Consider the following 72,089-nt stretch of genomic DNA (forward strand, 5'->3'; position numbering starts at 1 on the left):
TTGCATGGTCATTTATTCATTCATGTTCCCTGCCATGTTCCCCACTACGTTCCCTGCATACTCCTTGCATGCTTCCTGCATGCTCCCAGTGTGCTCCCTGTGTGTTCCCTGCCATGCTCCCTGCCATGCGGCCTTCCCTGCCATACTCTTTGCCATGTTTCCTTCTATGCTCCTTGCCATGTTTCCTTCTATGCTCCTTGCCATGTTTCCTTCTATGCTCCTTGCCGTGTTTCCTTCAACGCTCCTTGCCGTGTTTCCTTCAACGCTCCTTGCCGTGTTTCCTTCAACGCTCCTTGCGGTGTTTCCTTCTATGCTCCTTGCCATGTTTCCTTCTTCTACGCTCCCTGCAACGCCCTCCTCCCTGCATGTGTTTCCTTCTATGCTCCTTGCCATGTGTTTCCTTCTATGCTCCTTGCCGTGTTTCCTTCTATGCTCCTTGCCGTGTTTCCTTCTATGCTCCTTGCCATGTTTCCTTCTACGCTCCCTGCAACGCCCTCCTCCCTGCCATGCGGCCTGCCAGCCATGTTTCCTGCCATGCGGCCTGCCTGCCATGTGTTTCCTTCCTTGCTCCTTGCCATGTGTTTCCTTCCTTGCTCCTTGCCATGTGTTTCCTTCCTTGCTCCTTGCCATGTGTTTCCTTCCATGCTCCTTGCCATGTGTTTCCTTCCATGCTCCTTGCCATGTGTTTCCTTCCATGCTCCGTGCCATGTGTTTCCTTCTATGCTCTCTGCCATGCCCCCTGTGTGTTCTCTGCCATGCTCCCTGTGTGTTCTCTGCCATGCTCCCTGCGTTCTCTGCCATGCTCCCTGCGTTCTCTGCCATGCTCCCTGTGGTTCCCTGCGTTCTCTATGACATGTTCCCTGTGGTTCCCTGCCATGTCCCCTGCATGCTGCCCGCCTTGCTCCCCGCCATGATCATTCATTCATCACGTGCATCAGCCCGAAACTGACCATTCACCTCACCTTCCACCTCTCCATCAACCTCACCTCATCTTTCCATTCATCTTGTTTAAATTTTGGTAAGCATTTGCGGCAATGGCCCTCTTTGCTAAGCTTTCACATCTTTTCTCCTTCATTACTCATCCTTCTCCTTCTCTCTGCCTTCTGAACTTGCTGACGCTCTGGCCTGGACCTCGGCATTTTTTTTTGGGGGGGGATAATTTCCCTATTCTCATACATTTGCTTATCTACGTTAAAGTATAAATCACTGTTTATGTTCCTGCCGAGGTCCGAGCGCCAAAGTTTAAACTATTGTATCAATAAATTTGTCTAATCGCTTTTCTCTTTGTGAGTCTTTAGTTTGAATAATGCTAAAGGGCGGAAATACAACCGAAGAACTCTTGCTTACTTCCATTCAATCAGAGGCTTGTTCGCCTCCAATGGAGCAATCGCTTCGAGCCACACCTCCTCGAAGCCCAATCATCATCCAGCGTTCACCTTAAACAGCAACTCCAAATCATCTCTCGGCCTGCTTTTTGGCAAGCGCAAGAACCATTGCACTAATGTCGTATTTCGATTCAGACGTTCCCCTTTGCAAGCCTTTCAGTTCCAAGTATCATCCTGAGACTGACCGTCTCTATTCATGCACCTTACCATACACCTCATCTCACTCAACTTCGGTAGGCCTTCGCGGCAACCGGCCCTGTTTGATGCACCGGCCTCGACCTCGGCAATTTTTTGGGGGAAATATCCCTATTCTCATACGCCTGCTTATGCATATTGAAGTATAATTCAGCGTGAATTTTTCCTGCCGAGGTCTGAGCGCCAAACTCTTAAAATATTGTATCAATAAAATTCTTCTAATTGCCTTTTCTTTCTGTGTGAGTTTTTCAGATTGAAATGCAGCTTAAGCGAAAATTCAGACTGAAGAAACTCTATTGCCTACCTCCATCAATCAGGGACTCATCCGCCTCCGACACAAGCCAATCAGCTTTGAACTGCTCCTCCTCGAAGCCAATCAGCATCCTGGGTTCATCTTAAAAAGAACTCCACATCCTCGTCTCGGCCTTCTCCTCAGCGAGCAAGCAGTGGCTGCGCCGTGTCCGGTTTGGACTCTGTTGACTGGTTTCAACCCACCTCCATCCCCTTCTCCACCATCGTAGCAAGATTCGCCTAGCTTTCCTACAGTCCTCCTTCAACCTTGTCCCCATCAGAGTGTAATTCCTCGTGGACTCTTATGGAATTCCCAGTTACTCCTTAAAACGGTCCGGCAGAAGACCGCCATGCTGAGCCTGGTTCTGCCAGAGGTTTCTTCCCAAAGGGGAGTTTTTCCTCTCCACAGTCGCTTCATGCTTGCTCATCATGGACAGTTCATGCAAACCTGTGTTTATCAAGTTGGACATCTAGCTCAAACAATTCAGCATATGGACTGAACAAACTTTATGTATCTCCACTCCACCACCAGTTTCAGACCTGGGGGGGAAATATCCCTATTCTCATACGCCTGCTTATGCATATTGAAGTATAATTCAGCGTGAATTTTTCCTGCCGAGGTCTGAGCGCCAAACTCTTAAAATATTGTATCAATAAAATTCTTCTAATTGCCTTTTCTTTCTGTGTGAGTTTTTCAGATTGAAATGTAAGCTGTGTACAGTCTTTGGCTACAATGTGTTGTTTGTGGGCAAAGTTTGCGTTTGGTTCATATTTTAAATGTTTTGGCAGAGTTGGAGCCTTTTGCAAACAAAATGTATAATTTTGACCCTTGTTGCCACTGTTTAGGCCTTTGCGTTAACTGTTTTGAAAAATGTGGGTTTTGAGTTGACTGCTGCGTCAAAGCAATCTATAAAAACTGTAATGGCAACTGACATCAAAAAGGATCATTACCGCCATCTAGTGGTGCGCTCTATTCCTCATCTTTATATTATCAGCAGCTCAACTAGCTACTGTAACGCCTGTTTCTGCGTGCAGCAGCTCTACTATAATAACATTCTACACGCAACTTTTTTCCCCTCTGTAAAATCGGGGACATTTCCGGGGACAGCTTTAGCCGGGGTAAGACAGGTGGTCCAAAACGGGGACAGTCCCCGGAAATTGGGGACGTCTGGTCACCCTACACAAGAGGGCAACATGCAGCCATTGTTTGTACCAAGGACCAGCTACTAGCCCTGGCTAACAGCCAGCCATAGCAGCAGTGACTTGGCAAGAAATCCCCTGGGAAAAAAGGAAAAAGTGCTGAGGGAGAAAGGCAAAGCCAACATACCATGACGTACAGATTAAGAAGCATAAGAAATCAAAGATCCGTCACAAAGTGGAGGAACTAGCTGTGCTAACAAGACATGAATGCTAATGTTGAGGGGCTAGTTCACTAATGCCAACCAAGATTTGGCTAACATAGCAAACTCCAGACTCCAGTTTAAAAATAGACAAATTCCATCTGCTCAGAGTCAACAGAACGAGGGACAACGGTATGAGCAGAGGAAGAGGTGTTGCTGTTTTTGTTAATAACAGACGGTGCAGCTCTGGACATGTTACAATTAAAGAGACACTTTGCACAAATCTTGTCAGAAAAACAAGCGACCAGGTCTAAGAAAACAACCCTAAAAGAAGCCCAACAAGCAACCTGCCACACAGTTATAAAGAGCATGCTCTGTTTTACTGTGTGGTAGGTTGCCCCAATACTAAGGCGAGGAGGTGCCTTGGTATTGGGGCCGTGCCCAACAATGTTTGTTTAATTAACAAACATCTGAAAACACAATGCCCATACCCAACACACTCTCAGTAGACAGCCATGGGGAAAAATCCTGTGGCCCTGAGATTGGATCGTCCAATCAAAATACTGGAATTGCACACGTTACGATTACGTTCTGCTGGATAGTGTGCGACCATCTGGGCAAGGCAAATTTATTTGTATAGTACATGTCAGTACAAAGACAATGCAAAGTGCTTTACACGATTAAAACATTGGAAAATAAAAACAGAATAAAAGCAAGTAAAAAACAGGTGGAATAAAATATAGGAGAATTTAAACAAAACAGTAAGATGGAAACTATGTACAAAAATTTACCTACATTTAGTTTATATAAAATTCCATTTCTAGTGTGTTGGTTTATGCAAATTTATCAGTTTAATTTAAAATTGATCAAAGTCTGGATGTATAGGCTAATAGGTGTTGAGTTTTTGTGCTCCATTTAACTTATCATGCCAGAGACGCCCTGCAAACCAGATGTACTGATATTATCATATCTTTCACAGGTAAGAATGAACAAATAATGAACACACCTCCGCGTTGGTTGTTGTTTTTTTCCGCATGAAAAAGTACAAAACTTCTGGGGTTGTTTTATGCACATTGAACAACTCTGCTAATGTCAGTTTCTACTTTGAAAAAAGCTAGGTGCAATAAAACCTAAGTCATGATTGGATTATTTACTTTTGAGCCCATATAAACGGTGTATTTGGCATACTTTTATTTTAATCCAAACACATTTCAATCGAATCAGTTTATGTATTGCCCACGTAAACAAGCTCCTGTCATTAACCAGCTAACAAGCTAAGAGCCACATTACGAACTACCAGACTGAAGTTAAGGGGGTACCCCGAAGCACGACTTCGGCAGCGTGGGACTCCACTCACAGCCCCGAGCCAAGCGCTGTCAGGGTTTCCTCGCTTTAAAAAATGGAGTAACCGTCAGATATTGTAATGATTTACTCTGCTGTTGAGCTCCTTTCACCCTCATCAATGACTCCATGTTGTCTCAGCTCCTGTATCACTGTGGAGCTCTCGTGCCATGTCAAATCTTGCATGTTACTTTTGGTTCTTGTCAAGCGCGACGTGCTCTCTATCTTTGAGGACTTAGTTCAAGCCGTGTTCGCTGCATCGTCAATAGTAGAATTTACTACAAAAAAGCAGTATTTGAAAATGCCGCCTTGCTGCGTTCTACTAGCCAGTCAGGATTGACGACGCTCTGTTGGTGTGATTAACGGCTCCGCAACATTATGAGTGCCGCTTTAATCGCTCAACACAACAAATCGATGATGAAATTCATTGCCAACACCTTTAATTGTTGAATTTTAGCAATTTTATTGATTCATTGTTGCAGCCCTAGTAACAATATATATTTTTTATTTTTTTGTGGCTATTTTTGTGGTACAGTTGGAAAGAGTTAACCTGACTCTAGCCATATGGATTTCGCTCCGCCTAGCTTCACTCACATCCATCTGGGACCTCTCCCATATAGAGTGATTTCTCCAACCAATTTCATTGTCTAGCCAATCAGGACGCAGGGCTGGAGTTTCATAGATGTGACGTAGTGGAGAAGCGACCGTGATGTGAGACTGGTTTGATTCAGATAGCAATGGCGGCTCACATCGAGGAAGCAAGTGTTAACATTGATGCTGCTATTTCTTCCGTGTTGTCCAATCTACCTAATATTGTTTCATTAAAAGAACATAAGAGAACGGCTCTGAAGGCTTTTGTTGGTGAAAACGATGTTTTCGCCCTTCTCCCGACCGGATTTGGCAAGTTTTGTTTTCCGGGGCATGCCCTTGGCGGGCGAACCATATTAGGAGGCCTTTAGTCCTCGACGCGGTTGGCCCGGGATCCACTCTGACCCGCAGCGCTCTGCTGCCTGTCTTCCCCCCTCTTCATGTCATCCTGTCAGCTCACTGTAAATAAAACGCATGCCACTAGAGCCGCAAACACATTGAAAAAAAAGTTTAGTTTGCGTCACTCTCACAGCGTCACAGGTTAGTTTCGGTGTGAGTGGTTGAAATAGCACGTCGATAAAGATGACAGACAAGTGGCTTATCCAATCATATGCAAGGATTTTTGATAAGGCCTAGCCTTCAAAAAAGGCAATTCCTCTGGAGAGGTCCCAGATGGATGTGAGTGGAGCTAGGCGGAGCGAAATCCATATGGCTAGAGTCAGGTTAGGAAAGAGTATCTTGTAATCAGAAAACTCTACTGTGAATTCCCTCCTCCTACTGTATGTGGCATTGATTCAAGGCATGTTATAAAGCTTTTACATTATCCACAGCATTGCAACATTTTTTACAGGATCTTTTTCTATATTTCACAGCTAGGAGGACGTCACAGGACCATCTGGAACACAGCAGACCCTGTCCCTCGTCACTTCAGTTGAGCCTTTATCTTCTTCAAGGTGTGATGTTTATTCTGCAAAGAACTGCAGTTATGCACCGGATGTGTCATAATTATGGTAAGAGGTCTTAAGGGGGTCTTAATCTTAAGGGGTTAATAGCAACACACTGTACTATGATGAACCTGTACTTTACCACTTGCTACTATTCAATGGCTGTATGCTATGTGTCCTTGGTGGCTCAGGTAACGTCACACAGCCGAATGGTCATGGAAAATGTCAAACTGACCAGAAGTAATTATTACAGTTTTTCTCAAATGCTAAAACACAAAAGCCAATCCTCTAAACCAAATGACCAGTTGTCTAAACACATTTACTAAATCTAGTCATCATTTTCCAATATCATAAACACATTTCACATGAAGAGACAATTCACAAAACACAATCCTCCATTCACATAAATCTTAACACATTTTTCCTTGCTAAAACACAAGTTGCAAAAGAACTCTGATCATATTCTCAAATGAAAGCTCATGTGATGCAAAATGCTTGCCACAGTCAGCAATATTTGAACAAAATGAACACACCTGGCGTCATTCATTACACACAACGACTCAAAATTGAAAACACCTGTTGCTAATGCTGTGACCACATGTATAAAAGCAAGTTCAGAGTGCACAGTTTGCTGAAGATTCCAAACAAACACAATGGATGTCAGGGGAAGAGGTAATTGCGTCCGAGGAGGGAGAAGAGCTGGCCAAGGAGGAAGAGGAGCAGGCCAAGGAGGAAGAGGAGCAGGCCAAGGAGGAAGAGGAGCAGGCCAAGGAGGAAGAGGAGCAGGCCATGGTGGAAGAGGAGCAGGCCAGGGAGGAAGAGGAGCAGGCCAAGGAGGAAGAGGAGCAGGCCATGGTGGAAGAGGAGCAGGCCAGGGAGGAAGAGGAGCAGGCCAACAAGGGAGAGAAGGTCCAGGAGGGAGAGCAAGACAACCTCGTACCATCATTACGGACGAGATGCGAGCAACAGTCATTGACCATGTCATTGTCCATGGCATGACAATGGCTGAAGCAGGACTAAGAGTCCGTCCAAACCTGAGTAGGTTCACCGTGGCCACCATTATCAGGGTATTCAGACAACACAACAGGTATTGTACTCTATTGCTTTCTTTGTCACAATACAATTTTACAAGCCTGTGAAAGTAGTCTATTACAGTAGTTTCAAATCAGTTGTTACTGTATTGTAAAACATGTCAATTGACGACACGTTTCTTTCTTTAGAGTTGAAAGAATGCCACATAGAGGTGGGCGGGTTGCCATATTTACAGCGGCACAAGAAACCCCCATTGTGGATATGGTTCATGAGAACAACCTCATCAGACTCCGGGAGATCAGAGACAAAGTCATTGACGATAATGTGAACTTTGAGGGCATTGATGATGTCAGCTTGGCCACAATAGACCGAGTTCTCCGGCGCCAAAAGATGCAGATGAAACAAGTCTATAGGGTTCCCTTTGAGCGAAACTCTGCACGACACAAAGACCTATGTTACGAGTATGTCCAAGTAAGTATACATCCATGTTCACAGTACAGTTAGTAAACATACTGTGTTGCTCAGTGGCCTACATTACTTCTGGACAATACAGTAATATGCTACCTGATTGACTGTTGTTCTGAACACCTGTGCACTTTTACATTTTCACAGAGGATATTACAGTTGGACGCGATGGCCAGACCTCATGAGTACCTCTTCCTGGATGAGGCTGGCTTCAACCTGCACAAACGAAGGCAAAGAGGCCGTAACATCATTGGCCAAAGAGCCATCACTGAGGTTCCTGGCCAACGGGGGGGGGGGGGGGAATATTACTCTTTGTGCGGCTATGGGTTTGGAGGGGCTTGTCCACCGGCAGGCTGTCCTTGGGTCTTACAACACCCAACTTCTCCTAACCTTCCTAGAGGAGCTAAAAGATATCCTCCTGGACCGCCAACAACACCATCCTGGGCCCGAACATCCCATTTATGTGATCATTTGGGACAATGTACGCTTGCACACAACAAACCAAATCAGTGAGTGGTTCACCACCAACAGTAACCACTTTTTAAACGTCTGTCTGCCACCCTACTCCCCTTTCCTGAACCCTATAGAGGAGTTCTTCTCATCGTGGAGATGGAAGGTTTATGACAGACAACCATACACTAGAGAAAACCTCCTAAGGGCAATGGAGCTGGCGTGTGTTGACATCCCAGTGGAGAACTTCCAAGGATGGATCCGCCATTCCAGGGCGTTTTTCCCATGTTGCCTGGCAAGAGACAATATAGCCTGTGATGTGGATGAGGTGATGTGGCCTGATGCAGCTCAGCGACATGATGCCGCACAGTGATTGTGGTGTAAATACTGTAAAATGAATTAAAAAAAACTTCACACCCTGATCATGTTTTCAAGAGTACTGTTGTGTGCAATAGATTCTGCTTTTGCAGTGAGTTGTGTTACAGTAGTGTACAGAATTTACTATAGATTTATACCCTTCATATGAAACTCACAAATCTAAATGCCCAATCCTCTGCAGAACTCTAAGAAGATCCAGAATTGTAAAGTTTTTAAAAATATGCATTGGCAGTAAAGAAACAAAGAACCTTCTCACAAATAGAGCATTGTGTTTTCAATTGTTTTGCTGTAGTGTGTAATGATGTGTATAGTGTTTACATTTTTGAAAGCTTCGAGATGCTCTTTGGGTGTGAAAGTTTTAGTTTTGAAGGGAGAATGTGTGGTTGTGTTTATGTAGCTTTAGAAAAGGGTGTTGTGTTTAGACATTGGAGAACATGAACGAAACGTTTGTGAAATGTGTTTTAGCATTTGAGAAAAACTGTAATATGGGGTAATTCAAATCAAGTAAGTACAATTCTTTTTTTAATTTGCATCTTTTTGATAAGAATGTTTAGTGCTTCTAGTTTTATGTGATGTTAGCTTCAAAACACTTTTCATTTTTGCCATTCTAGCTGGCCTTGTGTCAAGTGGAGCATTCCAATGGAACATGTCCCATCTTGCTTGTTTTCATGTTTTTCATTTCCAGCTGATGGATGTGCTACTGGTATAGACCAGTTCATTGTTATTGTTTTGATTCGGGGGTTTTTCGCGCATGCGCGCCGGACTGGTGGGCAAAAGGCGAACACAATGGTGGACGCAAACAAAGGAAACAACGAGTTCTCGACGTATTTTTGTTCTTTAGATAACGTATCACAAGATCGTTATGAGAGTAAGTCGATGGTTGATGGTATCAGATTGCCAGATCCATCTAGCAAAAGCCTGAAGGGATGGAGCGAGTCTGTGAAATGCTGGCCAAGTGTTCTCTACGGCGACATAAACAGCTACCTTATCAACACGGCAGGTCAGTACACACGAGAGAGCATGAAAGCCATGAAATCACTGGACGGCTACAACTATTTCATATCGAGACATGTTCAAACATGTTTGTGTAACATACGAAAGCGGAGTCGGACACAGACAGCGCATCAGCAAAGAGGAAGACCCACCATCGGTAGGTTTATAAAAAAAAAAACATTGTTCACAAAGGATTATTTTGGTGTTTTTGTCTTATTAATCCTTTTCACAGACTCATGCCAGAGGGTTTCCATACATTGTATATGTATGTATATTATGAAATGAACGTTTATGTCTTGACTTAAGTATATATCCTAATTTTTTTATTTATATAATTATTTAAGTAGAACAATAACCAGTGCAAAATTAAGTTGTATTTACCGGAGATGAAGTGTAGACTGCAAATTCTGTCGTGGTATGATGGCTCCCACAGTCGACTGGGATTGTCTGCCTGCATCCTTTTCATTGAAAATATCCATTTCCTTCTTCATCCTTCGGTAAACGAAAGAAACGTACATCCGATGATTTGGAATGCCTCTGTGTGCAACCGAAGCACAACAAGTCGTAGGCATTGTTTAGATTCCAAAAATTAACTAAAAGCACACTCTAATTCACCCGTTTTGTCATGCAGTAGACGAGAAAAGTACTGTTTTTGCCTACCAGCGGGACCCAGATGTAGGGCGTATGTAGCTCGTGACGTCACGCGTGAACTGGTCTATCGCCTCTGTGAATATTGTTCACATACTTGTTCCACTAGATCTACCCAGCTGAATTTTGTCAAGTCAAATGTGACAAGCATGTGAGAAGAAATTTAGCCCAGGAGACTAGCCATTGGAGATCAGATGTCTATCTCCATTGGGGCATAGCATTTAGACAAGAGGGTGTGGAAAGTCACACCCTCTTGCCAGCTGTGCAGCATACTGGCACAGCATAAACAGAGCTGGGGTGGTGCAGTCCACTTCAATGGCAATTAGAGGGAAAACCTCACAAGTGCTTGGGCATGGTTACAAGCTAGAGCTCCCTGCATTGCTAGTCTTACTAGACACCCATCCATCCTTTTTTGTCTTCTCCAGAAAGACAAATGGATTCAATAAGAACCATTTTATTTAACTATATATTCTTAATAATATCTTAATGATAAAAAAGACTTTTACAGAACTACCACAAGCTGATAGTACTACCTGAAAAAATATTCAAATGACATCTCACTTTATAAATCAATAGGTATTAAATACACACATAATAAAATATAAACTAGCCTACTAGCAGCAAGACTTTACCAGAGTATATCAAAAAATTGAGTGTCTAACAAATTTTATTCAAAACAGTCATACCTAAATATGAAAAGACTTCTGAGTATATGCTGGTGAAGATTCTCAGTCATCCAGGTCATGGTCATTCCAAAAAAGTAAAAAAAAAAAAAAAAAAAAAAAAACAACAACTGGACTTTCTTCCGAAGTTTGAAGATGTTTTGCTTCCTATCCAGAAAGATTTCTCAATTCAAAATGTCTGAAGTAGTGTGGAGTAGCAAGCTTTATAGTACTGCCCAACAAAGGCTTGAGAAAGCTTTCTGGATAGGAAGTGAAACATCTTCAAACTTCAGAAAAAAGTCCAGTTGTTTTTTGTTTTTTACAATTTTGGAACTACTGAATATACTTCATTATGTTAAGATAAAGAAACTTGATGTTTTGGTAGTAACGTCTGATGCAGGAAAACCATTTTATCAAATTGAGTGAGAATATTGATTTAAAACTTTAGGAGAGATTTATTAACCAAGTTGAATTATTGTACTCAGCACCACAAGCACCAGTCTATTCATGGGGTAAGATCATATCCTTTTTCAATGGGTCGAAGCACAAAGCAAAACAAGGATGTCCTTGATCTCCTTTATTTTTTGCACAAGTGACTGAACCCTTACCTGAGATGATCGGAAGCAGCAGCTTTGTTACCGGCATTTGAACTAAGACTTAACCCTACAGCTTCAGTGCCAATTATAATTACAATAACTAACAAATTTGTGGTTTTATCTATTGTGGCTTTACCTGTGAGAAGTCTGAATTGAAAAAAGAAAAAAAAAACAAGTGAGCAAAAGTCAATTTGCCTCCAATTTAAGCTTGTTTGCTGTCTAACTTACAGTAGTTTAGCACAATCTATTCCTTTTAGATTGTCTTTCAAGTCTGTATCTCATACATTTGACGATTTTGTACAAATTGATTCAGAGAGAGTCGTGAAGGAAATCTTCAGACTTACAAAAGGTATGACCTCTGCCTACAGTATATCATTGTTTGGAAGAGTTGATAATATCAAGATGAATGTCTTATCAAGATTCAAATACCTAATGCAGATTTTACCCAGTTTTATTTCAGCTTGTTTTTCATTATTTGTTTTTGTTTGTTTTTTTAACATCATTACATGGTTTAATTTTGTAAATTGCCGTATTTTTCAGACTATAAATTGCACTTTCTTCATAGTTTGGCCAATCCTGTGATTTATAGTCAGGTATGACTGATATATCAATTTAAAATGTTAAATCATACTGAACAACATGAACCAGGTAGTAAACATTACCGCCTAATAGCCACAAGAGGGACACTCTAAGCTTGTGGAAACTATATGCTGCTCCTGTACCACTTAAAAATTAATTAAAACTTAAATTATAAGCAACAAATGTATGGTGTTTTGCTGTTTCATTATGCATTCATGCAGTGGGGCATTGAGTGGTGCCCCGAAGGGCCCAGATCGCAACAGAACCCTGTTATTGGGCTGTCTGTGAAGCTAATACCAGCTAGCACTATCTTACAGGTCTATTTTCCGGGAGGTTTACAACTTCAATTCAATTCAATTTTATTTTATTTATGTAGCACCAATTCATGAAATATGTCATCTCAAGGCACTTTACAAAGTCAAATTCAATCATATTATACAGATTGGGTCAGATTATACGGATTGGTCAAAACATTCCTATATAAGGGAACCAGTTGATTGGATCAAAGTCCCGACAAGCAGCATTCACCCTGGAGAAGCGTAGAGTCACAGGGAGAGCCGTCTGCATTGTCCATGGCTTTGCAGCAATCCCTCAGACTGAGTAAGCATGAAGCGACAGTGGAAAGAAAAACCACCCATTAGCGCAAAGGAAAAACCTCTGGCAGAACCGGGCTCAGTATGAACGGTCAGGTGCCTCGACCGGCTGGGGGTTAGAGAAGACAGAGCAGAGACACAACAAGATAAACAAAAAAGCACAGAAGCAGACATTGATCCAGTAATCTGTTCTACATTAGATGGTAATAGTGGGTGATCTGTCTTCCCTGGATGATGTCACAGTTAACAGAACGTCAGACCAGGTGTACCTACTATGAAGAAAAAAGAGAACAAAAAGTTAAAAGCTGAAATGACAACAGTCATTTCAATGTAATGCAATGCAAAACTGGAGAACAGTAGACTGGAGAACAGTAGAAATCAGTAGAGTGAGAAAAATAGGCCCTGATGTCCTCCAGTAGCCCAAGCCTATAGCAGCATCTCTATAGAGGTATAGCCAGGGCTCTCAACTCTCACGCATTGACCGTGTGACACACGCATTTCACTGACTTCACACGCTCACACGCAACACATGACATTTCACAATCAAACATGGAATTTCTCACGCATAAAAATCACAAAGCCTGTCTTGGGCTGCGGACGACAAAACTCCGCCTTCTGCTGAGCTGTTTCGGCTTCTTTCATAGCTTGTGGCCATCAGTAATTCCTGCTGCAGTTCTTTTTAACAGAGCAGCAGGAAGAGTGATCAGAGTTATGAATAATTTTAGTCTTAACAGTGGTGAAAGTAAGCCGGTAAGGTCCTGTACCGCGTACACAGGAGGGGAGGGGGCGGGGGGGGGGGGGAGCTGCTGCCAGATGACCGGTTCATTCAGAACCAGTCATGGCTGCACGCTGGATAATAAAACAGTTCTGCTAACCAGATGCAGTTTAAAAAGCCAATTAGTCTGTTTATAATTTTCGTTTTTATTAATTCTGCATTTTTTAACTACATGCACCGTATTTCTGTGCCTCCGCGCTTGCTCCTCTCCCCCCTCCTTTCCCTCGGAGCAGGTGCTTTTATCACCGTTCACTATTCAAAACGTGAATGACTACGTTTAATGTTCTCACATCGGTAGCAACGTGTGCCAGTTAAAGTCAATAGGAGAGTTAGTAGCTGTATTTCATGCTATTTTTCTTTAACAACATAGATTCAGTGGCGCTTTGGTGGGCGTGCTGCCTTGCGCTTTAATTCAGGTGCGCACTTTTAAGGGTCATTTTAAAGAACTTGTAAGATCAGGGGCTTCATCTCAGACCTGTCAGTACCCCTATTCCCTTTGTAGGAGCCCTTTACAGTAATTATGCATTTTCCCCACTGTTTATCCGTCGCACGCAGCGCACGGGGGTAAAATCCGCCCACCTCACCGCCCAGAGCGCACTGACGAGAGCAATAGAGATTTGTCTGATCAGCGCGGCGACTGACTGAGAAACCTGTCGCTGTGAAAGGTGATGAGAATGTTATAAACTGTAACAGTCTAAAAGTGCATTGAGCTGAAAAGGGGGAGACATCAGCAGCTGGATCGTGCGTAAAGACGCAGTGGGAACCTCTGTGTGCTTCAGTGTTGCTGCTGAGGGGAAAATGTTGACCATAAAGGCTTGATGAAACTCAGCCTGAATCACCAATCAGGTTATAGATTTACAATGATAAACAACCCATAGATGAATGTGTAACAGTGTAATAATTCGGTCAATAACTTAAAACTACTTAATTTTATTCAGTATTATTTGAGCAATTGTGTATTTTTTTATGTCTTAATCCATTAACTGAACAATAAAGTATTAATACGTCTCTTTCTCTTTTTAACAAAAGTAATACATGTCTACTTCATCTCAGTTTTATCCCACCAGACAATGGAGTTGACTCCACCGGCTCTTCCAGGGTCTGGTTAGCCCCGCCCCCAAACAAGCCCCGCCCCCAAATTAGCATAATCTCACTCTTAACTTTTGATAAAGGTTGAGAGGCCTGGGTATAGCTCAGGGTAACACGAGCCACTCTAACTATAAGCTTTGTCAAAAAGGAAAGTTTTAAGATTAGTCTTAAAAGTAGACAGGGTGTCTGCCTCACGGACCAAAACTGGGAGTTGGTTCCACAGGAGAGGAGCCTGATAGCTAAAGGATAAGCCTCCCATTCTACTTTTAGAGACTCTAGGAACCACCAGCAGACCTGCAGTCTGAGAGCGAAGTGCTCTGTTTGGAACATACGGGGTAATCAGATCTCCGATATATGATGGAGCTTGATTATTAAGGGCTTTATATGTTAGAAGAAGAATTTTTAATCCTATTCTTGAGTTAACAGGAAGCTAATGAAGGGAAGCTAAAATTGGAGAAATGTGATCCCCCTTGTTGATTTTCATCAGAACTCTTGCTGCAGAGAGAATGTCACATGTTCCTACTGGCTCTTTAAAGTAATTTACCAAAGTTTGGTCACCTATTGCATCTATTTTAGGACATGGGTGGTTAAGGATAATGTGTATCAAATATATAGAAATGTCATTTATGATTTTCATTGAAATTATTTATTGTAATTGCTGTTAAACTGAAATAAAATTCAGTTTGATATATTTGTTGGGATGTTTATTTGTTTGTATATATGTGTGTTTCTGATTTTGTTGTTAGTAAAATTATATATGGAAGAGAGTGAGAAAGTGAGCATAAAGCTAGCCAAAACTCTGAAAGGGATGCATTGGGTGGGAAGCAAGCCTACTCCCAATCAGACATGATTGGGAGTTCAGTCATGTCAAAGTTTCCTGCAAGTCAGGTTAGCGAGGTGATGTGCAAAACGATTATGGGAATGAAACTGTGGGGCCATTAAATAGCCACAGTGGAGGGAGGGACTGCTCTGAACTGCACAGGCTTATTAACCTTGACAGATGTTTTAGATTAACATCTTTAGGTTAATATTATAAGAGCACAATCCCTATATTCATGTATTGTACCAAGTGTACCAACCAAGAGGCAACTGAATGCTGGCTGATCTTGTTTAGTACTGGCCTTGGGAAGAGGCCAGTACTAAACAAGAGTTGACTGCAATTAGTGGCAAACAGTGGAGCAGATCTAGAGCAGAGTGGTGGCTGGAGGGAGACTGAGGTGATTGGATGATGGCTTAGAGGTGAAGGCTGATTAAGAAAAGTCCAAAGCAAAACAAACAAAAACCTAGATCATGACACATAAGGGGTTAAAGTGGTTCGCACTTGACTATGAACACAGACGTTTATTTTGGAAATGGATTTTGGACATGAATTCTTCACATCACTAACAAAATAGTATTTTTAAATGGAATATGGTATGACGTCACCCATCATCTCCCTGTTTTGTTCTCGAATCTCTTATTTACAAGCTGGGTTGGCCACACATGCATGTATGTCCATGTGAACAGCTGCCACTCAGGGCTTAGCTCCTCCCTGCCCATAAAATGCCACCATCAGAACAGTGTAGCAAATGAGCAAATTGATGGAGAGAAACATTCACCTGAAGACGATCAGGACCCATTATTACCACAAAAACAAAACAACGTTCTTTGGCTAAGACGTGGTCAGACAAGCAAAGAGACAAAATGAGATTTAACATTGGCCTCCAAGATGGAGAGCATTTCAAGAGCAGAAGCAGCTCCAGCTCCTGCCTGACCACACATCTCTGATATTGTTCTGCTGGAGCTTGATCTCCAGGTTCTTCCTGCACATCTTCTTGCTGTCTCTTATCTTGACGTTGAGTTTCTTCTGTGTACTCCTCAGTAATTATCTGTCTCCCTTCCTGAAGGCTCTTTTTGTCATTCAGCAGTTCCTTCAGGTCAGTGGTGATCCAGGGTTTGTTGTTGGGGAATCACCTCACTGTTTTGGTGGAGATAAGTTTTATATAGTCAGTCACACACTCAGTCATGGCATTGATGTCCCCTTCATGTGACTGGAACAGCACATTCTGTGCAGTCTGTTGCCTCAAAACAATCCATAAGGTCTTCTTCAGCTTCTTGTGACCATTTTCTCACAGTTCTCTTTACTGCAGGTTGCCTCTGAAAAAGAGGCATGGATTCTGAGCAGAGAAGAAACAGACAGTGATTTTATTTGCCAAGAGGAGGTGTTACTTTAGAGATGTAAGAGTATTTAACATTTGTATAAAAGAAGTCCATAGTTGTTTTTCTCTAGTAGGACAGGTGACAAACCTTTGAAAAGTTGGATGTGTAGCGGAAAGTGAGGCATTATTAAAATCATCAGATATTGCCACAAACAGATTTTCTGTAGCTTATCCATGACTAAGCTGATAACATCACATGGCAGTGACATGCAGTCAGGGGAGGCAAGTGAGGCCAGGCCTCACTTGTCATCATGGAAAGAAAGAAAATATATAACATAATATAAAATTTGATTCACTTAGTCATTTGTAATAAGTATTTTTTATGTAATTTCCTCCTTTTTGATCATATTTTGTTTCGCTATTTTCCATGTAAATCATTGGTGGCGCTTGATAGCGAAGCCGGTGAGGCCGCAGCGAGCTTGGCCTCCCCTGGGATTGCGCAATCTCATGGTAACTGCGCTGGCTTCCATTCTGTGAATGCATCTTCCTGTCTCTAGATCATAAATTCAGTTGTTCAAACAGTTATGAACTGATTTGCACAATTTAATGTATGTGGATTACAAATTGTGTTTTGGTCATCATACTGTGTGCAGGTAACATGTTTTCGTGTGCTTCTGGCCGATCATAACCGGCAAAGAACAGGTTGTAGGTGAGGCCGGCAGTTCCTTGGCCTCTAGGCAGGGGCGCTCAAGGGGCACAGCTCCTGATCCTAAAACTGTAGAGTGACAGCCAGTTATGGATGTATTATTAGCGAGTTATGCTAAACAAGTAAAGCACTAAAAAGACTCTAAACATACAGCCGGAACAGGACTGATCAAGGAAGGCTTTCCTCCCTGGCAGTGAGCTCCACTGAGACTGAGAGACTTTTAAAACTGAAGAAGATAAAGAGAACTTTTACCGCAAAATGACAGATATTTTTGTGCAGAAAGAGCGCTGCACTGACTTAATTTATAAGTAGAGGTAAGACAGTGATAATTATTCATGTTTTGTTTTTGTAATGAAATGTGCGTAATGTGGGTTATAGTTTTTAAATGTGTTACAAATGCGGAAATCCATCATAACTCATAAACTGTTACCAATCAAATGACAAATAATTTAGTTTTATTTTTTTCCATCAAAGAATTAATATTTTTCCATGTCTCTTGGTGAATTTATTTGGCTCAATCAGTCTCATTCACCACTTTGCAATGAGTCTACTCTGTAGAGTGTATATATTTGTAAATCTGACTCTGATGACGTCAGTGCCTCACCAGCTATGAACCCTACCGCACGTCACTGTCACATGCAGTGTTGGCAACAGCAGTTGGTGAAACGTAGGCTGTTGCTACAATAATACTGGTGAACTCTTTGGGTAAATATTATGGACAAAAACTCACTGCTAACACGTCACATTTTAATATCCAGGCTCCAGACACAAAACGTCACAGTAACACCCCTTTTTTATAGCCATTGTCTCCTCTGCACCACTCTACTCACCATGCCCATCTCTGCTCCACTGTACTCCTGTTGGTTTGCCACAGACCTGGTAAGGCCAGAGGTTTTGGTAAACGCCTCCTGGGGGTGGCTTTGATCCGATATGTTGCTGGAGTCTCTGAAAACCTCAAGAGGATTTTCTCCAAATACAAAATCCCAGAATATTTCAAACCAAATAGGACCCTCAGACAGAGGCTGGTGCATCCTATGGACAAAACCCCCAAACCTCAGATGAGCGGAGTTGTGTATGCAGTTCAGTGCAGTGAGGAATGTTCTGATATTTATATTGGATAAACCAAACAACCTCTCCACAGACACATGGCTCAACACAGGAGAGCTACCTCCTCAGGACAAGACTCTGCTGTCCACTTACACCTTAAGGACAAAGGACACTCTTTTCAGGACCAAAATGTTCACATTTTGGACAAAGAAGACAGATGGTTTGAAAGGGGCATGAAGGAAGCCATTTACGTTAAGAGAGAGAAAAAAACTCAAACAGAGGAGGAGGACTTCAGTTTCAACTCTCAAAAACTTACATCACAGCAATAGGGTTGATTCCTGCCAATTATCACCTCAATCCTCACCTCCATGCAGATGATCAAAACATCGCTCCTGTAAACCAGGCCAAGGATGACCCTAACGACTCCACGTTACTAAGGGGTGGACCTGTTTCGATTCAATTTGCATGTTATCTTTGTTGGGCAATAATATAAAGCTTGGAACTCCACACTACTCCAGACAAACTTAGGAAAAGTTCAGTTTTTTAACTTTTTTGGAATGAGAATGATTTAGGTTGATTTTACAGCAAATGATCTTACATATAGTTCCTTTAAGGATATCCAGTAACCTAGTTATTTAGAGAGAGAGAGAGAGAGAGAGAGAGAGAAAGAGAGAGAGATCCGGTCAAGTAAATAAATAAATAAATCTTACCTGACATTGTTAGAAGATCCACAGTAGCTCTTTTTAATCACTTTAACAAGTAGTAGCTTGGTAAACCTATGACTAGCTAATTCTCTCTCAGATGCCTTTAACATATTTTGTATAAGCCACTAGCGCCTTAAGCCCATAATTATTCATATCCATTGCGGATTTAGTTCTAAAGTATTCTCTTGATTTCACCAACATCTTCTGACTGATGTGATCCTGCCAGAACCCAGTCTTGAGTCTGATAGTGACTCATTGGAGGGAGCTAATGATTAGGGTGATGGCAAAAGGGCTTACCACCTCAAAGACGTGGAGCTCATTACTAAAGATAATCACCAACATAGCAGTGGTGGCTTGCAAAAAGTTGTTCAAATATAAGAAGGGTTTTGATTGCTGTATTGCCAATAAAGATTTTGTTTTTTTTATTTCGGTTTCTGTTCAAGGGTACATGACTGAAGTAATTAAATACAATCAAATCTATAAATAAAAATTTATGATGAGAAGGAACAGGATGAAAAAAGAGAACAGTAAAATTGTCAGTGGAATGAGGTCAGAAAGATGGAGTGAGAGAGAACCAGATACATGAAGGCAGAAAGAAAAAAATGACACGGAGGGAGCTGGAGGATGACTAGACAGCAATGAATAGCAGCAGAAAGAAGAAATGGCCAGGTGAGGAGGGAGAGGATGGATGGGGAAAAGGCAGAAGAAGAGGAATGACAGACGGTGGAAGTAGTGTGTGTGTGTCTGTGTGTGTGGGGTGGGGTGGGGGGGTTGTTTGGTGGCAGGAAAGGGACATGGGTGAGGAGGGAGCCAAGGAGCCCACGGCGATGAGAACATTATGGCTGGATAATGAAGAGGTTCCACGCTGTCAGCCAACACCATTCACCCTGCATGGCTCTGACCCCAAAGTGTCAACAAGCTAAACGACCGAGCAGCAGCGCATTACCACATGTACGCACACATACACACACTCACACAAGGCTACACACACACACACATGCAGACAAGGAGATCACACTGAAATGCAATTGTTTGTCTGATGCACACGATACATTGAATGATTGGTAAAAAGACAAAGCACAGAGACATGTGAATAACGTAGTAGCAACTGTTTATACAGGACTATAATGTGTTCCATAGAAGTGTGTGTGGGCCGTATAGTCAGCGAAACCTAACAATCAAAACAGACACAGCTTCAGTCATCACACACCCAGCAGTTTGGTAAGTGTGGATTCAGGGTTCTAATGCTTGCACAGTAAATATCATATTCTTTATTGGTATTCAGAACAGTGAAATTCAATAAATTGAGTCAACAAAGGTTGTTTCATAAAGCTAATCTCTGCTCACACATCACATCACAACAAACCACAGTCAGTGCGAGAAAAGCGACTTTAGACTAACTGAAAGCTGCCTTCAATAGTCTATTCACCGTCTGTGTTCCTCTATCTCTTTTTGTCTCCCCCAGCCCCCACCCCTAGTCTCTTTCTGTATCTCTCTACCCTCCGAACCCGTCACTTTATCACACGTTTGCACAGAGGCGAAGCATTTCCTCTTTATTCCTTTTCTCTGCTGCTCTATCTTCGTCACTTTTTGTTGGATTCTGTCGTTTTTTTTCTGGCTGTCTGATGCAAAGCCCTATCTGGGCACCAAAATACACTCTCTCTGTCTCTTTCTCTCTTTTTAACCCTCTCTCTCCTTCTGTTTCAACTCAGACTCCACACTACTGTTACCATGACAGGACAGAGTGCTGTTAAGTACTTCCCTGCAGTCAGATGGAGTAGACATATAATGACAGACAACTGCCGCCCGCCACTACAAGTTCTCAGATGGTTTCATATTTTGATAATGTCAGCAGGACAGATAAGATGGTAAATACTTTGTCTCTTCATTTTAAAGACAGGAGTTGCATCAGAACCAAATTTGGAATCCCCAGGGGTGTGGACTTTGAGTTGATAACTTGACTCAAGGCAAACATGAGTCACATATTTGATTTGGGACTTGACTTGGTTATATTGAAAAAGGCTTGTGATTAAACTTTGACTTGAATATTAATGAGTTGGACTTGGGCATTATTGCTTGAAATTACTTAATGCTCTTGTTAAAGGAGCAATAAGCAAAATGTCATTATTTTAGATCAAAAAACTAAAAGTAGGTATAAGAAGAAGTAAATGTAATATTTCAAATGGAGTATGGTCTGATGTCACACCGCATATCTCTATGTTGTTCTCAAGTCTCTTGTTTACACAGTCGCATGTGCATGTACCAGCGTGTGCATACATGTATGTGAACAGCTGCCACTCAGGGCTTAAGCCTGCTTTATGCTTGACGCATCCGCAAGGTACTCACCTGGGAAAATTTCTAACTACGCAGATAGTCCTGCATGGAAAACACGGCGGAAAACACCAATCGTTCCTTCTGACCGGAGGTTCGTAAATATAGACAATGTTATGATTCGGCAAAAAAAAAAAAATCCCGTGATCAACCAATTGTTAACTCCTGGACAGAAATCGTTGTCATTCTTGGAAGAAGGTAAGACGCTTAAATATTGGAAACAACTATGGTTTCTACTTCTACGTGTTAAGGAGTGAAGTACACTTGGCATAGGAAGAGCCGCACGGAGGATAAATGCTGCAGACGTGTCCATGCATCTCATTTCAGTGCATAACGTACATGCATCAAGCATAAAGCAACCTTTAGCCCCTCCCTGCCCTAAAATGCCAACATCAGAGCAGCAGAGCACTGGAGCAACATGGCGCAGAGCAACCCCAGCAAATCAAAATGTTCTCTTGCTAACAGCATTATGAAGTTACGAGTTACTTTCTTCTGTACTAGAAATGTTCCCCTGAAAAGTGATGTGGTTTTGCTGTGTTTTTATCCTTTACAAATGTGCATATAGGAGGTGACACGTGAAAAGGGAAATGAGGGGCTGGGTGGCAGCAATAGTGGAGGTGAAGAGGGCCGGCTGGTCATACATCTTGTTTTGGTCTACAGACAGTGCTCAAGCACCAACTAGTGGTGAAATATTGTTTTTTTGCTCCTTTAAAGTAAAATTCCATTCTCCCCTTGTCATGTCCCTTATATGGGAAATCTTTGACCAATCTGGTATAATCTTACCCAGTCTGTATAATATGATTGAATTTGACTTTGTAAAGTGCCTTGAGATGACATGTTTCATGAATTGGCACTATATAAATAAAATTTAATTGAACTGAATTGAATGTATGGCTTTATTGCAAGCAGAATGGTGCTCTGGCTGCCATAGTAATGCCAAACATATTTGTTTTACTGGTGAAGGCTATATACTTATAAATCCCCCCATGATGCCAAACACTTGATGACTCTTTACAAGCACTGATGCCAAATATGACAAGGGGAGAGGGAAAGAAGGATAACTTGGACAGAGTAAGAGAAAAAAGAAAAAAGACACAAACAAAACATACAAACAAAAAATACAAAACCCAATAACCACCTGCCAGAAGAAATCCTCTTAAAGCCCCATTGTGTAAGATTTTCACACTGGCGCTCCATCTAGTGGTGAGCTTTATTAATTACAAAATACTTCGCCATAATACATTCACATTAGTGGAGGGCAGCCCCAACAGCATGGGCGGGCATTGCCGTGCCTGCCTGCTGAGCCAGCCGTGCCCGCCCTGGACTGGAAGCTGTCTTTTTTTTAACCTTGGAGTGGCCATCGGCCATCGTTCTATTAATACTATCTTCGATGTGTCAATCATACAATTCAACCAATCAAATCAACAACGGAAGGCAACATGCTAGCCAATTACAACAGGAGATGGGCGGGTTGCTGGGTCAGACATTCATAGCCTTCAGCGACGCCACGGCAGGTCGACTGTGGTCACCGTCGGTGTCAGTAGTGCGGGATGGATATCAGCTCTTATTACCAAACAATTACAAGAAGTGACTACGAAGCTAAGGAGAGCGAGCTGGAAGCAGCACTATAGATTTCTGTTTGAAACATCAGCTTGAAGTCAACTCTGGAGTAAACATTCATGCTAGGAGGGTTAGCTAGGACAGCTAAAAGCACCAGGAGCAGAACCAAGCAGTAAGACTGCCAAACTGAAGAAACTTGGGTTATTTGCACCTGCAAATCCCTTCTACCTAGAAGGGAACTCTGCTTTGTTTTGACCGTTGTGCTACCTAGCAGCTGTAATTACAGAACCTCTTCTAGTATGAATTTTTACTTCAGTCAGTGTTCAGCCTGACACCAGTGCTTACATTTATCAGTGTGTAGCTTATGCTTGGCTTTAGAGTCAAGACACAGCACTGTGTTTTGACTCAGTGAGATTGGCGTATTTCACTGTTAGTTTCAAGCCCAAACCAGCATAAAACCTGCCAAACTTAAAAGAAAAAAACATCCCAAATCTCAAACTCTCTCATGTTAAAGGCATAGGACTTTTAAACACATAAGACCGTGACATTAGCACGGAACTGTGCTGAAGCAAATAAAAAAAACTTTGTCCATATGGGCTCCACACAAAATTTACAATCAGAAAACCAAATAACACACAAGATCACTTTAACAATCATGATATATCAATCGGAAAAAAAAAACTTCATCAATAGCTTCCCAACATGAGTTGTAAATCTACCTTAATATAGACTTAATTTCTTTCACAGCCATGAAATATTTTTAAGTTGATCAGTAGAACTCAACCCCTCTTGGGGCGTCTACATTGACCAATACAATTTCATAGTGACACTTGATTAACCATTATTCTTTTCTTGTTTTATTATAACAATCAATATTATTCATTATAACAATTTTACATTGATGATGTAAGATTCGACAGATTTTACTCATTTAAAAAATAAATCGACCAGTAAAATTAGTTCAAGGAGATGGCATTTTATAAAAATAGTTTTAGTTTTCTTCCAGACATAGACAACTGTTGATATATTTTGTTTGTAAATCTTTCTAAAACCCCAACAAATGTTGCGAAAAGCTTCCCAAATTTTTACATCCTGCCCATAAGCTAGTTTTGTTCCAGCTCAATGTGTTCAAAAAATGCCTAATTGGGTGGAAACCTGCCTAATTTGGCAACACTGACTACACTATTGATTTTTGTTTGTTCGTTTTTTTAGATTGTATTGAGACTTTCTTTCTCAACACTGTAGTAATAGTCACAGAGCCACTGTTCAGCCTGAAGCATATAAATTTTTTTGAAAAAGTTTGCCCCCCTTGTAATTTGTTTCTGCTGCCGGGTCTGGTGGAGGTGAAGGGATCAAGACTCTCGTGGCTTTGGCGGACACATGGGGAAATTCGGTCTCAACACTCAACCAGAATCGCGTGACCGGCTTTTTCACCAGTCTCTGTTTTAAGTCTTGGATGCTCAGTTCATCACGGACTGTGGGTGGGAAAGAGAAGGTTTCCCAGTGGCGCCTCTCCAAAATACTCTCCGAACTGATCACGCAGCCTGTTCAGATGCGCGCTGATGACCGGTTTCACAGAGTTGAGCGGCAGTGCTGTCTTACATTTCTTCGCGCCTCCCCTGAGACTCTTTGGCGCCCCCCAGGGGAGGCGCGCCTCACCTATTGAAAATCACCGGTTTAGATGTTTTGTGACATGTAATAGAAGGTTTTAAGCAGGGACCTGCTAACTCCAAAGGACCTCAGCGTCCTGAGGAGGTGGAGGCGGCTCTGGCCCTCCTTGTACAGGGCGTCGGTGGTATGAGTCCAGTCCAGTTTATTATTGACGTGAACACCCAGGTATTTGAAACTCTCCACAGTTTCTATGTCCTGCCCTTGGATGTTCACGGGGAATGAGGTAGGTGTCTTCTCCTGAAGTCGATCACCATCTCCTTGGTCTTACTGATGTTTAAACACAGGTGGTTATTCTCACACCCTTTCCACAAAGTTCATGATGACCGACCGGTACTCCAGCTCGTTCCCCTCAGACACACAGCCCACAATGGCCGATTCATCGGAGAACATCTGGAGGTGGCAGCTGTCCGTGTTGTAGGTGAAGTCCGAGGTGTAGAGGGTGAAGAGAAACAGAGACAGGACAGTGCCCTGGGGGCCCCGGTACTGCAGACTGCCACATCTGACTGACGTGCCGTGCAGCCGCATATACTGAGGATGGTCAGTGATGTAGTTGATGGTCCAGTCAGCAAGATGTTTTTCCACTCCAGCGTCCTCCAGCTTCCCCCTCAGCAGCACTGGTCTGATGGTGTTGAAAGCGCTGGGGAAATCAAAGAACTTGACTCTCACAGCGCTCCCCGTAGTCTCCAGGTGGGTGAGCGCCCGCTGCAGCAGGTAGATGATGGGTCCAGGATGGGCTCACCACAGTGCGTAGGTGTGCAAGGATGAGGCGCTCCATGGTCTTTATCAGATGGGAGATCAGGGTGACTGGTCTAAAATGGGCCGGTTCCCTGGCATGCGGCGTTTTGGGAACCGATACCACAGGAGGTCTTCCACAGGGTGGGGACCACCCCCAGGCTGAAGCTGAGGCTGAGGTTGTAGATGTAGCTGAGGACCTCACAGAGCACAGGTCCTCAGCAGCCATGGGGGGATGTCGTCCAGTCCTGAGGCTTTCCTCTGTTTCAGCCTGTTTAGCTGCCCTCTCACCTGCATTGAAGTAACCGTGAGGGGGGAGGAAGACGAGGGTAGGCTCTGAGGAGGGTGGATGTAGGGGGGGGGGGTGGCGTTGGGTGGCATCTCTGTGGTGAGTGCTGAAGGTGTGGATGGGTCGGGGGTTGGTGAGAGTGGTGGCGGGGGGAGGGTAGTTCTCTTTGGGCCTGGGGGTTGGAGATGTGTGGAGAGTTGAGGGCAGGGAGGGGACCACGGTTGGGGGAGTCAAACCGGGTGAAAGAACCTTTTTAACTCATCCGCAAACTTTGTGTCTGCAGCCCTGTTGGTCCTCTGCCCAAAGCCGGAGATGTTCTTGAGACCTCTCCACACATCTCTGACGTTGTTTTGCGCCAGCTGCTCCTCCATCTTCCTCCCATAGTCTTTCTTTGCCGCCCTGATCCTCCATTGGAGCTCCCGTTGAACTCAATGCTGCTCCTCTCTGTCCCCTGAGTTGAAAGCCCTCTTCTTCTGGTTCAGGAGGACTTTCAGCTCAGGGGTCACCCAGGGGGGGTTGTTTGGAAAGCACTGTAGCAGTCGTGTAGGCACAATGCTCTCCACACAGAAGGTCATGTAGTCAGTGATACATTCAGGCAGGCCGTTGATGTCATCACCATGAGAGATTTGGAACATGCTCCATTCTGTGGTTCTGAAACAATCCCTCAGTCTCTCAGTGGCCTCCTGTGACCAAACTTTCACTGACCTGACCTAGAATCTGAATCAGACTTCATTTTATTTATTTACATGTCTGCCAGACTGTTTGTGTGTTTTCTCCCCTTCCTCTTTGAATTTCCTGTCTCTTCACAGGTGCAGATGTGTGCCAATTTGCCCTGATTGGCTTGTGGGCTTGAGGGAACCAATCATCACTCAAGACAGCTGCTCACCTATATGTTTTGAGCCTCTTTGTTAGATTAGAATAGCAGGGTGTTCTTTCCCTTTATTTTTTTATCTTATTTTAGATGACAGTTAGGCTCTGTTTCGTTTTATTCATTTGTTTGATTTGGCACAACCTTACTGCGCCTTTCTCCCCCGCAGGTTGTTCAACCTTTTGGGATCTAAAATAAAACCTATTGTGTCACATTTACAGGGTCTCTCACATCTTATTGTGGTTTTCCTGTGTTTTCTCCCTCCTTCAACTGGGTGTCTGTAACAGGAAGGGACCTGTAAGGTGTGCTTGTTCAAATTTTCAGGCTAAGTCCATGGTTTTCTCAGGCTTCCGTACTGCATCTTTAAACAAGCACCTTGTTAGGAGTTTTCATGAATAGTGTTTCAGGGATTGCTTGCAAATCCAATCAGTTTTGCAGTTCAAACTTGAAGAATGCTGAACCTACAAGTGGATAAGTTATTAGTTGTTTATTACCCCATCCCATAGTGTACTACAAAAATGGCTGAACGGGGGAAGGTGAAATACTTCACCCCAAGTGCCTCCTTTGGCTTTAAAGAGACAGCAACAAAATTAGTTGCTCTCAGATACACCTAAGAATGGGGGTAAAAAGGGAGAACATGGGGTAAATTAATGAGAACTTCAAACCAAAGCATTGCAGTTCAACTTTGTAGAGGCGACCACTGAATGATTTCAATGTGGAAAGGAAAACTGCATGTATGTGTTTAATGATAGAAATAAAACAATTTTCAGTTTATAAAAGTTTACTAAACAAGCAGCTAGTCATAATCAAAGCAAATATTAAGGAGCAAAAAACAAAGTTGTATCTTGAAATATAAGGTAGAGCTGTAATTAAAAATTTGTCTGTCAGTTTTAAGATGTCAAAAAGCCTTGGTTTGGACTACAGTCCTCAGATCTCAAAAGAGTATTAACATACCGGTAATTCAATTCTAGTCCTAAAGGACAGTAGAAGGCTTAGGCTATTGAGAGATTTTCCAAACTTTGAACATCTCACAGCTCAGGTGGGGGTGATCTGTACCCAGAACAACTATTAGTAGTGCACTGTACAAATGCAGTCTTTATGGAAGAGTGGCAAGAAGAAAGCCAAAAGAAAACCATGACAAGTGTTAAATGGCTTGTACTTGTATAGCACTTTTACCTAGTCTGACAACCTCAAAAGCACCCATTCACACCCTGATGGTGGTGAGCTATGTTAGTAGCCACAGCTGGGGCAGACTGACAGACACAAGGCTACCATACAATAACACCACCGGACCCTCTGACCACCGCCAGCAGGCGGGTGAAGTATCTTGCCAAAGTACACAATAACTGAGACAGTGAGAGCGGGGGATCAAACTGGAAACCCGCCAATTGCAGGACGAACTCCCTAACCGCAGCACCACTGTCGCCCCAGAGAAAAGGAGGAATGTGGGGGTAAATTAACGAGGAATTCAGACAAAAGCATTGCAGTTCAATTTTATAAAGACCACAACTGAATGATTCCAATGTGAAAAGTAAGACATGAAAAGCATCTTATGTTGCCTTTAATACTGTGTGTCCTGAACACATCCGAATCATAAACGCAATAAATGCCAACTCTGGGTTGGGATAAAGCCATGTAGGGAGGGTTTGCTAACCTGCTGCCGCCCTATTGCTCGGTCCAGTGTCATTGCTGGCCTGGCTGACTGTAATTACAACGACCTTGGCCCCTCCTAAAATGGTTGGTTAATTTTGTGCACAAACCTTCTCTACTACATTTCTTTTTTGACATGATCATTTGAAATGTACTGATGTTATACAAACAAGTGTTTCCACACTTGTGTTAACATTCTGTCCTTCTCAGTTTCTAGCAAAAATCAGGACACAGGCGAAGTCGTTGTCAGGTGCTACAGGTCCATGAGGAAGGCTGAGAAACCTCAAAACTACAGTTTTAAGTTTGCTACTTCAATTCAATTCAATTCAATTCAATTTTATTTATATAGCGCCAAATCATGAAACATGTCATCTCAAGGCACTTTACAAAGTCAAGTTCAATCATATTATACAGATTGGGTCAGATTATACAGATTGGTCAAAAATGTCCTATATAAGGAAACCAGTTGATTGCATTAAAGTCCCGACAAGCAGCAGTCACTCCTGGGGAACCGTAGAGCCACAGGGAGAGTCGTCTGCATTGTACATGGCTTTGCTGCAATCCCTCATACTGAGCAAGCATGAAGCGACAGTGGGAAGAAAAACCACCCATTAACGGGAAGGAAAAACCTCCGGCAGAACCGGGCTCAGTATGAACGGTCATCTGCCTCGACCGACTGGGGTTACAGAAGAATACTGTTACTTCAATAACCGGACGTTCCTAATGTCAATGGGATTTAGCTAATGTGATAATTCATTCTTAAATAAATTTAAAATGGAATTGCCTATAACTGGCATATAAGTTTACAGGTGAGTTTGGTCTTGCTCATCCCCATTGTGTCATGATCTCGGCACTGATGCCTGGTGCTAAAACTCGGAGCCCGTTCCTACTCCATTTTACCACGGCCCATCTCACTCATCCGGTTTGATGATTTGGCAGCAAGAGAAGAGACAAATAATCAGAGGCCAAAACACTTAAAACATACATATATTTATTACAATTTGGAATTCCAAGTTGGGAGACTCACTTACAAGTTTTATCAACGACGCGGATAGCTTATTTTATCCCGAAGTGCCTTCCATGAATTGCAAGTTGTAGTCTCATCGTAAAAACACAAAATGTATTTTTATCAACATAAGGGCTCCTGAGGGGGTTGGGCTAACCCCCCTTTGGAGACATTCTGTCTCCCGCAGATATGTGCTTTCTGACACTTCCCCCGTTAAATGTAAATTATAGCCCCAGCCTGTTTTTTGTGAGTCAACTAAAATAACATTCAGAGCCATGGGAAAGTTTAAAAAAACATTAATTAATCTACAAAGCTCTCATATATTTCCCGTTCTGTCCTGCAACTGGTACCATTACTGAAGCCTGAATATGGCCATTGTATTCTGCGAAATACTCCCCATCCCAGTTTACTGTGTTAAAGGTTAATATCTGTATAACTTTAAAATAAACTATTATCATATAAATGCTAATAACACTGGCCTGATCACTCTTTTCACACACCTGCTTAGCTCCACCCAGTCCTCATTACCACTCATCTGATCCACCTGTATTTGTCACTATATAACCAGCCTTCAGACCGGTCATCAGTGCCAGAATATTTCAAGCCACCCAGTGAGACTTGAAACTTGTCCTGCCTCTAGACCTCTGAGCCTGCCTGATCCAGTCTGTCCTGTCTGCCTGACCTGTCTACCTGACTTCTGCCTGACCTGACCGCCTGCTTGATCTCTGCCTGCTATTGTACCAACCGGATCGTTACTTGACCTCCGAGCCTGCCTGCTCTCGTCAAGACTCTCTGCATTATTATGTACCGAACCTGGTACTGTGACCCGACTCCGTCTTGGATCGTCCTTTGGTACCTCACTGAACTTCTGATCTCCTGGCTCTGACCACCGACCTCGTTTCTGACTTCGGCTGTGGCTTCATCCTTCTGTACCTCCTGCCTGCACCCTGACCATCTGGGACTCTCTGAGCGGCTACCGCTGCACCGAATTGGCAGCCAGCCGGCTGAAACCCACTTGTATTGCCAGATCCGGACTGGACATAAAGACCAGGTTAGTGACCTGCACGTTCGTGGTTCATCACTCCGGGAAAAAATGTCAAAACCTAACTGTTTGTCCACCTCGAATACTGGGTCCTTCTGTTCTGAGCCTGACACACTGGGTTATTTGCTGCATGCATTATTGTTCATCTTTTATGCTTGTTTTATAATGTTACTTTATTTTAACCCAGTGTTAAATTACGGATAGTTTCTTTTTTTCTTCTGTTACTCAAATCTAAAGAATACAGTTACAGTCCTTGTAACGTTAGGCTGGTATGTTTACCTAGTAGGTCTCCTCTGAGCAGAAGTTTTTTAAAATTAAGTTTTCTTCACCTCAGCCGCTCATTTAAGATGTAATATTGCTGCTTTCTAACTGTATTAGCCTTATATTGGCATCAATACGACATCTAAATGATTGCCATTCACACAACATACTTTAATCAAATGTTAAAACACATAATTCTATATCACACTGGATATAGAAAATATTTGAGAAACAAGATTGTGTCCTGAAAGAATGGCTGATGAATGATCATGCTAAGATAAATAGGTATTTACGACATTTCACTTATGCAGGAGGTGCTGAAAGATTTCAGTCCTGTGGAGCTGATTCACCACAGCTGTACATGTGTTGCTGGTGAAGCATTATGCAACCACTGTGTTTCTTTGCTGTTGTAGTCAGCACATTACTCTGTACACCACTGGCAGCTGTGCTGAAGCTGCCAGTGGTCCCCCCAGTACTAAGCTCTACAGAAGGAGCACAGCAATGGCACAAGCCCAAAACATTTTTAGAAAACAGTTTTCTATTCAATAATATGGTTATTTTTATTATATTTTCTAACTATATAACCTCTAACTGTGTCCTGCATAACTTAATAGGGTATTAAACCAGGCACTGTGGATAAGATGGCTGTGCTGTCTGCCAAACCGAAGTGTAGAGCTGCAACAGAGGGTGTGAGGTAAAAGCTGAATGTTTTGGATGTATTACAATATGTTGCACATTTGAATCAAAAACATGTTATGTTGGTTTTGACCAATGTTCACTTTACAAAGACCTTAGCGGGGATTTGCCAGACCTTTATGTCCTTAGAGTAAGTAAGGATATAGAAATATCAGATTTTACAGTAGCCTACGGTATATTATAAAAAATCTGTACTCATATTATTTTATATTTCCTCCCTTAAAGGTAATATAAAGTAATTATACAAACAGATATTTTGCTTTGAAGGGGAAACATACTCAAACTCACCTATTGAAATCAATATGGAAAAGGCTCTCCATTATGATTTACATAATGCGTACGGTGCCATTTTTTCATAATGTGTAAATTATTGTTGGCCTGAAAATATTTATTTGATATTAGATTACATTGTTAATCAAAATATTTACTTTCCTTGATGTCAGAGGTTTATGAAGATTTTGCAACAGCTGATACACCAATGATGTGCAGCATGGGAATCAGTCATACAATTTCCCTTGTTGACTCTGCCCTTGGTAAGGTTCAGGCCCAAAGTCCTTTGTCCTAGCAACAACCAACAGCATCAAAGAGAGACATGTCTTTCCATGCTCCACCCCATTTGTGCCTTTGAGGAACTACCACCTACAGCCATCAAGTTGCATGTTTGTCTGTTCTGAACCACAACAGCTGCACCATAGAAGTCTGGAGGTCACTTGGGTCATGGTACACAAATTTGAATGTGCTACCAGAGCACAGAGTTCATGTACTGAATGGCATCAGCTAAGGAGGCATAGACTGAACACCTCTTGTTTCAGAGAGCTCTGCCAGATTTGAGAAAAGTGTGAGGAAGATCTGGCAAATCGTCTACTGCAAGGGACCCATCAGTCTGCAGCTATGAAGAGGGGTGTTGAATTAGAGGCAGATGCTATCTGGGAATATTGCCAGATGAAAAGGGTCAATCACTATCCCTGTGGATTTGTGATTCACCCTGACGCTCCTTGACTAGGGGCATCTCCAGATGGATTGATCTTTAACCCTTCTGAGCCATGTCAGTTTGAGCTGATTGAGATTAAGTGCCCAGATGTAAAAAGCTATGTTCACTGTCCATATTTCCAAATGAAGTCAAGCAAATTGGAACTTAAACAAACCCATGCTAATTACTGGCAGGTTCCTGGGCAACTATTAGTAGGAAGACATTGTTATTCAAAGAGTTTATAGAAACAGTGATGTTATGGATTCAGTCAGAGGGAAAGTAGATAGATATTATTTCTGTTTTCTTGCAGAAATGTTTAAACATTTATGATTTTATTTATTTATTTTTGGATTTTTTGCGGCTCTAGTGGCTCGCTTTTTACGAAAGTAGGCTGACAGGAAGGGGGGTAGAAGAGGGGGAGAGACATTCGGCAAAGGACCACGGGTCGGATTCGAACCCGGGTCGACCGCGTCGAGGACTAAGGCCTCTGTATATGGGTCGCGCTACCCGCTGTGCCACATGCGCGCCCACATTTATGATTTTAATCAAATCCAATTCACAAATATTTATTAATTTCTCAGGGGAGAACAAATAATAGGATTTTTATAAAACTTTTAATATGGCCTCCTACAATTTTCAAATCCCTGGAGGAGCAATATTTCTAATTAAATTAAAATGTGGGGGTTCTGCAACATCTTGCACTCCACTTTAAATTGAAATGGAGTTTAAAGCGGAAGTTCAATTGAAGAAACTATTGCCTACCTCCATCCAATCAGAGACTCATCTGCCTCCGACGCAAGCCAATCAGCTTTGAACTGCTCCTCCACGAAGCAAATCAGCATCCTGTGTTCATCTTAAAAGAACTTCAAATCCACGTATCAGCGTTCTACCCAGCAGCGGCTGCGCAATGTCTGATTTGGACTCTGATGACTTGATTTAACCCACCTCTATCCCCTTCTCAACCATCGTAGCAACTTCTGTCTGGCTTCCTATGGTGCTCCTACAACCTCGTTCCTATCAGAGTGTAATTCCTCCCCGGACTCTTACATAATTCCCTGTCACTTCTTAAAACGGTCTGGCAGAAGACCGCCATGTTGAGCCTGGTCCTGCCAGAGGTTTCTTCCCAAAGGGGAGTTTTTCCTCTCCACAGTCACTTCATGCTTGCTCATCATGGACAGTTCATGCAAACCTGTGTTTATCCAAGTTGGACATCTATCTTTCTGGGTCCCTGAGTGAAGCACTGGTACCAGCTTACGCAGTCTACTGGATCCCACCAATACAGCTCAAGCAGATCATCTCGCAAACCAGCCTCTATGGACTAAACCAACTTCATCTATCTCCACTCCACCACCAGAATCAGAATCAGAATCAAGTTTAATCGGCAAGTAGGTTTGCACATAAGGAATTTGACTTGGTGATGATGGTGCAGACAGAGATAAGAATACAATAAAATAAAGTAAAATTGAATAAAATCAATATATATACAGAAGTAATATACATTCAGTAGACTGTGCGTTAATGTAATGCAGAAGCTTGTAAGTCCTGAACCGGGGAGAGAGACAGTGTCCAGAGTCACAGGCGGCTCTTGAACTTGTTCATAAGACCGGTAGCAGGTGGGAAAAAGCTGTTCTTGTGGCGTAAGGTTCCGGTACTGATGGACCGCAGCCTCCTGCCAGAGGGAAGTGTCTGAAATAGTCCATGACTGGGGTGCGAGGGATCAGCCACAAGCTTCCCTGCACGCCTCAGAGTCCTGGAGGCGTACAGAGAGATGGAAGATTGCAGCCAATCACCTTCTCTGCAGACCTGATGACACGCTGCAGTCTGCCCTTGTCCATAGTGGTGGCACCAGCGTACCAGATGGTGATGGAGGATGTGAGGATGGGCTCAATGATGGAGGAGTAGAACTGTACCATCATTGTCCTTGGCAGGTTGAATTTCTTCAGCTGCCGCAGGACAGGAAGACTCCACAGTGTCAATGGTGGAGTCACAGAGGGTGATGGGGGTAGCTGGGGCTGAGTTCTTCCTGAAGTCCACAACCATCTCCACTGTTTTTACAGCGTTGAGCTCCAGGTTGTTCTCCCTGCACCAGGTCACCAGATGGTCTGCCTCCCACCTGTAGGCGGACTCGTCACCATCAGAGATGAGTCCCATGAGAGTGGTGTCGTCCGCAAACTTCAGGAGCTTGACAGACTGGTGACTGGAGGTGCAGCTGTTGGTGTACAGGGAGAAGAGCAGAGGAGAAAGAACACAGCCCTGGGGGGAACCAGTGCTGATGAGCTGTGAGTCAGAGTCATGTTTTCCCAGCTTTACGTGCTGCTTCCAGTCAGACAGGAAGTATGTGATCCACCTGCAGGTGGAGTCGGGCACATTCAGCTGGGAGAGCTTCTCCTGAAGCAGAGCTGGGATGATGATGTTGAAGGCAGAGCTGAAATCCACAAACAGGATCCTGGCATAGGTTCCTGCAGAGTCCAGGTGCTGGAGGATGTGGTGAAGGGCCAGGTTGACAGCGTCGTCTGCAGACCTGTTGGCTCTGTAGGCAAACTGTAGGGGGTCCAGGAGGGGATCGGTGATTTCTTTTAGGTGTGAAAGCACAAGGCGCTCAAAGGACTTCATAACCACAGAGGTCAGAGCGACGGGTCTAAAGTCATTAGGTCCTGTGGTCCTTGGCTTCTTGGGAACAGGGATGATAGTGGAGGATTTGAAGCAGGCTGGCACGTGACATGTCGCCAGTGAGGTGTTAAAAATGTCTGTGAACACTGGAGACAGCTGATCAGAACAGTGTTTCAAGGTGGGTGGGGTATTTTCCCCTTACACTAGCTAGAGGATGCTATACTTTAAAACTAGATTGATAAACGCGTTGCTTCCTACCTGGCTCTGGATGGGCATCATTCCTCTGCAAATCCGTTCCTAGACCTGTTCCTGACTCATCCTAAGTTTTTAAAAAATATTTACTAATAAAATCCCTCAAGCCTTTCATGTCATCTTCTCTTTTCTGTGAATCTGTGATTCTTAGTTTGCAGTGGAACGAACTTTTAAAGTTGCAGATAGCTGACCTTAGCTAATTCTGTCTTATTAGTAAATGTTCTGTTGCACTGGTTTCATCTTCTGCTAAGATAAATATAAATTTAAAAACAACACAAACGGTCTATTATAGACATTAACATATAATTCAACGTTGTTAAATTAAAGGACTCAAAACACATACTTCTGAAACTCAACTTGAAATTGGAAGTGTCAGACTTGGGACTTGACTTGAGAGTTACCTGTCTTGACTTGAGACTTGACTCTGACTTGACTTGACTGACTTTACTTGACTTGGACTTGAGGGTAAATACTTAACATTTGCTTGAGACTTGCAAAATAATGAGTTGGTCCCACCTCTGGATGGTGGTAAGAGAGAGTCAATATTCACGTTGAAACAAGTCCTTCACCAACATGGAATCAAAGGCCACTGAGTGAGAATAAAGTCATCACTCCAAAAAGCAACAAAAATGTCCAATCACAGTTTTAAATGCACTCAGGGGCCTAGACCTTCATTTTTGGAGACATGTCTGGTCATCTGATGAAACTAAAAGAAATTGTTTCGCCATAATGTTTGCTACATTTGGACAAAAAGGGAGAAGTTATCAAGCCTAAAAATATCAGCCTCACTGTGAAGTATCGGAGTGACATCAGCAACGCAGCTGCCACTGAAGAGACTGCACATATTCAAACTAGATAAATTACATAGTATTCCATCGCATTAAACCTTCAGGAACACAATGTTTCACAAATATCCTTAAGAAAGACAACAAACACACCAAATACATTTTCTAAATCTGGATAGATAGATAGATAGATAGATAGATAGATAGATAGATAGATAGATAGATAGATAGATAGATAGATAGATAGATAGATAGATAGAAAATTGTATGTTCTAGAAAAGAATTGTAGGCGAATAGATTGCCACCTGTTTATACAATACTTTTGAAATCAGCTATGTTCTCCCATTAACGATGTAGATCTCCCAGCCCAATTCTCCTTAGCTACAAAACATTATACTTCCCAAGAAACTCAAGTGCTAATTATTACTTAGTTTTGGCCATAATAATTTTTTAATACAAGATGCCAGAACTCCCAAATCAGGGCTACGAGAACCAAATTACTTAATTTCCCTTGTACATCAACAGCAGATGACTAATTTATCTGCTATGTACTGGTCTTAAGCTCTGTTATGCCAGAAACTTGTTTGATTATGAATATTATTATTAATTATAATTTGCCATTACAATTTAATAATAGATCATTCAAACTCAAATGGTAGCTATAACAACAAATATAATTCAAATGGTTGTGATCCAAGGGCTGTGAGCCTTAACACTAACAATGCATTTATTAATTAGCTGTTATGAACTTTATTTATGCTGGAAAAGTGTGATCTGACCGGTTGTTGACCGATTAGACTTATCCAGCAAACGTTGATAATTGCAATTGGAGTTTTAATCCCTACTTCTTTATCACAAACCAATGACAATGTCTCAGTTAATTCAGTTAACTCAAAAAAGGTACATTCAATTTCTGAACCAAAATAACCACAAACTATTATTTCACACGTTGTTGTTTTTTAAATTAATAATCCCTGATACAGCAAATATTATATTTATTAAAAACACTAAGAAATACTACTCGCTACTCAAATAATATGCAAAAGAAAATAAATACAAATAAAACAAGTCAAAATAGATTAGATGAGAGGTAGCATTTCTTAATTCAATTCACAGTTGTTTAACATCACATTCAAGAAGTCGGCACTTTGACATTGCAGCATTGAAAGACAAAATAGCTTTGAGAAAACAGACCTGAAGCTAGATGGGGAACGATTCTGTACTCCACAACACGCTAAGCTAATCGTCTAGTACTACCTTTACACCTTTCCAACATGGCGACTATGACGACATATGACCTACGACCTTGCATGACCTGTGAGGAGGAGGTCCTAATGACGTATCTAGCGCACATGCCTAGTGCAGGGCGGGCTTTGATCAGGAGGCGGTTTCACTCCTGAACAAAGGACCTCAAAGAAAGTGTGTGAAACTGAACATGTAGACAAAGAAATCAAAAGATGAAGAAAGGAAGAGAGGAGAAAATTGTCTCTCAGCGGAGCCAGTTTATTATCAACCCAAAAACAACACAGCCAAAATTACTTATGAAATGCATGCACACACATCAGAAATATCCAGCACAGTTAAAACAAACTCCGTCTCAGTGTAATTAACCATTAAACTAATTCCTAATAGGTTCTGCCCAGGGACAAAATATATTACCTTATGGGTGAAAAAGAGAAATAAGAGTAAAATCCTTTCTTTACGGTCCGTGTATCTTTTGGTCATTTGATTTTCGTTTCAGAAACAGGAAGTAAAAAACCAAAAACAAATGGCGATTTGATTTTTGTTTTAAAATAAAAAAAATGAAAATCGAAATATAAAGCGTTTCTCTTGTTCATTGTCTAAAAGGGAAGAGGGAAATTTGAAAAATTATTTGTATTTAATTTTCCATTTCGGGAAACAAAAAACAAAAATCCTTTTGAACAGGAACGAAAAAAGGGTCGTTTGTGGTCGTTTGTTCATATTCCGAGACCGGATGTGGTTACTTATTTGTGGCAAAAGCGCCAGTGAAGTTAGAGCTGCCCGGGGCAAAAGAAGTACTTGCTGCTGCGTAATTGAGCTTGAGCAAGGACATGGAGCCACTCTTTTATTGTTTTCCGAAACAATAAAAGAGTATCTCTCAGGGAAGAAGACATGACTGCAGAAAAACTAAGCCGGATTTTTTAAGTAAATATTTTCAGATGTTGCTAGCTATGAGCTATCGCTAACATTCGCTAACTTGTGGATCAGTTCTATAATATTAAGACCAGCTTTCTTGTTCGGCTTGGGTGTTACCTATGTTTCAGCCGTGAAAAGCCGTAAACAACAAACATGCTACATGCTCAGAAATCCTACAAATTATTTGGTGAGGCTAGACTAATGTTAACCCCATTAAACTTAGTGGAGGTGTTTGCATATACTTTACTGAACAGTCAGAAATCCATCTCATCGTGGATTATCCCTTAGCATTAAATACTCTCTCTATATTTAACATTTTATGAAGCTGTCCTCTAAGTAGTTACTAAAAAATATTAAATAAAAAAGCTTTGGAAATAAACACTTCAGATATTGCACTTATGGGTTTCTTCACAGGTCACAACTCAGTCTTTACATGACTGATGATGCTAATGTGGCAGTTTTTCCTGGAGCTTCTGGTGCATTCAGCACATTGGAGCTTAGTCTAAGAGGTCACTATGAGGTTTACGGTGAGGAGGACACCTCATGTGCTTCACCATCCACAGCTCAACGCTTCACATTCATGCGAACATCTGCAACTACTCCTGGTCCAGCTTTGGAGCGTGCTGCCTTAGCCCCCCCACCACCCACTGCCTCAAAAACTTTTCAAAGGTAACTTCTTAGATGATGAAGATACAATATATAATGTAGGAGCCTAAATGCAGTTCATTTTAGTTGGAATATATTTTTTGTTTAAAGATTCCAAGAGGATTTAAAAGGATTGAAAATTGATATTTACATACGTACAGTATATTGATATTGGGTGAATAGGACTTTTATTGTGAAGTTTAAAAACCTGGTAAAGGAGGGGGGGATTTCCTGCTAGCGAGAGGAGCAGGGATGTTGGGGAATGAGAAGGAGATTGGAGCGCAATAGTTTTTTGACCTCGCCCTTCCCAGGTTCCGTTGGACCTTGAAATACTTAATTTTGTGGATAAATTTTACGTTTTTTGTAATGTTGCGTTACGTTTTTTAGTAAACAGTTAAAAGCAAGAAGTGGACTCGTGGATTTATTTTCAAAGTATTATTTTTTTGTGGATTCAAGCCAAGGGATCCTGATGAGCGTCAAGCCAAAGCTCCAATAAGGACAGTAAGAACCCACATATAATTTTAGATGTAACAATTACAGTAAATTAAATAAAAAATTATTATTTGCAAAACAGGTACTTCACTCTGGATGATATGATCAGCTCCAGTTACCCTTGTTTGTATACTTTTTACTTATGGTGCAATAGTTATTACTGTATATTTCATTTATAACACACATTTTAACATTTTCCCCTAAATTTACTAACCTCGGCCAAAACAGTGGCCGCGGTTATGTTTTTCCATTTTCTGTCATCAAGCGTATGCAAAATGTTATTAAAGTGTTCATATCAAACTTTGTGTATTATTTGTGCCTAATCCAAGGAAGAGATGATTACCTTGTAACACCAATCAACCCTAAGATACTATAAAAACCGAATGCATTTTATAGTTATTGTTTCAATACATAAGACCATCACTGTTAACTAGGATTACAAATGTTACTTGTGTCATAACAACATGTCATATTTTAATATTTCATATTTTATTCTTCCAGATCAATTTCTCTTGCTGAGGTGGTTGGTGGGAGGTTGAGTCCGAGCAGAATGGGGTGGTCTGGTTTTTGGAATGTGAGGCTAACCTTCAGGGGGATCATCGGAAAAGTGCAAGATGCCATAGGAAGTCATGACCCCATCGTATTGACTGATGCACAGGGCAATGCAATCCTGGAGTCTGAAGGAACAACAGGTGGGATCATTAATTTTATTTCCAATTCAATTTTATTTATATGGGGCCAATTCATGTCATGTCATCTCAAGGTACTTTCCAAAGTCAATCCAGATTAGGTCATATTTTACAGATTAGTCAGAAAGTTTCCTCGCTAAGGAAACCCATCAAGTTGCATCAAGTCTTGACAAGCAGCATTCACTCCTCCTGAAGAAGAGCCACAGCCTTTCCATGTGGTTGATATTCAGGAACAGCCACAATGGACAGTCATGTGCATTGTTGATGGTTTTGCAGAAAAATTTTAAATTATATTCTTGATTTGACAGGAAGCCAATGGAGGGAAGCTAAAATTGGAGAAATATGATCCCTCTTGTTGATTTTCATGAGATTCATGATACATGTCATCTCAAGGCAAAAGTCAAATTCAAAATCATACAGCTTGGTCAATAAAATTTCCTGTCTAAGACTTAATTGACTTAATTTAATTTATAACCACAAAGTTACATTGATCAGATGATTAATTGAATTTTTTCCATAACATGAAACTATAAAATAAATAAATACATAAAATGAACAAGTGCCTATAATATATTAGATAAACTGTTTACTACGTCTTTACTGACTATGGTGCAAGTTGCGGTCCTGATCCAAATCCGACTTTCCACAAACCCCCACTCACCCGGAACCTAGGGAAACAGCAGCCAGCTGTGGCGCTGGTTGGTGAAAAGGCTCTTGTGAGAACAGAAGTTTATGTGGTCCTTTCCTTTATGTGTTGCTATTCCTCATAAATGATTAAATACAGCCATGGTTTCCATTTTTTTAGGTTTCTATTTTCTTTAGGACAAAACTCGTTATCCGTATGCACAAACATCCTATTTCATACTTCAAAAGCCTGTCTTTCCTCGTGTTTCTGTCTTGAGGTTTTGTTCAAATTAATCAAGCTACCTAAGTTGGTGGCAAAAAACTTTATTGTGTCTGGTGGCCAAAGTTTTTGGCTTGTGAAGTTTAGGAGCTCAATCCAGGGAACGCTACAGTGTCTAGTCAAACCCCCGTCTTGCGTAATTTTCTTTCAGCGCCATACAGCCACAGTAGCGGGACCCGCAACCGCATGCAACTGATAGTTTGAGACATTGACTTTTAATTATTTGGGCTCCTTGTGTCGCCGCAATCGTGTCTGCACCGTATTCAGTGTGAGCCTGGCATAATGTCTTATGGACAAACATACACCAAATGACTAGTTATTCTAATTTTTTCTGTTTATGTACAGCACTTTATATCGTCTTGTTACTCAAAAGTGTGATATAAATAAACTTGCCTTTCCTTTGTCTTTCAGAGCTCATTGAGGAACCAGTCTTCACACAGTGTTGCCGGAGCATTTTGTAGAGTGAACACTATAAGCAACAACATATTTGAAGTGAATGGTCTGTCAGAGGCATTTTCTGTTCTGAGTTCCCTTTTTCAAGAGGAGTAACAATTTGCACTTTAACACCCACCAATAGGTTATAAAACACATTTTATTTGAGTTTTTTTTCAAAGATTAAAACATGTGGGTCAGGGTTTTAGTAATGATGAGAATTTAATTACACGCTTCATTGTTTAATGTCATATAAATGTTTATTGTTCTTATTACAAATTTACAGTCTCTAAGTTAAATAGAGCTACTGGCTTTTCACGCATTGCGCTGAGTTGTTGTTATAAGACAGAGCAATACCTGTTTGTAGGGAGCAAAATCATTGTTCACTGCTCGAGACAATAAGTTGGAGATATCTGAATATTGTTCAGCAAACTGGTGCTCAACTGTAATCTTCTCCTGTTCAGTTGAAAATGGATCAACTCCAAAAGTTGAATGTCTCGTCAGTGAGGTTCCAAACTGCAGATTGTAAAGGTCTGCTGCTTTACCCGAATGAGGCAACAGCTCCTGTGGGATTTTTCTGGGACACCCACAGCTAGCCAAGTTATTTGGTATACCTTTATCTGGAAAAAAAAGAACATACAGTTGGTATTGAAGCTTATGAATGCTGTTGTCATTATTATAAATCTTCAGAACACTGTCTTATTTCACCTGGAATGTGATGAGCATTCCATGACTTCACCAGCCTTGTAAGACCAATCTCACATAAGCGGCCAGTCAGGTTGGACACGCAATATCGCACAAGACTGTCATTCATGTCTATTTCCTCTTGATCCACCAACTGCAGAAGAGCTGTCTTGTCTTCAGTGGATATTTGACACGATTGTTGACTTCTGGCCAGATTCGTCCAACTACATGATTCTGAATTTGCAACAAAGATGTGTAATCAGTCAATTTGTTCTTGTGGGTAAAACAAACAGTCAGAAAGCAATGGTAATGAAGAATTACCAGTAGTCAATGGATTTAACAACTCAGCACACATTATTGTCATTAACCGCTGAGCCAATGATTTTATCAGGAATTCACTTTAAGGACCATTTTCCCAAATGGACTGTAACATAAAAACCACAGTGCTTATCAGGTAACTACAATATAAAGGTTGAAATAAGTCCAGCGCTGTTGCCACTGCAGTTGTGTATTGTTAAGCTGTAACAAGATTTAAAAAAGAAACTTCTTTCGGCCATAGATAATTTAATGATTAATTACCCTAAAATTGGGAAAAGTAAGTCTCAATTTGTCACGTATGCAAAAAGATAGTTTGCTGCTGAAGAAAATATTATAATAATAAAATCAGACTCAAGTGTATTGTGCCAAACCTAAAAAAACTATTGAACTGAACCTGTGTGGATGAAGTCTGAAGATAAGGCATTCACTCCTGATTGTGGCGGTGAGATGACAGAAGCTCCTGCATGAAGAGCGTCAAATAAAACTCCTTGCCATGATCCACTCGCACCTGGTCCCACATACCATAATCAAGTACTGCAGGCCTATTGGATGACAAAAAGTTTCTTGTATTTTGTGTAAAAACTTTTCAAAATTAACTGTTGTCAGTTATTCTTAGTATAATATACTTCATAAAAATGCAAATGTTAATCAGTTATTAAGATAAGATAGAACTTTATTTATCGCACAATGGGGATATTTACTTGTGGCATTGGCTCTTATAAGCAACAGAAGGTGCACACAATATACTGTACATTCATATATATAAAGTGGACAGGAAAATAAATAAATACAATTTCAGAATATCAAATAGTTATTGCACAGTTATTGCAGTGTACAAGGTTATTGCACAGGGTATCAAATAAAGTTACATATTTTTGTATGAATAGTATTCATGTGTATGTTATCCCTTTAGTTTCCACTATAATACATTAGTCATTACCTGAAAACATCTTCATAGATAGCAAGGTTATTTTTTATACGCATTGTGGAATGAGCAACAACCTTTTTGCTGAAACCATCAATGGCTAAAACATGGGTGACCCCAAACATAGCCAGTTTTTCATTTTGGTCCATATTAATCTTGTGACCCATGTAATCAGCCTGGTATGGTATGGGGTTGAGATTGCGGGCAACCTAGAGAGAGACAGGAAAAGGATGTAACTATTTCACAAAAAAAAAAACTACTCCATATACACTACGTCAGCTGCAGAGTTTCCAAACATATTTCAATATCTTTTTGTGTCTCTGTCAAAAAATAACATATTTAGGGCGACAGGAAAAGGATGTAACTATTTCACACAAAAAAAACATTACTCCTTATACATTACGTCAGCTGCAGAGTTTCCAAACATATTTGAATGTCTTTTTGTGTCTCTGTCAAAAAATAACATATTTAGGGCAGTCTGTTCTGATATATCTCTTTATTATAAATAGCAGTACGATTTCAATCTCATGCAAGCCAAGTACCTGCAGCTAAACACACAGCAATAAAGTAAAAAAAATTAACATGCATCGGCTAATAGTTACACATAATTTGCACATGTGTATGTAAAATATTAAAGATGGGACAGTAACAGACCTGACGTCTTGCTTCATAGTAAGGCTGATGCATAGTTCTGAGTGCTGATCCAATTCGTGTCTCTGCAGCATGCATTCCTTTCATGGCAAGATATCCCTTCATCATCCTTCTTCCATATGTAGGTCCAGTCTAAACAATAAAAATAATTTGCACATTCCAAAATCTTACCAACTGATGTATCATTAAATTAGACACCACAGTTCCCATTTTGCACAATGTAATTGATCAATTATTCGGATGTTGATAGTCCTTATAAATATTGGAAGGCTGAGGCATTTTGTTTACTATTTGTAATACACAGGGATAAAAGATGCCAGTCAAATTTGGTAGGACACAAATGCGGGACATACAGTAGAGGCGCGTGCGTCTGTATGTTACTACACGTTCCTTCTCAAATTCTTTCTCTCACATCACACACACATCCTGTAGCAAAAGGGAAATAAAGCAGGATCATATCTCGGTTATAGCTTTTGCCACCTCCAACTCCAAATGTGCGTCAGGGAATCCTATCATACTCATGCCATTTTCATTGCAGAATCTCCTGACGTTTCTTGCAGAACATCCTCTAGCTCCCTCACTCACCTGGCCTATTTGCGCTGAGATTTCAATGGATGACAAGCCTTGTTTTGCCATGTCTAAAATCAGATCTCCGTAAGGTTCTAAAGACATTTTGTTCTGCTTTAACACCGGCAGCCTGAAAATTTTGGCACTTTTGCCACAAATAAGTAACCACATCCGGTCTCGGAATGTCAACAAATGACCACAAACAACCCTTTTTTCGTTCCTGTTCAAAAGCATTTTTGTTTTTTGTTTCCCAAAATGGAAAATTAAATTCAAATAATTTTTCAAATTTCCCTTTTCCTTTTTGACAATGAAAAAGAGAAAAGCTTTATATTTTGATTTTCATTTTTTTTATTTTAAAACAAAAATCAATTAAATTCAATTCAATTCAATTTTATTTATATAGCGCCAAATCATGAAACATGTCATCTCAAGGCACTTTACAAAGTCAAGTTCAATCATATTATACAGATTGGGTCAGATTATACAGATTGGTCAAAAATGTCCTATATAAGGAAACCAGTTGATTGCATCAAAGTCCCGACAAGCAGCAGTCACTCCTGGGGAACCGTAGAGCCACAGGGAGAGTCGTCTGCATTGTACATGGCTTTGCTGCAATCCCTCATACTGAGCAAGCATGAAGCGACAGTGGGAAGAAAAACCACCCATTAACGGGAAGGAAAAACCTCCGGCAGAACCGGGCTCAGTATGAACGGTCATCTGCCTCGACCGACTGGGGTTACAGAAGACAGAACAGAGACACAACAAGACAGACAAACAAGCACAGAAGCACACATTGATCTAGTAATCTGTTCTACATTAGATGGTAGTAGCGGGTGAGCCGTCTTCTCTGGATGATGTCACAGTTAACAGAACGCCAGACCAGGTGTACCTACTATGAAGAAAAAGAGAGAGAGCAAAAAGTTAAAAGCTGAAATGACGACAGTCATTTCAATGTAATACAATGCAAAACTGGAGAACAGTAGACTGAAGAACAGTAGAAATCAGTAGAAATCAAATCGCCATTTGTTTTTGTTTTTTTACTTCCTGTTTCTGATACGAAAATCCAATGACCAAAAGATACATCATCCGTGTATCTTTTGGTCATTGATCTTTTTTTAATGACGCTTTTGCCATAAATAAACCTTACTTATTTGTGGCAAAAGCGCCAAAATATTCAGGCTGCCAGTGTTAAAGCAGAACAATATGTAAGAGTAAGACAATATTCTCTATGAAAAGTGAGGCGAGGCGATTTTCCAATGAACGTAAATGAGTTTACTGCGGACAAGCCAGCCGCCACTGGGGACACGGCAGTCATGCCAACCCTGCCTTGGTTTTGAAGGTCATGCGAGCACCATGTATTACGGTACTAATGCCTTAGACTACTTTCCAAAATAAAAGCAATGTGTTTGACGTGTATCAACCTATTCTATTCTTTGTTTTGTTGCACATATGGACGTCAGTTACTTGAAATAATTTCTTACCGCTGTGATAGAATGCCAGCTGGCAAAAAATCCAGTTGTCAACTTTCCTCGCTCCTAAATATTCTTGAGTCAACTGCTGTATCATAATAAAATGGAAGTGTTTGGGAACAACAGCAACTCCACCATGTAAACTGTCGGAGCGGGGTCAGTGGATACTGAAGTGCATAGAGTGTAGAGGGTGCCAATTTTCTGCAAAGTCAATCCCTATACACCTCCAAACTTCATATGGCCTTGAGATTAACTCAAGAACAGTGCAGAGAGCTTCATGGAATGGGTTTCCATGGTCGAGCAGCTGCATCTAAGCCATACATCACCAAGTGCAATGCAAAGCATTGGAGACACGTTCTTTGGAGTGACAAATTAAGCTTCTCCATCTTGAAATCTGATGGACGAGTCTGGGTTTGGGAGTTGCCAAGGGAACGGTGCTTGTCTGACTTCATTGTGCCAAGTGTAAAGTTTGGCAGAGGGGGTATTATGGTGTGGGGTGTTTTTTCAGGAGCTGGGCTTGGCCCCTTAGTTCCAGTGAAAGGAGCTCTGAGTGTTTCCACAGACTAAGACATCTTGGACAATTCCATGTTCTCAACTTTGTGGGAATAGTTTGGAGCTGGCCCCTGCCTCCTCCAACATGAACCAGAGCACAAAGCAAGGTCCATCAGGACATGGATGGAAGAGTTTGGTGTGGATGAACTTCACTGGCCTATACAGTGCCCTGACCTTAACCCGATAGAACACCTTAGGGATGAAATAGAGTGGCGACTGAGAGCCAGGTCTTGTCGTACAACATCAGTATGTGACCTCACAAATGCGTTTCTTGAAGAATGGTCAAAAATTCCCATAAACACACTCCTAAATCTTGTGGACAGCCTTCCCAGAAGAGTCGAAGGCAGGTGAGAGAATACTTATACAATACAATATAGTGTATATTAGGTTTCTCAATGCATTGGAAACGAAATATTTTTTGTCATACACGGAGAAAAGTAATAATTAATAATAATAAAAAAATTCCTAGCCACTCTAAGAAGCAAGCACATAGAACATTTTGTTGTTGTTGTGATCTTTTCTATAATTTGGACAAAAGAGACTCTCAGTGGAACTTTGTCTTATTTGTTATTGGCTGAATTAATGTATCGCTTAAAGCCTATCGTTTTCTGGGAAAGAAGGATGTCCAAGAATCAGCGAGGGTAAGTAGGCCTATGACTTTAAGATAATACAACAGTTAGATTCTGTCTCGTATTTTCAATATGAGAAGCCATATTACAAAGGATGACCAAAGTTTTATGAATACTGGGCTTGTTGAACTGCACTAATATTACACACACACACACGCACACACACACACACACACACACACACACACATTCTCACATCTGTGGCCTATTTAGCTCCACCAAAGAAATCTTACCTTCTTAGGACCATGCTTTCCAGACACTAGGAACATTAAAATGACATACATAAATCAATAAAAAAATCAATAAAAATTTTTTTTATCATAACTTCAAATATTGAAAAAAAAATTCTTTATATTATTACTGCACTTGTTAGGTCCAATAAGATATATATATAGAAACTTTACTTTAAACATGAATACTGCCAGATACTCAACCTTTCCTCTAAGACAGTCAGGAACAAACAACCGATTTCTAGGGCAGGTCTCCGGAGGCTGGAGGTTACAAAGAGCCCCCCTAACTTCTCTCTCCAACTCTAACATTGTAACTGCACATCTTACAGACTGGGGCAAAATAAAATCCTCTGCGCCACTGGATCTCTCCTCGCCCGCCTCAAACATCCGAGAAAGTGTGTCGGGCTTTACATTATTTGTCCCGGGCCTGTAAGACAAAGAAAAATTAAAGCGTCCAAAGAAAAGTGCCCACCTCGCTTGTCTGGGATTCAGTCTCTTAGCTGACTTCAAGTATTCTAAGTTCTTATGGTCAGTCCAGACCAAGAATGGAACCTTGGCCCCCTCTAGCCAATGTCTCCACTCCTCAAGGGCTAGCTTAACAGCTAGCAGTTCCCGGTCCCCCACGTCATAGTTCCTCTCGGCTCTTGAAAGTCCCTTGGAAAAGAAGCCACATGGATGCATCTTAGCCTCCTGGCTAAGGACAGCCCCAACCCCAGTACTGGATGCATCCACTTCCACAGTAAACTGCTTATCAGGATCAGGAGATTCAATTGGTGGCCATCTAGAGCTATAACCTTACGGGAGGCTCGCGATGGAAGAAGCTTAATCCCCAGTCGCCTAGCCAGTCCCTCATCCATAAACTCAGTATCTGCCCCTGAGTCCACAAATGCTGCCAAACTGTGTCTCTTGGAACTGAATGAGAGAGTAACTGGAAAAAGGAGATCAGGAGAGATGGAAAGTCTGGTGTGACTCAGCAGAGTTTCCCTCTCCTCTACTGAGCCTGTACCTTTTAAAAGACATGACCTGATGCGATGACCCTCGCCGTCGCAGTAGAGACAGAGGTTCAGTTGGTGATGTCTGCTTCTCTCCTGTGGTGTCAGACGGGTACGTCCCAGTTGCATCGGTTCCGGATCCAGTGTACGGGTAGGAGCAGAAACTGTAGGTGCGTAGGACCTCGGTTGAGAATTTGCAGACATCAGTGCTCCCCGTTTTCTGCGACGATCCGTCTGCCGAAGATCCATCTGGGTGGCCATTTCCTCGAGCTGTCTCAGGGTCTGCGGGAACTCGCGGGTAGAAAGCACATCCTTAATCTTCTCATTAAGTCCTCTAATGAAAGAGTCCATGAGGGCATCCTCATTCCAGGTATTTTCCGAAGACAGTAAATGAAAGTCAATGATATACTCGGCCACAGATCGTCCACCCTGCCTAAGCGCATAAAGCCCTCTTGAAGCCTCCTGACTTGGAAGAACCGGGCAAAAAACTCGGACCAGTTCCTGAGTAAAAGCTCAATATGAATAGCAGAGGCCATGGTTATTCTGCCATTCAGATGTTCCCCAAATTTTAGCTACGAGCTAAGTTTCCACTTATTCCCAAGTAAGTGGAAACTTACTTGGCAATAAACTTGATTCTGATTCGGATGTCTTTTTCCCATTGAGTAGTAATACTGATATGTTTAAATAACAATGCTGGTGATGTCTGGAGTGTTAAAAAATGTAACTTGTGAATGTTGGGTACTGTTGTAGGTTTGCTATCTGCAAACTGCACAAATCTTTTTTCTTATTGGAGCTACAACCAAACAGAGTTTCCCACAATGATGGGACAGTAGAAATATGACTGAGATTTTTCCCTAACATCATGAATGAAGAATGCAGCAAAATTGTTAGAAAGACAGACAGACACACCTGAATCATTATAAAATAATCTTGCAGGTTTGTCTACTCAACCTTGTGTGCTGTCCATCCCTCCTTTTATGCTCTTTGATTTTTTATCCTCTCGGCAATTCTGCTCTGTTTGTCATTATAGCACGTTGTGTGTTTCATATCCACCTACTCTTCCTTCAGCTTCCTTTTTTGCCTTTCCACCCACTCCCTACTCAAGATTGTTAGTCTATCTTACTCCCACCTACACTTTCTTCCTCTATGTGTTTTGCCAGCCTTCCTATAATCTGCACATCATCCTATCAGGTGAAGAAGGCCAGGATTTCAAAATAAAACACTTTGTTTAGGCTGCCTATATTTCTGGTCTGCAGTCTTAGCATCCATCCTTTATGAGTAATTGTAAATATCTCCCACTCTGGATGGAGGATTTTTTCTGCTTTTGTTTCTTCACGTTTGTGATGTTTTGTAAGGTGTCATTTAGAGTCAAGCCTCACTCTTGTCTTTTTGCTTGCCTTGCTGATTGTTGGTTCGACCATGACTGTGTATGTAAGTGTGTAGTGAGTGAGATTTTGGCACTGGCTGGAAGTGGAGAAAAGCCTCTGATAGCTCCAGTTGCTCTCCCCTGAGCCTGCTGGATTAGGGATACACACAAACATGTGTGCTTGCACACACACACACACACACACACACACACACACACACACACACACACACACACACACACACACACACACACACTATATAAATGTGCAGGAACACTCTTAAAGCATGTATATGCACAGTGAAATATGACTGCCGACTGTTCATGTGTACAATTACACTTTTACTCACACCCATACACTAAACAAATTGGCATAAAATTAGATGGGACAACACTCACATAAGAGGAGGATTGTTACACTGCATTTTAGAGCACATCGATTAAATTAGCACACTCACTGTAAGTGTGCCCTTTTCTAAAATGGCATACAGTGCATATAAATGTTCAGAGAAGATGCACACACACCGTGTCTTTTGCGGATACAAAACAGTTGTTTCATTCCCGGAAGTGTTGCACGGGATGTTTTTAGTCTTGGACATTAAATATTTAAAAAGACCAATCATACAGTTTAATTGAATCTGAGGCCCCTCCCTTCAGGGGCGACGGGCTCCAATCACAGCCAATTAGAGGGAGATGAGCCTGACAGTAATGGGTGCTATCTGTTAGTCCCAGGAGACACAGGCTGTGTGTGTGTGTGTGCACGTGTGTATGTGTGTGCGCGTGCATAGGGTCTCTAACCGACATGCCATACACCCACATATGTGTACAGTACATGCAATCACAGGGCTTACTCTCGCTCTGTCAACAGTAATGATACTTATTCTCTCTCTCTCTGTTTTTGTGTGTGTGTGTGTGTGTGTGTGTGTGTGTGTGTGTGTCTGTGTGTGTGTGTCTGTGTGTAGAGGAAGGAGGGGTGTGCAAATCTGCATTAACCTAATTATTCTGTCGGTCCCCCGTGTTTTCTCATTAGAACTCAGAGCCAGCAGGGACCAGTGAGAGATGGAGGCAAAGAGAAACTTAGTAAAACACACACACTCACACACATAGACACACAGATTTAATAAGGGGAATTTAGTTACAAATGAAAAGGATGCAGGACAAAAGGAGTGATACAAATGTATTACTCAGATTTGTATGAGTACCACAGAACACATTACAATACACAGTCGATACAGAAAGATGGGTTGTTGAAATGTATGTGAACCATAAATTCCCTGAGTGACTCATGATTGGGTTTCTGACCAACTTCACACTCACTCTCTCTTTCACACAAACACAGTATTCAAGTAGACCCTTGCTTGACGTTGCATGACATGTATTGTTTGTCAGTGATGAAAGAACTCGACAACTGAACAACACGAGAACACAATTAAAGTAGTAACTTTCCCACATTCTCAGCAGGACTGACCTGATGAAACCACGGCAGCAGCATGTTATGCCACATTTAATATAAGGACAATTCTGCTGCTTTCTATTTAAAGAATTGATATAAAATTGAGAACCTATGTCCCAATACCGTGTAGCCAGAGCTACAATGGAATAGTTAGCGTCAAACCATAGTCATGCGTTTGAATGGCTCAGTCAAAGTTCAGAATGTAAATGAGAATATGTGGCAATACTTGAAAATTTATTTAAACAGATGCCCACTATCCTGTCTAACTGACCCTGAGCTATTTTGTAAATTAAAATGAGCAAAATGTGTGTAAAGTTGGTTGAGACATAATCCCAAAAGATTTGGAGCTGGGATTACATCTAAAGATGATTTTAAAAAGTGTTGACATGTGGGGTTTAACAGAAACGTACAACACAATTTTTAAAATACAAAATCATATATTTTCCCTTCTACTTCTTAATAAGGAACTACTTACTGTTGGTCAATCACATAACATCTCAATAAAATTTACAAACATTTATTTTTGAACAAAATGTAGAAGCATGATTCTATTTTCCAATGTGTCATTACTGAACCAGTAAATATGATATTGAAGATGTGAACGATTTTAAATTACAATTCCCTTTTCTTAAATTTGTCTTTCACAACATGACAAAAACTGATATATGAATAGAACTAATACTGAAAGCATTCCACTTAGTAGCATTCATTAATGTTGATGCGTTATTGTTGTGACTGACGTAGACAGTTAAACAAAACAGAGCCGTTGTTAATGCTGTTACTTAGACGTGTATTCCTCCTGTTAATACTGAGCTGTGCTGACAATGGCCTATTTAGAACAGATTAGTTCTTACTCCTCTGAAAGATAGTCACTATTGCTGTAAACATATATTACACCAGACATGGTTATTTATTGTGTTTTCTAAAGCACATCTTTTTAAGCTGTTTAAACTCTTGTTGAACTGCCATACTGTGAGCCACAAAAGCCCCCTGTCCTAAGTAGCTTTCTTAATATACACAAAAAGATCTTAGTGAAAATATAATTTCCATTTCAGTACATTTAATAAATATATAAACATTAAAAAATAATAGTTACACAGGTGTTTACAGCCAAGCCTTTACATTTTTAAGCACCACTTAAGTCCAAACTCTGCTTGGACCTTTCCTGAAGCCTCTAATTTGCTATCTTGGCTGTATGCTTCAGATGTCGTATTGACAGAAAAACCATTAGTTTAAGCCTGGTTTATGCGTAATTCATCTGCGGTCAAATGTTTCTGCACCAGGGAAAATGTCTAACTACACGGACAGTCCCATGTGGAAAATCATGACGGACAAGCAAGCACTCCTCCTGACGGAAGTTTGTAAATATAGACATTTTTCTGATTCGGCCCAGAAAATTGACCATGATCAACAAATTAACAATTCCTGCACAAAAATAGGCATCACTCTTGGAAGAAAGTTAGAGGAATGTAGGAAACAACTGTGTAGTGGGGTGAAGGTCTCATTTTCACACGGAACGTACGTGCGTCTGGCATACAGCAACCTTTAGTCTAAGCTGCAGAGAACTCTGGAGAAGGTTTTCATCACATTCCTTATTGCAGTCTAGTCACAAGTGTTGTGCCATTATGTAAGTTTTTAAGTCATTTAATATTTATAAAATAACCCTCTGTCCATTAGGTATTGTCCGGTGAACTTCCCTTCAAGTATAAGAATTTATTAAAATAAATAAACATCCAGAGAACACCTCTATAGAATGTTTACCTGAATTAACCATATATTTCAAATCCTCTCTACGAGGCTAGTGTAAGTTAACTAAACTATTAAGCAAAATTAAGATAAAAAGAAGCTAAAGAACTATGTATACACAAAAGAAAAAAAAGGGACAAAATAAAAATATTTGAAAACCATCATCAGAATGATTCAGTAAATCCTGGTTCGCGGCAGATCGAAGTTAGAGAACCAAGGTGTCATGTTTGCCTTAAGATGTCGGGCCCACATGCAGAATACACTCAGTGACAACAGGTAAAGTTTCAAAAGGTTTATTTGACTCAGGATAAAGGCGGGGTTGCAGGGCGAATCTGCATCAGCAGATAACAGCTCGAGCGGGAGCACCGAACCAGGGGACTGGATCAGTCTAAAGGGGTGAGAGAAATGATTAGTCCTTGAGGTGAGACTAGTGGAGTAAACCGAGGGGCGTAAGCTTACCACGTAGCGCAGACAACCCGACCGGGGAGGAAGGCAGTAAGGACTCAGCTCTTAGCTTGTTGGTGATGGCGACAGGTGTCCGGGAGACCAGTGAGCGAGGCAGGGGTGGGTCCGAGCAGCACCGGGGAATCCAGAGATCCAGAACAGCGGGAGGAACCAGGGGAACATCGGAGGGAGCCTTTTGTTCAGGGACGAGGGAACTGACTCGGAAGGAACCAGAGAAACTCGGGAAGGAGCCGTCACGACAGGTGACACTGAAGCTCGAAAGGAATCATCGGAGCACGAGGAGGTGACCTGAGAGACACAAAAAGGTTGGTTTTAGCGTGAGAGCAAAAACTGTTGAGAGGCCGTAGCTGAATAGGCATACCACAACGGTAACCCTCTGGCATCCTCCCACTGTTAGAGCGCAGTCATTATAGCGCGGCCTCTGTGCTGCAGAACCACCTGCAGGTGTGCGTGCTCCACCCACCTGCCGACCACGAACACCTGCATAAAAGCAGAGGCGGCAGGACCAGCAGCGAGCTGCACAGCCATGCCGGCTGAGTCCTGACACAAGGTTCATCTTAAAGAATGTGGAATGAGGTCAAATTAGCTTAACTAATTTAGAACAACATTTTGTATGTGTTTTAACCCATTCACAATGGAAATCTGATTTCTATAAATCAGTATTTGGGTAAGTAACATTTAAAGCATGACTTCCTCAGTAAAAAGCAATAACCTATAGGACACCTGATTTCTATTAATGTAATTATTTCTCCAGGAAAGTATTAAAACTCCAAGTGGCTGGGATGAGGATCAGTGCCTCCAAATCCGAGGCCATGGTCTTGAGACGGACTGTTGTGGTAAAGAGAGAGCTGAGTCAAAAGGCGAAGCTCTCGATTTACCGGTGAATCTACGTCCCCACCTTCATCTATGGTAATGAAAGTTGGGTCGTGACTGAAAGAACATGATTGTGCGGATACAAGCAGCCAAAATTAGTTTTCTCTGTAGGGTGTCTGGGCTCTCCCTTAGAGATAGGGTGAGAAGCTTGGTCTTCCGGGGAGGATTCAGAGTAGAGCCACTGCTTCTCCGCATCAAAAGCAGCCAGTTTAGGTGGCTCGGGCATCTGGTTAGGATGTCTCCTAGACGCCTCACTGGTGAGGTGTTCCAGGCATGTCCCACCGGGAGGAGACCCAGAGGGAGACCCAGGACATGCTGGAGAGACTATGTTTCTCCGCTAGCCTGGGAACGCCTTGGGATTCCCCCGGAGGAGCTGGCCCAAGTGGCTGGAGAGAGGGATGTCTGGGCCTCCCAACTGAGGCTGCTACCCCCGCAACCTGACTTCGGATAAGCGGAAGAAGATGGATGGATGGATAAATAAAACTTGAATTGGTAAGTGAGACAGCTAGGCGATGTAGTGGACAACGATAGGAAATGACGTGTTTCGGCGCGCGTCCTGGTGTTGTTGATATTATCTTAAACATTTAATCCCAAAGTTACACGAAACACCATTAAATCGACATTAATGTTCCTTATTAATAATGTACTAACATTCGTAGCACTATCGAACAATGCCGTAGCTTAACGAGACAAACATTATTTTTAAAGCAATCCACAGTTATGTTTAACTAGGTTATTAGCAGTAAGTGATCCGTAGCCAGTACTACCAGAACAGGATCCGGGAACTCTTAGGCTACGTTCACACTGCTGCCTGAAGTGACCCAATTCCGATTTTTTTGCCCATATGCGACCTGTATCTGATCTTTTTATGACAGTCTGAACGACACAGATCGGATTTTTTCAAATGCGACCCAGGTCACTTGGATATGTGGTCCTGAATCCGATACGTATCTGATCTTTTCAAATGCGACCTGTGTCTGTACGGCCATCCGACCTACATGTCATTGATACTTGACAAACGTCACTAACGGTGGACCTGGCTATGCCAAAGAGGTTGACTATTGTGCGGTAACAAACATCTGTTGCAAGTCCATACAGCCCCACAGCAACGCGTTTACTCGCTGCTACGGCCGCCGAAGATGTGTGTTTTTACGTGAGAGCGCTAAAGAGAGCCGTTCAGATGCACATAAAGGTTGCCTTTGTCATTTGAAAATTATGAATGAAGTCCGTATCAATTAAGCCGCTCACATCACTAAAATTTGTCTCTCTTCCTTTTTGATCTTCTTAAAAAGATTGCGTTGGTAATGTGCTGCTCCGGTTGGAGAATAACGTAAAGAACACAAGATACGCTGCAGCATTACGATCCATGTTTACTTCCGCAAACAATGAGCACGCTTGCTACGTATGACGTCATCGCGTCCTCTACTGCGCATGCGGGACACTTAAGTGTATGAATGCAGTTCACACACGAGATCACATACAAGTCGCATATATTTGGAAATGTGAGCGGACACGCAAAAAAATCTGATTTCACAAAAATATCGGAATTGAGCATCAAGGCCTGCAGTGTGAACGTAGCCTCATTCTGACAGGTTACATTCCGGAAATTGTTTGCTTGAATCTGGTAATGCTCAGTCATACTAATGAAAAGTAATGAACACATTTGACTGCATTGAAACAACAAAACCTATAGTAAATATGTAATATGCAAATAATTACACAATAATTACTATTTCTAGGTTTCATATCACAAAAGAGCCGTCCCTTTGGGTACCTATTTCCAAAATACAATAGATTAGAAATACAAAACTATAATAAAACAACACATCTAAATTGTAAAACATTTAAACAGTTTATGTTTATAAGAAAATTTTGAATTTAAAACTGTAATCAAAAGAGCAATGTGTGATGGGTAATCATGTTACATTACATCACATTACGTACATCAAGTATCAAACCAACAGCGCCAGTTGGTCAAAAATACTAGCAATCCAAATGTCCAAAAGACAGTCCCATTTGCTTTTTCTTTTATTTCTTGTTTACAAAAAAGGCTTCTCATTTTAAAAGTAAACAACTGAGAATGAGATTAAGTTAGTGGCAATGAAGTTACTACTGGAGAAGATGTGAGTAGTGTAGCTGACTACCGAGCTAACCAGGTTATCGCACCTGGGCAGGAGCCCACACTCAACTGCAGTGAACAGCTTGAGGAGGCGCCTGATGTTTCACATGTGGAGGAGGAGGACAAGAACTTGAATTCAATTCAAGTCAACTAAATTTTTTTTTATATAGCGCCAATTGATGAAACATGTCATCTCAAGGCACTTTACAAAGTCAAATTCAATCATATGGGTCAGATTATACAGATTGGTCAAAAATTTCCTATATAAGGGAACCCAGTTGATTGCATCAAAGTCCTGACAAGCAGCATTCACTCCTGGAGAAGCGTAGAGCCACAGGGAGAGTCGTCTGCATTGTCCATGGCTTTGCAGCAATCCCTCATACTGAGCAAGCATGAAGCGACAGCGGAAAGAAAAACTCCCCATTAACGGAAATGAAAAACCTCCAGCAGAACCAGCCTCAGTATGAACGGTCATCTGCCTCGACCGACTGGGGGTTACAGAAGACAGAGCAGAGATACAACAAGACAGACAAAAAAAACACAAAGAAGCACACATTGATCAAGTAATCTGTTCTACATTAGATGGTAATAGCGGGTGATCTGTCTTCCCCGGATGATATCACAGCTAACAGAACGCCAGACCAGGTGTACCTACTGTGAAGACAAAAGAGAGAGAACAAAAAGTTAAAGGCTGAAATGACAACAGTCATTTAAATGCAATGCAAAACTGGAGAACAGTAGACTTGAGAACAGTAGAAATCAGTAGAGTGAGAAAAATAGGCCCTGATGTCCTCCGGTAGCCTAAGCCTATAGCAGCATAACTATAGAGGTAGCTCAGGGTAACATGAGCCACTCTAACTATAAGCTTTGTCAAAAAGGAAAGTTTTAAGATTAGTCTTAAAAGTAGACAAAGTGTCTGCCTCACAGACCAAAACTGGGAGTTGGTTCCACAGGAGAGGAGCCTGATAGCTAAAGGATATGCCTCCCATTCTACTTTTAGAGACTACGGGGAAATCAGAGCTCTGATATATAATGGAGTTTGATTATTAAGGGCTTTATACATTAGAAGAAGAATTTTAAATTGTATTCTTGATTTAACAGGAAGCCAATGAAGGGAAGCTAAAACTGGAGAAATATGATCCCTCTGGTTGATTTTCATCAGAACTCTTGCTGCAGCATTTTGGATCAGCTGAAGACTTTGAACTGCATTTTGTGGACTTCCTGATAGTAAAGAATTACAATAGTCCAACCTTGAAGTAAAAAATGCATGGACTAGTTTTTCAGCATCACCCCTGGACAGAATGTTTCTAATTTTAGCAATATTACTGAGGTGAAGAAAGGAAACTTTGGAAACCTGTTTAATATGGGATTTAAATGACATGTCTTGGTCAAAAATAAAACCAAGATTTTTTACTTAATTGCCAGAGGCCAAGTTAATGCCATCCATATTAAGTGATTAATTAAGAAGTTTATTCTTTAAGGACTCTGGTCCAAAGATTACAACTTCTGTCTTGTCAGAATTTTAGTGCAGGAAATTTAAAGTCATCCAGCTTTTGATGTCATCAAGACATGACTGCAGTCGAAGTAATTGATTGGATTCATCAGGTTTTATGGATAAATGTAGCTGAGTGTCATCAGCATAACAGTGGAAATTAATCCCATGCTGTCTGATAAATTTGCCAATCGGAAGCATATAAATAGTAAAAAGAATTGGTCCAAGGACTGAACCCTGTGGTACTCCACAAGTGACCCTAGAGTTTGAAGAAGATTTCTTATTAACATGAACAAACTGGAATCTGTCCGATAGATAAGATTTAAACCAGCCTAATGCTTTCCCCTTAATCCCTACAGTATGCTCAAGTCTTTGTAGGAGAATATTGTGATCAACTGTATCAAATGCAGCACTGAGATCTAACAGGACAAGTACAGACACAAGTCCATTATCTGAGGCCATGACAATATCATTGGTGGCCTTTACCAGAGCTGTTTCAGTGCTATGATGAGCTCTGAAGCCTGACTGAAACTCTTCAAGTAGGTCATTACTTTGTAAATGTTCACAAAGTTGAATAGCAACTACTTTCTCTAGAATATTAGATAAGAAAAGAAGATTAGATATAGGTCTGTAATTTACTAACTCATCTTGATCAAGTGATGGTTTCATAAGTAAAGCTTTAATAACAGCTACTTTAAAAGCCTGTGGTATGCCACAGGCTAATCTATCCATTTACTAAGGATAGATTAATCATGTCTAAAATAGTGCCACTGATCAAAGGGAATATCTCTTTAAACAACTTGGTTTGGATTGGGTCTAACATACAGGTAGAAGGTTTAGATGAAGCTGAAATTTTAGATAGCTCCGAAAGCTCTACTGCTTCTAAACAGTTCAAACCCCGAGCAGGTTCTAAAGATTCCTCCAACACTGCCTCACTTACTGAGGACGAGGTAATCATGTTTGGGAGGATGTCAATTATTTTACTTTTAATGGAATCAATTTAATTTATGAAGAATCCCATAAAGTCATTACTACTAAGAGCTAAGGGAATGGATGTATCAACGGAGCTGTGCCTCTGAGAAATTTTGGCAACTGTACTGAAGAGAAATCTAGGATTAATTTTATTCTCCTCAATTAATGATGAAAAATATGCTGCATTAACTCTGCAAAGGGTATTTCTATACAACAGTAGACTGGCTCCAGATTAGGTAGGATTCCTCTTGGTGTGTAGAGCGCCATTTTCTCTCCAATTTCCTAACATTGTGCTTCAAGGAACGCAGCTCTGAATTAAACCAGGGAGCCAGCTTCCTGTGAACAATCACCTTCTTTTTCAAGAGAGCTACATTGTCTAATGCAGAAGGCATCGACGAAGTCACACCGTTAACAAAGACATCTATTTGTGAACGGGAAGAAACAACATTGCTGCTATCTGCAGGGCATTTGTGCAATCCTGACGATATTAAAAGGGGGACACTGAGGGAGAATTAATTCAGCGAAGAATGCGTTGAGTTCGGAACAGTCAAGTGTGGGAGGCCCAAATATATGGCCCAGTTCAAGGCCAGGCCAGTTCACTATCAGTGGCTTTTAATGGAGAAATCAGATTGGGGATGCTCTACATGCAAGGCAGTTGGGGCATTAGGACCAGAGAAGGCTGGTGGAATGAAGCTGGCAAAGAAATGGATGTTGTATTTAATAACTTCCTCTGCTTCTTACATAACAAAGTAGCAGCGAGCACTCTCTGAAAAAGTATTTGAACACTTGACAGCAAAAAAACATACTTAAAAAAACAAACAAAAACAGTTTGGGACAGGCCATAGTCAAAGCTCAGTCTGAACAGTAGTCGGATCTTTCGCATTGCATATAAAGAAGCTAAACGCAACAGGCCAGCACATGGTTTTGAACGTGAAATTGATTGTCAGGAGTTAAACAGACTTGAAAGGGGCACAATACTACATTCTAATGTTGCCTCTGCAACATTAGAACCTCTCTTTGGCATTATATCCATATTTGTGAATTGATTTGGAAATATTTCTGCTAGTATCAGTGGATCACAAGTCTCTGTTCAGTTTCGTCATTATTTTATTTCTGTAATTGTAACCTTGGGTAAAAATAATTTGATCTGTGACAGCAACCCAATTTTTGTCATAATCATAAAATGCAAAAGATATTGTAAGAAGGTACATGGTGGATTTGGAAATATTTCATTTGAAAATTGAGGTTCTCCACAAGTAAACAGACTCAGCCACATTATAAAAGATTAAATGACCAGATTATAATAGAATAATGACAGGACCAGGCTTTGATTGCATGCTTTGCATTAAAAATTCAATCTGATTAAAAGCATAAAGCACTAACTGTTCTGCTTTCAGTCCTGTTTTTCAGAAGTTGAGAATCTGTCCAGTTTCTGACCACCCTTTTCCGATGGAAGACACCCAAAAACACCACCAGAACAAGGGTAAAGTGAGCGCTGGAGAGACGGTATGATAACTTCTAAAGTGAAAATAAGACTGATGGTAACTTCTGATTTTAGCAATCAAATTTTCAAGTGACTCGAATAGATCTTTCTGACAAAATCTTGGTGAAAGTTCAGTGTAACAGTATTTACATAAATATAATATTCTCTAAGGTCACATGGATGCTAACATTATAACTTAAATCTAGGTACTACCTTTGAGGAAAGTAGGTTTCCAGGCAACAAACTAGTAAAAAGGGATGTCAACTTTTATTAAAAAGGATATGACAACTGTTAGACTCAAAGACCTGAAACTAAAGTAATGTTAGATAATTCCAAGACTTTAGAAAAGTTGTTTTTGAAACTGTTTGGTAAAAAGTATACAGTACATTGGACTTGAAAAAAAGGAAAACAAATGAGGAAACCTAAAGAGATGGGGAATAAAGGAACAATGCTAAACTAGAATCGTTCAACTTCTGAAGAAGTTGAAAAAGGCGCCCGCCTGGTGGTGGGCATGACCGTCAAAGGCAAAGCTTCCGAGTTCCTTGGCCGTAGTCTCTCATTGCTTGGGGATTTTAAATCAAACCTTCTGAGTGAAAAGGATTTGTTTCCATCAAAACCTGCCGACCAGGAAAACTTTGTGTCTGCAGAGCTGCAAACTGCGTATTTCGATCTGAGACGCAGCTAATGACCTAATTGGCGACAGCCGACAGTCAAAGTTTGCCATTCATTTACTACGGTAGTCCTAAACCACTACTGACATAATACACTTTTTGGCCACAAGCGTCATTTTGGGGGCGTTGTTTCCACCTCTTCTCTTAGAGCCGTTTTAAATAGAAAAGGCAAAAACGGTCCAAACAAAAGGTCGTAACGTTTACATTTGTAACCTCTGCCTTACATAAACACTAGACTTAAATCTTAATAAATAAAAGTATAGACAATTATTTCAGTAACTCAATTCAGTAAGTGAAATACACTATATACAGGAGTTTGACAATGAAACTCAAACACCTCTCATTTAAGTGTGGGAGGTTTCATGGCTAAATTGGACCAGCCTGGTGGCTATTCTTCATTAATTGCACATTGAACCAATAAGAGCAGAGTGTGAAGGTCCAATTAGCAGGGTAAGAGCACAGTTTTGCTCAAAATATTACAATGCACACAACATTATGGGTGATATGGTTGAGTTCAAAGGAGGACAAATTGTTGGTGCACATCTTGCTGGATGTGTCAAAACTTTCTTCAATTGAATAAAAACAAAACTGAAGTAATAATATTTGGACCAATAGAGGAGAGATCAAAAGTTAGCACACAGCTTCAGTCACTTCAGCTAGAAACCACTGATCAGGCCCGAAATCTGGTTGTAGTGATGGACTCAGACCTGAACCTCCAAAAGCATTTACAGACAGTGACAAGGTCGGCTTTCTATCACCTGAAGAACATTTCCAGGATTAAAGGACTAATGTCTTAAAAGGATCTGGAAAAACTAATCCATGTGTTTATATTTAGTCGAATAGATTACTGCAACGGTGTTTTCACAGGTCTGCCTAAAAAGTGGATCAGATCGCTGCAGCTGATCCAGAACGCTGCTGCCGCGTCCTCACTAAGACTAAGAAAGTAGAGAACATCACCCCAGTTCTAAAGTCCTTACACTGGATTCCTGTATCTCAGAGAATAGACTTTAAAATACTTCTGTTAGTTTATAAATCCCTAAATGGCTTAGCACCTAAATACATTACGGACTTGTTATCAGTGTATCAACTTTCCAGACCACTAAGGTCTTCTGGCTCCAGCCTGCTCTGCATACCTAGAACCAGAACTAAACAAGGAGAAGCAGCATTTAGTTCCTATGCTCCACTTATCTGGAACAAACTTCCAGAAAACTGTAAAAGTGCAGAAAGCCTGAGTTCTTTTAAATCAAGATTAAAAACACATTTGTTTAAGAGTGCCTTTGACTGTTCTAGTTAAACTGTTTTACTGTTTTTAATGTTCTTCTTTGTTTCTACATTCTATCTCTACTTGCTTTTATTCTATTTTCTATCTACATTTTATTCCTACTTGCGTTTATTTTGCTATATTTTAATCATGTAAAGCACTTTGCATTGTCTCTGTACTGAATTGTGCTATATAAATAAATTTCCCTTGCCTTGCCTTGCATCTGTGACCAAGACAGCATGTGTTTGTGATGTATCAAGAGCCACGGGGTCCAGGGTAATGTCAGCATACCACCAAGAAGGACGAACCACATCCAACAGGATCAACTGTGGACACACGAGGAAGCTGTCTGAAAGAGATGTTCGGGTGCTAACCCGGATTGTATCCAAAAAACATAAAACCACGGCTCCCCAAGTCACAGCAGAATTAAATGTGCACCTCAACTCTCCTGTTTCCACCAAAACAGTCCGTCGGGAGCTCCACAGGGTCAATATACACGGCCGGGTTGCTATAGCCAAACCTTTGGTCACTCGTGCCAATGCCAAACGTCGGTTTCAGTGGTGCAAGGAGCGCAAATCTTGGGCTGTGGACAATTTGAAACATGTATTGTTCTCTGATGAGTCCACCTTTACTGTTTTCCCCACATCCGGGAGAGTTACGGTGTGGAGAAGCCCCAAAGAAGCGTACCACTCAGACTGTTGCATGCCCAGAGCGAAGCAGTGATGGTTTGGGCTGCCATATCATGGCATTCCCTTGGCCCCATACTTGTGCTAGATGGGTGCGTCACTGCGTGGACTTGTTGTTAAGTTTTTATAATAAAAATATTTCCCTTTTACACAACATTATGAATAACCTCAGAGTTTAAGAAAAGTATTTGCAATTTCAACAGTACTTTTACTCAGTTAAACATTTATTTAAGTGCATTATGCATAGGAACTGGTCACAGTGATTGTAAGATGTTGAAAAACATTTATTCACAGTTTTTGGGACTTAAAAACACACACTAAGATGTTAGACTTGAACTCCCATCCCTCCAGACTTCCATAGGCCATTGTTCATCTAGAGTTCACCATCCCCCCATTTTGCTTTGAATCCAACCAAGCTGGTCAACTTCTTTAGTGCTTCGTTTGTGCCGTTAAAATTAGCGTTTATGCTGCTTTGGTTTCGCAGATAATATAAGTTTTAATTTCGGCCGGTGACGTCACCACAGGCCGCCGCTGTAAAATAAAGCTCTACATTGTTTTTCCTTTGCTGGTGCTGAGCTGGAGCCAAAGCAAACCAAAGTGGTCAACTTCTTTAGTGCTTTGTGCATGTTTGTGCCGTTAGAATTAACGTTTGTGCTACTTTGGTTTCGGAGATATTATGAATTTTAATTTCAGCCGATGACGTCATCCCAGACCGCCGCTTCAAAATAAAGTGCTACGTTTTTCTTTCTTTGCTGGTGCTGAGCTGGATCCAAAGCAAACCACAGTGGGCTACTTTTTCAGTGCTTTGTTTGTGCAACAACAACCTTGGAATAAAATAAAATAAAGTTTTCATTAAGATTTGCAGCCCAATAGTTTTTGGGGAGCGTTAAGTTTTTAATATTTTGTGCTGAGCTCAATACACAACAAACCAAATTGGTCTATATTTTTAGGCATTTCTAATTCATTCTATATGCTTTATACTTTCAGCTGATAACACAGTCAATATATTCATAGTTGAACAATATTTCCCACTTCATGCATAAAGCCAATAAAAAGTGGAATGGTTATTATTATTAATTAGTAAATTGGGTTACCTTTGCTGAAACAAAAATCTTAGGTGTTTTAAATAGGGTTATTTTTTTCTCAAAACTGTAGGGTAACATTATTAAAGAGAGAAACGAACATTAGCCTGAATTACCTTAAGCTTGGAAGAGACCTGCAGTCTCAGCGTGACGTTCCTATTAACTCTGCCATAATTCCTATTCAAAGGGTAGATAAATAAGTAGTTTCTAGAGATGGGGTGCGCTTACTTCTCTATAAAAACTATAGAAAAAGAAAAAGACGATTTATCCGCTATTTCATAAATAATGTGGAAACAGAAAACGAGGGAAGGAGGTGGAACACGGTTCAGCTCTGGTCCACTTCTGTCTCTGTGGAATTTTCTTTTTCTTTTTTCTTGTTTTCATGACTCCAGGAAAGTGTCAGGTAGATAAGAAAAGGGGAGTCATGGACCTGACTCATAACATCTGGTAAAACTTTGCAACTCCCATTGAACAATTATTCAACAGTTGGACGAGCAATAAAACTACTATTCTGGGGAAAACAGTTTTACTAACCGTACATATGCTGACCTATAAGGTATTTGAGGTTGAAAAAGTAAATTACCTCGCAGGAAACATGTAGGTTCCACGGATTTATAACAGGCAAATTGAACTAGACAAGTTATACGCTGAACAAAACATATTTGATCAATCTTAAATTTGCAAAAAGGATAGTCACATAAAAGTAAGATGTAAGTGATGATTTAGTAACCTGACGCCGCCAGATAGATTTGCTTCGCATATCCATCTGGAAACCTTCCGTTGAAGTAATTTTGGGAAGGGGCGAAAATACTGGTTAGCTGATTGGCCTATGTTGGTGATAGATGGGCCAAATAAACCAATCAGATCAACGAAGCATATGACGTACTCGTCAACATGCTTCGTCGTCGCTCTGTTACGAGCGACGACGAAAACACAACCACAAGCCAAGCTACTCTTGCTGCTGCAGTTAAAGGCTCGTTAGCTCAGCAAAGAAATACTCTGTAATTCCGATAAAACTTGCTCCAAAGCCACGCTAACGCTAGTTTCATCGGCTGAAGCCGCCATGTTCTTTAGACTGAACTGTCGCGCTTCTCGTTGCCTCACACCTCAACCCGCCTCAAAGCCAACGCTGATTGGATGTTCGTTTGGTGAACGGCTCCAAATTTTCTTTAACGGAAAGTAGCCAGACTGATCTGCGAGTGAAACCTTGAAAGCTCGCGAGATCAGAATGGTCTCACGAGGCTAATGATTTAGTACTGGGGATGGAATTCTAAACAATAATAACTGACTTCCCAGAGGTACTGAATAAGGAGAGGCGGTGATGAAGTTCCAACACTTTTATTGAGTAACAGAGCAGAGATCACATAGACAGAAAGTAATCGCACCCCACTGTCCCGGTGCATTCTGCGTCTGACCTGACAAAAGCCAGCTGTATGTTGCTCCGCCTAGCTCGACTCACATACATCTGGGACATCGCCGGTAGAAAGTGATTTCTCCAACCAATTTTATGGTCTGGCCAATCAGGACGCAGTGCTGGCATTTCATAGATGTGACGTAGTGGAGACGCGACCATGACATGAGACTGTTTTGATAGCAATGGCGGCTCGTTGAGGAAGCAAGCGTTAACATTGATGCTATTTTTCCGTGTCGTCCAATCTACCTAATATTGTTTCATTAAAAGAACATCAGAGAACGCCTCTGAAGGCTTTTGTTGGTGGAAACGATGTTTTCGCCCTTCTCCCGACCGGATTTGGCAAGTTTTGTTTTCCGGGGCGCGTCCGCGCCTGCAGCGGACGTGCAGACGCGGACGCGCCCCGGAGCGGTTAGCGGTTAGGGCTAACCATGTTAGGAGGCCTTTAGTCCTCAACGCGGTCGGCCCGGAATCGACTCCGACCCGCGGCGCCTGTCTTCCCCCCTCTTCCTGTCAGCTCACTGTCAATAAAACGCATGCCACTAGAGCCGCAAACACATTATTATTATTATTATTATTATTTTATTTTTTTCCTGCGTCGCTATCATCAGCGTCACGGGTTAGCTTCGGTGTGAGTGGTTGAAATAGCACGTCAATAAAGATGACAGACAAGTGGCTTATCCAATCATATGCAAGAATTTTTGATAAGGCCCAGCCTTCAGTAAAGGCAATTCCTATGGCGGTGTCCCAGATGTATGTGAGTGAAGCTAGGCGGAGCAACATACAGCTGGCTTTTGTCAGGTTATTCTGCGTCTGCCCTGTCTCTGAATATATTCATTCTAGCGTCCCTTCTAAATATCCCACAGCAGCCCGCAGTTAGACAAAACAGAGCCAGTCTATCCTAGAAAATCATTATTCTGCATAGTAACACATGTAGCATTTATGATACTGAATTTATGTTAGAATAAGGAAATAATTATTTACAGTAAGGACTAATTACCAGATGACCTAAAGATTTCACTCAGGGAGGATCAGGGTTGTATTTAACACACTGGAGACAGTAAGATTGTGCAGAAAGTGCTTTATACTAGGAAAACTATTTAAAATATATACAGACAAACTTTGTCAAAACAGAAATCCTACACACACCATAACATTCCAAGTTGGAGAACCAATAACCAGTCCAAAAGTCCAAATAACTAGTCTTAGTCCAATTAAATGTTGACTTGAGTCCTTTGGATGGGGTGGGGCAGGCATCAATACCTCCTATCACACAGATGGAGATTTAGTCTATCCAGGTTCCTTGGCCTAAAGGCCTAGTGGGTAGCTCGCCATCAAATGAGGACCTGGCCTGTATAGAAAGGTCCAACAATAAGTTAATTTCCTCTAAATAGTAAATATTAAGTCATTAACATCATAAATACTCCCTTTTTAAAGTAATTGGAATTCACAGGAAAAATCTACATGTACATGATGCATATAGAGTACTGTTCTGCATAAATATCTGATTCTAAAACATTAAATAGTGCACCATCAGACAATATACAAACATCTTTCATCAAATACTGAACAATATCACCTCAATGGTACCAGGTCAACAACTAAAGATAGGATTAGCTTTAGTTCAGCATGCTAATGTTAGCATTAGCATGCTCCACACAATAAGACAAACTCACCAGTTTATTGCTTCCCATTTCTAAGCCCAAGAATACCCATTCAGTGTAGATTTCAGGCATCTAGAAACTGCAACAGCAAGCCCTGAACTTCCTTATTCATGACACCAAACATGCTCTTACCAAACAATGGGCACCGCCTTACTTTTGAAAACTAAAATCCCACAGAATCTCACGGGATTTCACACTTAGTCCAAAATTGGGGGACAGGATGGAAAATTGAAAGGGAGACATAATCTTAACTATTAGAGATATTTGAATTACCCACAAAACCTGGGTTACACACGAAAGCATTGATCTTGCAAACAGTGGATCTCATACACAGCCATCACGTCTCCAAGCCTCCTATGTTCAAGTGGCATGAGGCCATTGTGACTAGGATAATTCTCCATAACAAGTACACAGAGCATTTAGGAAGTTAATATATGAAATTCATTCCTTATGCAGTGTAAATGGAATATTTAGTACTTTGGATTTATTTCACGTTGGAGGGAATCTAAAATTTCTAATGGGAATGCCAATGTAGGAGTTGGAAAAATATCTAAGGCCTGAAGTTGTCAGAACTCAGAACAGAAGGACTCAGTATTCAAGATGAACAAACAGTTTATTGTGAATAACTGAGCGGATGCCGCCGGTGATCTCAGCGGGAACCTCTGTGGCCGGGGACAACAGGTTAGTGACCCCGTCGGTCAGGATGTGATTTAACACGAACGTACAGGCCACTAACCTGGTCTTATGTTCAGTTCTGGTGAAGCGGTGGTTGGGGGATGGGCTAAGGTCAAAACCGTGAAGACAATTGAGGGCAGGAGAATCCAAAGGGGTCGAGCAGGAGACGATGTCCGGAATGTGGTCAGTGGTCGGTAACAGGAGGTTAGAAAGCCGATGAGGTACCAAGGGATAATCCAGAGCGAAGTCGCATCCAGAGATCGGTACACGGGTAAACAGAGATCAAGCAGGATATCAAGTCGAGTGGGCGTCTAGAAACAGGCAAACGGGTCAGGAAGGAACAGGCAAATTCGGAGGTCAAGGAACAGAACAGGTCAGGAACAGGTAATCAGAATACAAAAACGCTGGAATAGATCAATCACAAGGACGAAATAAACTGGCACTGCTGTCTTGTCAGAAGGGTGAATATATACTGTCAAACGCAGGTGGAACAGGTGAGCAGTAATGAGAACAGGGTGGAGTAACAACAGGTGTGAAATGGGTGAACAAACCAGATAACAGTACCAAAATCATGACAGACGTATTGTTTTTTAGACTGGAAAGTGGTTTCCTTAGCCAGAGGAACATGAGGAAAGATCTGGACTGTGACCCTCTAACACTACTTTCCTGTTTTGTCCAAAGATCTGTCAAACAGTAAAATTTATCGGCCTGTTATTTTGTTTTTAGCTAAGAACTTTCCAGAAATAAGAGCACATCTGGCAAGATCTATCACGCGTATACACAGGGACAAATCAGGCTCACAATTTAGGTTTAGAAGACAAATTCTAATTTAGCCATAAGAAAAGTAGAACAAAGAGTTGACCAAGATGTGTTAAATTTTGTTTAGTTGCACATGAACTACATAACTTAGAGGAATTGAGATTATAACATAGATACATATTTGGTTCACAAGAAACAATATCTTAAGATGGATCTATAGTGTTGTTCTCAGAAAAAATATATATTTTTTTAACCTATATGAAAAAGAAGTATGGTCAGAGTAGAACAAAATTGTTTTAAGAAATATTTAAAATAGTGGTACGCATGTTTGAAACTTTTTATTTGAAAGTACTGGCTTGTTTGGGCAGAAAGGAAGAAACAGTTGGAGTAATGTCTGAGCTCTTGATTTTAACTATTCACAGTCTGAAATCCTCATTAGTTTAAAACGTTCACTTAAAAAATTAGCTCTTAGCAACTAACATGCAAATTGCTTGGGAAGACCATGAAATACAAGTGGATGGAAGTAGATCACGCTTGGAAGAGTTAGAAATGTAACAAAAATATTAAAGTATTTAAAGTTTTAAATATATATAGTATATGAAGCTCAGTGGACCCGACTTAGTTCAGAGATCCACCGACCAGAATCAGAAGCTAAGTTTGCAGTCTAACTTCTGCGCAACCAGCCCTTGAAGTAAAGAATGCCAAACAGATTTGTTTATTTTCCTCAGCTGACTTTACAGGAAAAGCTGACTTGAGAAGACGCAGATCGGTCGACTGCCCTCACCAGACATCTGAGAGCTTAGAGACTGCATGCAGGACGTCGGGCCGGCCTTCCCTCAACCACGTTTCGGTTAGCTCATAATTGAAAAATGAAACTGCCAAAAAAATGTCTGCTGCTGAAATGACCAACGATTTCCCCTTTCCACTGCTCTTCCTTGGATGGCCAAAGTGAACCAAACTCACATGAGGTACCGACAGGTTTGGCAGAGTAACCAAGGGGAAAGCTGAATGGTTGTTTGGAAAGCTTGTGTACTGGATGTCAGGGTGCTCTGTTTTTCCGTTCTCTCATTCTGCTCCACAGGTGGTTCTAGTTGGCTGGGGGGTGTGGCCCACACCTGCAGCTTGTTCGGAGCGGCTTCCTCTGGCTTCTTAAGGAGAGCTCAGACAGATGGAAGACGCCAGAGCCTTAACCCAGTCGTGGTACGACGTGGCCTCTGACCAATATCCTGAAACCTGTACCTGTGAATTCTTTTCGTATCCTGAACCTTGTGACTAACATTGAGTCTCCTGTTTTCTCTAGTTTGTGTTTTTGGATGACTCACCCGTCTCGACGTCTCGCTCGAAGAACCAGCGCCTCAAGAATCCCCAACGCTCAGATATTGCTCTGGCACTCCACTCATACTCCCTTGGTGTTACCAAGCCGGGTCCGAGACCCCTTCCCTGGATTCCGCTGGTTCACTCACTCAGGTCATCCATCTGTCCCTCCTGTCTGCTGAGGCGCGCTCCGGATCCCTCGCCAGCTTACCATCTGTCAGGCCTCCAGCTACTAGCCGCCGTCCATCCACTGAGAGCTTTGGTCACAGTTTCCCCAACACTACTCTCCCGGTTAGGTTAGCTCAACTAAATGGTAAGCGGCATGGCTTCTGGTATATTTTCCCTGGTTCAATCTCTCGTATTAATTCCCTCTTTCTTCCGCAGTAACTCCAGCTCTGACGTTTAGACCTCGACCGATCCTCCAGCTCGTCGATCCCCTGTAGCCTGAACCTTTAATAAACATCTTAAAAGTGTGCTTGTCTATCATTCATATCTGCATGTGGGCTAAACACTTGAAAACCATGACACTGGGTACATTGTTTGTTTAAACACATGGAGCTACCGAGTAGCTCCCCACTAGTATGTTGATACCATGCCATTGCCGATGTAATTTGAGTGTGTTTTTATGGTTCTAACAAACGTTTTCTCCATAAAAGATTTATACATTGATGGGATATTGATGTTTGTGTTATCCGTTCTAATCAATATTGCTAAAACAAAGCCGAAGCTTTTAAAGTTGGTGCTGAAAGGTCCGCTAGCCAAACGGCTATTAGATTCGGGAATTTCCGGCTTCCCGGATAGGCACGAAAAATACTTGTTTCAAGCATAAGGTTTGCTTTGTTTTGCTCCGCCATCGTTCCATAGTGCTATGAACATTATTACAGCATTAATACAGAAAATTAATGCCAATTTAAAGGCGTTTTGTTTAACTTTAGGATTAGCCGATTTTAGCGACCGATTGCTACAGTGACCCCTAGCCTCCAGGAAATATTATCGCATTAATAAAATCGAGCATCCCTAAAGTTAATGATTTTACTGAGCAAATCATTCTTTAAAATGTTAATTCCTCAAATAATGTTTTGTTTAACTTGGGATATGCATTGTGAATGGGTTGAAATACATGCCAAATGTCGTTCTGAATTAGTCAAGCTAATTTAACTCCATTCCATGTTCTTTAAGTCAGATCTGCAGTGAACCAGGATTCACTGAATTATTCTGATGATCAACCACTTTGTGGTTCTTTTGCATGTACATAGCTCCTTAGCTTAGCTTCTTTTTATCTTCTTTTTATCTTCATTTTGCTTGGTAGTTTTAGTTTCACTAGCCTAGTAGAGGATTTGTTGATTGAAATATAGTGTTAATTCAGATAAACAGCCTTAAATAGTTATGCTCTTTGGATGTTCATTTTATTTCTGTTAATAAATTCTTGAACTTGTAGAGAAGTTGACGCTTTATTTATTCTATGTGTGCTGTTAAAAGATCGCCAGTGCTCGGATCATTCCTTTCCACTATTGTCCTGATATGAGCTTAAGAGCTGTTATCCACCGGACAATAGCAAACAGAGAGTTATTTCTCTGCAAAATCTCTGATTTTGTGTGGTTGTGGCAAGGGGCATCTGGTAGCAGCGAATCACTCCAAGCTAAAGCTGGTTGTTCAACCAGGGGGCGAGGAAGCAATTGGCTCAGGGGAAAACAGCCGTCATTTGGGAAACCAGGCCAAGGCAAGCTTGGCACCAGCCTGTGGAGGGTGGGGATCTCTGCATGGCCTTCTTAGCGTGGCTGTGTCCTTAGGCACCCTGGAGATTAACTTTTCTCCTGCAAAAGCTGAGAGAAAGTTGCAAGCAGGGTGTTTCCATGACAGTCGGCTGTTTAAGTTCAAATGTTGGTTTTAAAAAACAAACAGACTTTACTTACCCTGGTCGGCACTGCAAATGTTTGTGGGTGTCCAAACTCCAGTCAGATCCTCCGTAGAGGAAGATAAGAAGCTCTTCTTTGCTGCTTAAAGCAGGGGGCGAAAAGACACAGATTGTAGCATGGCCAGGGGGCTTTATACATTGGGCACCCTGCTGTGAGAACAGCCACTCGGGAAGGGTGACTGCAACAGTCACTTAAATTTATTCTGGCTTTGGATCAGCCTTAGTGTCTGATTTTACATTATTTTCCTGTTGGCTGATTTCACAACATTATGATTCCCTACCGAGTTTTCCTGGCTGTATTGTTGAGTTTTTAGACTGATTTATCTTCGTAAGTTCTTGTCCTTCTGTGTTTATGGCTCACTGATCTCCTAGATCCTTTCTGGTTCCTGTTCAATGACTGCCCCCTAGTTCCTGTTTGACTCAATCCTGGTTCTCTGATTCTGCTCCAGCTCAGCCATTATCACTCCACTGCTGGTTCTCTCTGTTCCAACTTCCTGGCTAGTCAGAACCACTCGAGCCTTAAGCCGGGCGTACACTGTACGAGTTTTTCCCCTTTTCGGGCCGATTCTTCAGTCGTGCGAGCATTTTTTGAATCGGCCGAATTTCAGCTTGATCGTAGAGGGGGGGAGGAGGGGGGACTGGCTTCTCACGACTACCTCCCAATCAGGAATCGGACGATCGGTG

The 72,089-nt window shown here is 41.4% G+C and overlaps 2 long non-coding RNA genes across 2 annotated transcripts; one reads left to right on the forward strand and one right to left on the reverse strand.

The window, feature by feature from the left end:
• The first annotated feature begins 6,907 nt into the window (after positions 1–6,907).
• On the forward strand, positions 6,908–8,893 carry LOC118559402. Its single transcript, XR_004928837.1, has 3 exons — positions 6,908–7,587; positions 7,729–8,062; positions 8,169–8,893. It is a non-coding gene; the product is annotated as an uncharacterized LOC118559402 (long non-coding RNA).
• Positions 8,894–41,222: 32,329 nt separating this feature from the next.
• On the reverse strand, positions 41,223–42,521 carry LOC118559406. The gene is made up of 3 exons (XR_004928840.1): positions 42,378–42,521; positions 41,690–41,899; positions 41,223–41,601 (listed from the first exon to the last, which is right to left on the reverse strand). It is a non-coding gene; the product is annotated as an uncharacterized LOC118559406 (long non-coding RNA).
• Between the last annotated feature and the right edge of the window lie 29,568 nt (positions 42,522–72,089).

The sequence above is a fragment of the Fundulus heteroclitus genome, unplaced genomic scaffold, assembly GCF_011125445.2.
Source record: "Fundulus heteroclitus isolate FHET01 unplaced genomic scaffold, MU-UCD_Fhet_4.1 scaffold_28, whole genome shotgun sequence".
Taxonomy (NCBI): Eukaryota; Metazoa; Chordata; class Actinopteri; order Cyprinodontiformes; family Fundulidae; genus Fundulus; species Fundulus heteroclitus.